Source organism: Salmo salar, chromosome 12, assembly GCF_965601325.2.
Source record: "Salmo salar chromosome 12, fSalSal1, whole genome shotgun sequence".
Lineage (NCBI taxonomy): Eukaryota > Metazoa > Chordata > Actinopteri > Salmoniformes > Salmonidae > Salmo > Salmo salar.
The window spans coordinates 27,115,543-27,180,000 of record NC_138302.1 but is presented as its reverse complement, the minus strand read 5'-3'; the positions used below and the strand labels follow the sequence as shown (position 1 = coordinate 27,180,000).

At 44.1% G+C, this 64,458-nt stretch overlaps 1 protein-coding gene across 1 annotated transcript; it reads right to left on the bottom strand.

Annotated features, from left to right (window-relative positions):
• Positions 1–33,515: 33,515 nt before the first annotated feature.
• LOC106564616 (solute carrier family 2, facilitated glucose transporter member 9) lies at positions 33,516–55,137 on the bottom strand. Its single transcript, XM_014130781.3, has 12 exons — positions 54,987–55,137; positions 51,137–51,235; positions 46,052–46,212; positions 43,540–43,664; positions 42,571–42,716; positions 41,440–41,572; positions 40,972–41,159; positions 39,548–39,658; positions 38,816–38,917; positions 38,463–38,523; positions 36,664–36,791; positions 33,516–36,203 (listed from the first exon to the last, which is right to left on the bottom strand). The coding sequence occupies exons 1-12, from the start codon at positions 55,029–55,031 to the stop codon at positions 35,952–35,954; spliced, it is 1,551 nt and encodes a 516-aa protein (XP_013986256.2). The 5' UTR covers positions 55,032–55,137; the 3' UTR covers positions 33,516–35,951.
• Positions 55,138–64,458: the final 9,321 nt, after the last annotated feature.

Below are 64,458 nucleotides of genomic sequence, written 5' to 3'. Positions count from 1 at the left end.
ACAGGTGTGAAAATAAATCTATTTTTCATTTCGCCTTTGAATCATATAGGAATATTGAATTACCCCCTTCGCTCTACAGACGTAGAGGTATTGTGGATTACTTTGACTGATAAACTGTCGTCGCCAGTCCAAGTTAGAGACATTCAAACAGTAATACACAAGTGGAAGATAAACTAGCCGGCTTCCTATAGACTATATCTGTACCGCCACCATGAAAAATATGATGTGGGCATTTCTATATAATATATAATACCCAGGCAGCTTCTGAACTGAGAACACAACCATGCTGCTGAGAAATTGTTGGTCAGGTTTTACGAGCGTTCTTATCGCTTATGACAGTTTTACCCTTGAACACTGGGGAATACTCGGACAGAATGGTGAGGGAAACTAAACATGTAAACATGTTGTGGTCTTTAAATCTAGTGAAACTGCATTGGTATAGTAGATATGTCCACTCTTACTATAAGTAAACATGACAAGGCCTAAAGCAGGGAGTTTTTCCTGAACATGTGACCGGACTAGGAAAAACTCTGAGCCTTAGTTATATGGCCCAACAGGCCCAGAGGGTTTGCTGGTATGCACTATAGATGAGGTCAGAACCATTAAAAAAAATATATTATTATATACAGTATATATTCTTAATATATGACTCTAGTGTGGATGAGGTATGTGATACCACATACCATCACATGCCCTTGCATACAATACATACTAAACATCCCTATACATTACAGAGCACATGGAAAATAATGCCCCCTACTTGGATAATTAGGGTAATATAATCAAAATAACACGTTAGTAGGAAGACTTTACATGTCGAAGAACATTACTCGAGAAAAGTCCCTCTGCATGTTATTGTGGTGAAGAATGACGTCAATGCATGTTGCCAGGCTAATGTACTACTGTTCAACATGCATTGTACTCACACACACACACATACACACACACACACATGCAGCGACACGCACACCCACAGACACACATGCAGCAGATGCAGAACACACACACACACACACACACACACACACACACACACACACACACACACACACACACACACACACACACACACCACACACACACACACACACACACACAAACACACTAGCTAATATTTCTAACCTCATGATTGATAAAGCTTATTTCATCTCTTTACCATATTTATGAGAGCAGCTAAAGGGGATTTTCATGCCACAGTCTGGGAACCCCCATTAACACCTTGGTCTGGAACCTCTCTCTCGCTCTCTGTCTCTCTCCATCTCTCTCTCTCTCTCCTTGTGGTTGGCATGGACGTCAACCATTCATCATGGCAAATTTAGCGGCAGGCTGTCAGAGAGAGAGAGAGCGAGATGGGGAGGAGAAAGAGAGGCTCAAGGCTCCAGGGTAGGCTTGTTTTACTGAACATCTATATCAGTAATGCCAAAATGGAAGACATTTACATGGAAGACATATCCACCAGTGGAGGCTGGTGGAAGGAGCTATAGGAGGACGGGCTCATTGTAATGGCTGGAATGTAATAAATGGAACGGTATCAAACGGTGTCAAACCACGTTTGACTCGGTTACATACATTCCATTCCAGCCATTACAATGAGCCTGTCCTCCTATAGCTCTTCCCACCAGCCTCCACTGATCTCCATTCCCCATGCCTGTGTGCCACCATGGTGCCACAAAACCTGGAGTCATTACTGTCTCTCTCTGTCTCTGTCTTTCTGTTTCTCTCTCTTTTAGCTAGCTTGACTAGAAGAGCTGTGGAGGAGAACAATGCCAGCGTTAAATTATTCAGACATTGTTAAGGGTTAGATCATTCGTCAGGCACTGAGGAAGTGTGTGCGTGTTTGCGTGAGTGTGTGTGTGCATGAGAGGGTGAGAGAGAGAGAGAGAGAGAGAGAGAGAGAGAGAGAGAGAGAGAGAGAGAGAGAGAGAGAAAAGCAAAGGGCACAAATAGGAAAAGAAAGAGAGAGAGAGAGAGAGAATGAGAGAGAAAGAGGAAAGAGCAAAATGAGAAATGTATTTTTTTCAGCCTCTTCTAATCCAAGGTGTCTAAAATCAATAGCAACACAAGCTCAAACCTTACTCCTTGTCAGGGTGCAGGACGGGTGTGAACGGGTTTCAAGGTTTATACCTGCAGTATAAATGAATGTGCACATACCTCCTAGTGACAGGTGTTAACATTCCACATGGAAATAATAGGCCTCCTCCACTAGGCCCTGAAGTGTGTGTGTGTGTGTGTGTGTGTAGAGTTTTTGCATATCTCCACAAAAAAATGATTCATTTCATATCTTTAAAACCAAGGCTAGCTTTGATAAATAGCAGCTTAAAGGCAAAGGCCATAAAAATGTGATATAGCAAAGGACTGCCACTGAGTAAGAGGAGGCATAAACAAGATGGATACTCATCCCCTTTAATATAACATAAAGAGTGAGCTGGAGTAAAAAAAAACGAAAATAAATAAATAGTTCCATGGTAGGCCTATAATGAAATGAAATGGTCGAATTTATCTGCAGTCCAAGTTTGTAAAAAGGCGGGAACAAAAAAAAAAAGAACAAAAACGTCAAAGGAGAGCTCTCCCAGTGAGCAAAACGATGGAATTAGCTGCTGGAGCCCACTGATATTTAATCTATTTCCAGTGTAGCCTCGACAGTTGGAGACATCAAAGTGGAGTTAGAGGGGGGTTTTCTGTTCTGGTAAAACTGAGCGGAGCAGCTCTGTTTGAAATATGGTGTTCTCTCTCGGCTCCCGGCTCTGGGCCTCGTTCGAATAATTTGAGTCTAATTCAGTCTAATTAACAGACTCAATTACTCCTGAAGAAAGCTCATCAAAAAAAGATGGCGGGATGAATAGCAGAGAGGAGACAATAGTAGCACCGTTTTTTCTTTAATTAATGAACTGAGTGGAATAACGGCCATGGAATTAAACATTTCCCCCGATGTGTATGAATTGCAAATTGGAGGGATTTTTTTAAGTGGGTGCCCAAGGGCTAGCCCTGTCAAGCAGCTCTCTGAAAAGTCAGACCGCTGATGCGGCACTAACAAATGACTTAATATTAGCATCTTTATCACATACAGAGGGAAGACCTATAGAAGAGCTATATGAATGAATTAATATGTCCTCTGTGTTCTCACATCTCATTGGCTACAAGTTGCCTTGTCTTACAAAAGCATAATAAGTACAGTGTCTAATGTAAACTTAATTGAAAAATGGGTTGAAAATGTAGCTTTGAAGACAGGGTTATTCTTTCAACACTCGAACGTTGATTTAACACTGGATTAGTGAGACTCCTATGGACACCAACATGTTTTATTGAACATTCTCAGAGTTAAATGTAGACTAGTTCATTTCCTATAAAATTGACAAAGAACTGCATGGTCAAATACATCAATACATCCCAATGTCAGTTTATGAATGTGTTAAAATGAGTCTCAACAGACTCTAGTTAAACTACTCATCTGAGATAGTGCTGTGTGTATATGTACGTCTTCAAGGGAAATGAATGCTTTTTATGTGCTACCTACCGGGGCCACGGAGTGGCTGGGTGCTGTGCTCAGCAGCTTTGTCTCCTTCAGGGCCTGAGGCCATGCTAACTCTCTGCCTCAGCACTCCTCACCTTATCTTCTTCTTCTCAACACTTTCACAACATTGACTGATGTAATGTTCTGACACAGACTGAGACTAGCCCTAACGTACCAGGCCTTCTGTTGTCCTGTAACTGCCAGGACATTAAAATCTCTAAAAGTCGATGCTGTTTGGGGGGGGGGGGGGGGGGGGGGTGTTATACAAAGATGGTCATACCATGGATTATGTAGCTATTTGATTTAGAATTTTAGGACACCTTTAGGTATAAGAAAAACTACCTCCATATTTTGATTCATTTGTACGGGTGACCTTCATATGAGTCCCGTGACATTAGTGTTCATGAGAGTCTCGCCTTTCCACAGTGGGGTCATGTTTCGTTTGTTGCCCAAACGTTTTGGACGCTACAGACGTTTTTGCGAGAAGACAGATTTTCGGGATGTCTCATGGTCTGACAAATACCGCTGTAGCTCAGCCACCTTCCACGGCAGACGCAGTAGGCCGACATCGGCGGATGCGGTGGATTGAGACGCAGCCCATGCAACATAAAAAAAACCCATTAAACTGATGTATTTTTGAAGGGTGCGTCAATAGACTCTTAAGGAATAATTATTAACAGTCATCTAACTATACATCCAACACTGTGATGTCTACGACCGATTATGAGCGCACAGTCCTGTCTCAAGAAAGCTACCTGTCGGTAATAACACTCCTTCAATGTCATCTACAACCAACATCACGATACTGAACCTTCTGAATATCGTTTCTAGATATCAACCTGCTTTGCTGCCCTACAACAAAGACACACTTCTCCAAGACCCACGCACACATTGTGTTTTTTAATGATGATGCTGCTGTTCATTTGTCGTTTGATGTGCCATGACACATTTTGTTTACTTTTGGAATTGGTAAAAGAGGTTCTCGGATCATCCAATTATAGCTGTGCCCCTCCAGAGACCGTGGGCCTATGCCTCTCTCCCCCTATCTAAGCTTATTCGGCAGCTCCCACTGTGAAAAAGGCATTTGACTAGCATTAATGTAAAATAGGCCTAACTTCCCTTTAGTTCATTAAAGTGTCATTTCAAGATGATACAATCAAAATCAAACCAGGCATTGTATAGCAGTATTATTTCCACTTTCACATTGTTAATTTAACATGTTTGGCTGCTTATGAATATTAATTAGGTCTAATTTAATATTTATAAAAGGCATAGATGGTTTAGTGATTTGTATATGAAGATGAAAAAGTGTCATGGGTAATTCTGCATCCGCAACTCAGACAATCATTATCGTTTAAGAACACCTACTGTGAGTTTAATCTCCTCTTAAACTAATTAAGAAACGATAGTGGGGTTTTGTGGTTTAGGAAGGATACGTCATTTACACAACACAGTTCCGAAGTATGAGCTGAAGTGGAAATTGAAACAAAAACCACATCTAAACTTAGTACTCCTGTAACAGGATTGGTTATGTTTCCACTTGACATTGCGGAAATATGTATTTGATATGTATGTATTCTAATTGGTTGATTCAAGTCAGATGTCAATAAGGTGTTATGCCGTTGGTCATGCTTGCAGACAGAGGGAGACCGTGAAAGTAAATTCTTCCTAGTCTGATATTGACACGCAAGCGGTAGGTCACGTTCCGAAATACTGGACTCAATTTTCATATTTACAATGTGTACGAGTTCACTATGTCCATGTCCTGATAAGTATATATATGTGTGTACGGTACCTGTTAGATATTGGGGGCATCCTGGGTTGTTCTTTTGTATGTTATGGCTGTAAGAGCGAGTTAGCTAGCCTGCTCTAATTGTAAGCTTCCTGATAATTCACGGTTATTTCCATGCTAACAGATAAATCCCAAACCTACAGTCATCAGCATACTGTTTTCTTGGGTATCTAATGTGCTTCCTTGTGTCTATCATCATAATACACATGCTGGCTGGGCAGTCCTTTCTTGGAAAACACATCGTAAGAGAGGTAGAAGTATGGTCACATCTGTTAAAGTGGTGCAGAGATCAGTTTTCTTGTCTTCGCTGGACAGTTGCTACACTCCATAGGCCCTCCTAGACTATAGAGTGTTTACCATTCTACATTCAGTTATCACTTTGTGTAATGTGAGGGTGGTGCTAAATTACATTTGTTATTCTGGACTTGTCCAGTCAGATATGGTATTTTGGGGCGCAATATATGAAGGTTGTGGTTTTCCGGGAGGTCTACCCCAGGGGTTGGTGAAAGAGGGGAGGTACGTGCCGCAACGTTGTGTACTCTGCTGGGTGTACACAGGCTGGGCACCCCAACGCTGATGGCCCCAACTAGAGGTAATTAGGGGAGAGTGCCAACCAGCCCTGCAGGCCACATAAAGGGAGCACCGTGGCACACCGCGAGGAAGACAAAGAGAGAGGCAAGGAGTGAGCCTACAGAAGGGAACAAAGCTTCCAGAGGCACGAAGCCAAATATAAGAAGAAGGACCGAGTCAACCCTAAGTTATTTTGTTGTTTTGTTTATTTTGTTGCCTAGAAAAGTGACTAGAACCTAAACCCACAGTTTACTTCTTATGGTGGAGAATGTGGGCATCTCAGTAGCTTTGGGTCGAGCGTATGGAGATGACCATGGAGGAACTGGTCGCTTAGTTTTTCCTCAGCCAGCAGAAGCAATAGGCTCTCCAGGAGCAAGCACTGGTGGAGCAGCGCCAACAAAACCTCAGACTGATAGCGGAGGTAGCCCAGTTGAAGGCTGGTATAGCTCAGGAGTCTGGCCCGAATCAGTTCCAGGTCAAGCTAATGGAGGAAGATGACATGGAGACATATTTGTGCACCTTCGAGAGGATGGCACAGAGGGGAGGATGGCCCAAGCTGAAGTGGGACAGCCTTTTGGCACCCTAACTCTCCGGGAAGGCCGAGAAGGCCTACTACCAGGCAGCGAATTATGAGGGACTCAAATGTGAGATCCTGAGCCGGTATGGATTCAGCCTCACACGCAGTGTACTATTGGTCCATAACTGGGCCTGTGACTCCACCATCTCCTCCTGCACTCATATGAGCGACCTGGTGCGCCTTACCAAGGGCTGGCTACTGACCGATGTACCGTCCCTCCCGATAATCGATAAGGTCATCCTGGATCGGTACCTTCGGACCCTCTCTTACGAGATGAAGAAGGCGGCAGGCATGCAGAACCCCCAGAGCCTAAAGGAATTGTTGACCATGGTGGAAACCCATCAGAACACCCAGGACCTGCTGAACGGGGCCCGGGCTGAGAGAGCGGACGCGGGGAGGGGGAAGAAACACACAGAGAGGCGAGGGGCTGAAGGATCCAGCTGAGGTTGTGAAGCGGGAGGGGGCGACGTAAACTGATGATGACGTCTGCTGCTAGACCAAGATCAGAGGCGCTGCTATGAGTGCGGCGAGCCGGGAAACCTCACGTGGAGCTGCCCCAGACGGGAGGAGTCCATGCCCTCCGCATCCCCTAGCTCTGGGGTAACCCGGATGGCGAGTTATGTCACCTCCTGTTGGGCACATACCAAGATGGCCCCTCTGATGGTTCCAGTACGAATTGATTGCATCGACACCAGCGCTCTGCTGGCCTCCAGCAGCATGGTGACCCTGGCCCAACCGCAGTGGCTCACACGAGAGGGGAAAGACGAACCAGGGGACAAGGAGATGACAGTGTGCTGGGATAACCACCACAAGGGGGGAGTGGCAGATGTGCATGGGGGCTACACCTAACCTGCCTGTGCCCATTCTCCTCGGTAGAGATTGCCCTCTCTTCCAGGCACTGTGGAGTAGGGACCTGGGGAGGTGTGAGGTAGGACAGAAGGAAAGGAAAAAGGACGGTCGCCTGCACAACCCACGCCCCGCCGTGAGAGCTGTCCACTGGGCCTGAGTCAGACCAGGAGGAGGGAGATGACTCCACGCCGGGAAGCGAGCCATCGTCCAAGGAGGACCTCAGGCTCCCCTTTATGGAGGTGGAGGCACCAGACGGGCCCCCTGACATGGGAATCCTCATGGGCCAGTTTGGAACGGCCCAATTAGAGGATCCCAACCTCGAGGGGCCAGGTGATCACGGTGGACGGCGCACTGTTACCCGGGGTAAGAGAGTGGCGCTACCCACACTTTGTCATCAAGCATATTTTATCGTATCAGGAAGTAAAGGACAATGGGGAGACAAAAGACTTGTTACTCCTACCCACCCAGTATGTTAGTACTGTCTTGCTGGGGATGGAGAAAACCAGGGAGCGGGTCAGGAATCGGTTCCACTGGCCCAGAGTTAAGCGCCCTGTGAAGGACTACTGTCATACCTGCCCAGAGTGCCATATCACAGCCCAGAGGGCACATTATCTAAACCCTTTGGTTCCCCTGCCCATTATAGGCGTGCCATTTGAGCGGGTGGCGATGGATCTGGTGGATCTGTTGGTGAAGACATTGAGGGGACACCAATACATCCTGGTAATCATGGATTACACCACCCGGTATCCGGAGGCATTCCCGTTATGCACGGAGGCAGCAAAAGGTATTGCATGGGAGCTTTTCCAATTATTCAGTCGGGTGGGTATTTTGCGGGAAATCCTGCGGACCAGGGCACTGCATTCATGTCTCGTGTAATGAAAGATGTCTGCAATCTTTTACGAATCAAACAGGTGAGAACCAGTGTGTACCATCCACAAGTGGATGGGGAAGTCGAATGCTTCAATTAGATCCTAAAGCAGATGTTGAAGAAGGTCATCGAGAGAGACGGGAGGAACTGGGACCAGTTGCTGCCCCACCTGATGTTCTCGGTACGCGTGGTACCCCAAGTGCCCACTGGGTTCTCCCCCATTGAGCTCCTGTATGGTCATCGGCCCCACGGACTGCTGGACCTAGCCAAGGAGGTCTGGGAGGACCAACCGACCCCCCTTCGCAGCGTGGTGGAACACGTGGAGAAGATGAGGGATAGGATGAAGGCGATTTGGTCAGTGGTGAGGGAGCACATGGCCCATGCGTAACGGGCCCAGGAGCGCGTATACAACCGGGGACCGAACCATGAGAGTTCCACCCAGGTGAGAAGTTCTTGGTGCTGATCCCCACAACGGAGAGAAAATTCCTGGCAATGTGGCATGGGCCCTACGACATCGTCAAGCTTTACTATGTGAACCTACTGAAGAAGTGGCACACGCGAGAGGCGACATGCGCAACGTGGACCCGGCCACAGCAGGACCCGCCCTCTGTCAAAGTTTCCATGGGGGAAGACCTCAGCCCGACTCAACGATAAGCACTCAGAGAGTTGGTCCATTGGAATACGGCCGTGTTCTCTGAGGTCCTGGGGCGTTCGGATCTCATGGAACATCATATCCACACAAGTCCAGGAGAAAAAGTCCGCAAACGGCCATACTGGAGACCAGAAGCCCGGAGGGCGGCGGTCCAGCTGGAAGTCATGACAATGCTAGAGATGGGGGTAATGGAGGAGTACCACAGTGAGTGGTCTAGCCCTATAGTGCTTGTACCGAAACCGGACGCTTCTGTAACGACTTCCGGGGCCTGAACGAGGTCAGTAAATTTGATGCCTATCCCATACCTGAGGTGGACCAACTGATTGACCACTTGGGGAAGGCAAGATACATCAGCCCCCTGGACCTGACAAAGGGGTACTGTCAGGTGCTGCTGGCAGCGGCCTCCCAGGTGAAGACGGCCTTCTCCACCCTGGGGGGGCTATACTACCACTACCAGGTTCTTCCTTTCAGGCTCCACGGGGGCCCCAGGGACCTTCCAGAGACTCATGGACCACATCTTGCGCCCGCACCAGCCCACAAGTGCAAGCTGGGCTACGCCGAGGTGGAGTACCTGGGCTATCGAGTCGGGTGGGAAATGTGATGCCCCAAGAAAAAAAATCGCTACCATTAGGGAATGCCCGGTCCCCCAAACCAAGAGGCAGGTGATCCCGGGAGGGCTGCCCCGGGGGTTGGTGAAAGAGGGGAAGTACGTGCCACGACGTTGGCTCCCTCTGCTGGGAGTACACGGTCTGGGCACCCCTGACGCTGATGGCCCCATGTAGAGGTGTAATTAGGGGAGAGTGCCAACCAGCCGTGCTGGACACATAAAGGGAGCACCCACCGTGTCACACCGTAAGGAAGAGAAAGAGAGAGACAAGGAGTGAGCCTACAGAGGGGAACGAAGTTCCTGGAGGTACGGAGCTGAATATAAGAAGGCCAGAGCCAACCCAACGTTATTTATGTTGCTATGTTTGTTTTCTGACTAGAACCTCCCTGTCTCTGTGCCCATCTCTGCACGCTCCACCCAACACCCCACGGTTTACCACAAGATAAAGAGAACGTTATAGCACTGTCTATATCCCTATATTCTAACTTAAACCCCTTCAAAAGCACCAAGTCAATGCGGATGTGCTTCTATCGCATCTGTTAGTGAAATGGGGCCGGTGGCGGTGTAATCTCACTGTTTATAGGGTTGTTTCATTCTAGTGTTCTACCCATCACCATGTGGCAGGGCATTAAGACTAATAAAAGGCTACGCTGGTTTTATCATTAGTAATTAACAGGAAATAGACACCCGTAATACAGCGTCTTGTTATATTGCCGTCCGAGTCGTTAGTTAGTAATGTTCAAGGATAATTCTGGACAACCCATAGAAGACCATATATGGTACTGGCCAATATATGTGGACCACCAGTCTATTGTCAAACCCAGTATCATAGGAATTAGAGTGAATGATGATTGCATTGTTGTTATTGTTTCATGGCCAAACATCTTATTCAGTCTAACAATTCAATAAGGTGATTTAGATCACTGTCACTAGTTTGTCTTGGTGATTTCAGAGCTCTGTTCTTCACTATACTACTGTAGTCAAAGACCACACACACACACGCACACATGCGTTAGAGCACACGCGCGCACACACGCACACGCGCACACACACACACACACACACACACACACACACACACACACACACACACACACACACACACACACACACACACAGCATCTTTAGATAACATCCAATTTGTCATTAACTGTGAAATATACTGGTTTTGTGTGCTGCTGCCCATTTCTCCCCTATATTTATCAAGCTAACATTAGGGGCGTATCACCATCAATTTACAATGGTGAAGCACTGAGCTGCATTCCACTCATGTGTGACCATTATCCTAATGAGGTTAATGGTTCAGCTGTGCTTACCATAAGATGGATGCCCCCCAGTGAAACCAACCTGTGAGTGTGAGTGTGATTGTGAGTGTGAGTGTGAGTGAGTGTGAGTGCGTGTGCGAGTGCAAGTTTGTGTGTGTGTGTGTGTGTGTGTGTGTGTGTGTGTGTGTGTGTGTGTGTGTGTGTGTGTGTGTGTGTGTGTGTGTGTGTGTGTGTGTGTGTGTGTGTGTGTGTGTGTGTGTGTGTGTGTGTGTGTGTACGGTGCAATGAGAAAGACAACAAACCATGATTTTGAGCAACGGAGAGCAATCGATGTATCAAAGACATTCACTCTGTTTGACTCAGTGTATTACACATTGTATCCCCTCTAGCTCCAGTAACACACAGTGTTTGACTCAGTGTATTACACATTGTATCCCCTCTAGCTCCAGTAACACACAGTGTTTGACTCAGTGTATAACACATTGTATCCCCTCTAGCTCCAGTAACACACAGTGTTTGACTCAGTGTATTACACATTGTATCCCCTCTAGCTCCTGTAACACACACTTGTCTTTGATATAACTTCACATTTTAACATGTCGAGATTCACAGACATATAGAGATTTACAGACATATAGAGATTCACAGATATATATAGATTCACAGTCATGTAGAGATTCACAGATATATAGAGATTCACAGACATAGATATTCACATTCATATAGAGATTCACAGTGGTGTAGAGATTCACAGTCATATAGAGATTCACAGTCATATTGAGATTCACAGTTATATGGACATTCACAGTCATAGAGATTCACAGTCATATAGAGATTCATAGTGGTATAGTGGTATAGAGCATCACTACTATGGACGGCTCTGACTTAGAATACGTGGATAACTACAAATACCTGGGTGTCTGGCTAGACTGTAAACTCTCCTTCCAGACTCATATTAAGCATCTCCAATCCAAAATTAAATCTAGAATCGGCTTCCTATTTCGCAACAAAGCATCCTTCACTCATGCTGCCAAACATACCCTCGTAAAACTGACCATCCTACCGATCCTCGACTTTGGCAATGTCATCTATAAAATAGCCTCCAACACTCTACTCAACAAACTGGATACAGTCTATCACAGTGCCATCCGTTTTGTCACCAAAGCCCCATACACTACCCACCATTGCAACCTATACGCTCTCGTTGGCTGGCCCTCACTTCATACTCGTTGCCAAACCCACTGGCTACAGGTTATCTACAAGTCTCTGCTAGGTAAAGCCCGCCTTATCTCAGCTCGGTGGTCACCATAGCAGCACCCACTCGTAGCACGCGCTCCAACAGGTATATCTCACTGGTCACCCCCAAAGCCAATTCCTCCTTTGGTCGCCTTTCTTTCCAGTTCTCTGCTGCCAATGACTGGAACAAACTGCAAAAATCTCTGAAGCTGGAGAATCCCATCTCCCTCACTAGCTTTAAGCACCAGCTCTCAGAGCAGCTCACAGATCACTGCACCTGTTCATAGCCCATCTGTATACAGCTCATCTATCTACCTCATCCCCATACTGTATTTATTTATTTATTCTGCTCCTTTTGCACCCCAGTATCTCTACTTGCACATCCATCTTTTGCACATCTACCATTCCAGTGTTTAATTACCATATTGTAATTACTTTGCCACCATGGCCTATTTATTGCCTTAATTCCCTTATTTTACCTAATTTGCACTCACTGTATATAGACTTTTTGTTTTATTTTTTCTACTGTATTATTGACTGTATGTTTTGTTCATTCAGGGTGTGTTCTATGCTTTTCTAATCCAACCCTGGTCCTGCATATTGAGCCAGACTAAAAAATATGAGACAGTTAGCTAGTCTGTCCATTGTACAGTGCTCAGTCCATCTGCCATGACGGGTCCACATGGCTCAAACAGAGTTCTAGTGGCCTGCAGACGGCCTGTTAAAAATGTCACAGCGGGACACGAAATGGCCGCCCTGGGGCATCATGGCCCCCTTTCCACGGAGATGGGAACACAAATTGCCATCCTGGGCCGCTTGGCCAAACGTTACGTTATCATTTTGAATGATATTCAGCGCAGTGGCCTTAGAGAAAATAAATAAATATGTTTTTAAATATAAATACATTCAGGGAAGGAAGAGGCGGAGGAAGGCGACGTGTCCGATAGGGCAGTAAATGATAACGCTGAGGGGAACTGCAGGGAATGTGTGTTTTATCCCTTAAGAAGGCAATGACCTCTGTCGCTTATGACATTTTCCCTCTGCGCCATCTCAGTGTGTGTGTGTGTGTGTGTGTGTGTGAGTGTGTGTGTGTGTGTGTGTGTGGCTGCTTACAAGAGCTAACAACACAACACGCCCTGAAGAGGTATACCTTTTTCAGTCACCAGCAGCCTTCCGAATCATTCAAGATGAAACATCACTGGAGTATTAAGTGTTTTTGATAAATCACTTTTATGCGAGACGCTTTAAAACAAAACTGAGAATAAACTGCGGCAACGGAGAACATGAATTGAAGAAGAAAAATGTATCCTGTGTGTTCGTAGAGACACGTCCATTAGTCTTTCTCACTAACATATGGCATGAGTAAAAAAAAAGAAATTCTCTTGGCAGAGGCTTAGTGTAAAGATGCTATATGCGGTACATGCTGTATTACCTCATCTTATCATCAGTATGGAGAGAAGAGAGGAGGAGAGATGAGAGGATGAGGAAACATAACAAGAGAAAGAGAGGAGAAGACATAATAAGAGAGAGGGAGAGTGAGCGAGAGAGAGAGAGCGAGGGAGAGAAGGAGAAAGAGAGAGAAAGAGTGGGGAGAAGTTGTTTTAGCACTCCTAAAGATGTAAGATGGCACCTCGCCAGCGCTGTAGTTTGGGTTGGAACCCTGAAGCATTAGCACCACACCATCAAGCTGTTCCAACAGCCTGAGCGCTAACGGGCTAATGTTGCTAATGGCTAATGGAGCTACCGCGTTAAAGACTGTGTCTAAAAAAAAAAGCTGGTCTACAACACAACACTAGACGCTACAGTCCATGTAAAGTATATCAACACTTATTTCACTGCTGCTTTTTATTGGTCACTGTCCATACAAAACACCTTTAAAAACAGGTGTTTCCCCCCCAGCAACGAGTTAATGAGCTAATGGCTAATGGAGCTAACGTGTTAAAGACTGTGATCTAAGAAAACCTGCTTTACAACACTTGACGGTACAGTCCATGTAAAGTACAGTCGTGGCCAAAAGTTTTGAGAATGACACAAATATTCATTTCCACAAAGTTTGCTGCTTCAGTGTCTTTAGATATTTTTGTTAGATGTTGCTATGGAATACTGAAGTATAATTGCAAGCATTTCATAAGTGTCAAAGGCTTTTATTGACAATTACATGAAGTTGATGCAAGAGTCAATATTTGCAGTGTTGACCCTTCTTTTTCAAGATTTCTGCAATCCGCCCTGGCATGCTGTCAATTAACTTCTGGGCCACATCCTGACTGATGGCAGCCCATTCTTGCATAATCAATGCTTGGAGTTTGTCAGAATTTGTGGGTTTTTGTTTGTCCACCCGCCTCTTGAGGATTGACCACAAGTTCTCAATGGGATTAAGGTCGGGGGAGTTTCCTGGCCATGGACCCAAAATATCGATGTTTTGTTCCCCGAGCCACTTAGTTATCACTTTTGCCTTTTGACAAGGTGCTCCATCATGCTGGAAAAGGCATCGTTCGTCACCAAACTGTTCCTGGATGGTTGGGAGAAGTTACTCTCGGAGGATGTGTTGGTACCATTCTTTACTCATGGGTGTGTTCTTAGGCAAAATTGTGAGTGAGCCCACTCCCTTGGCTGAGAAGCAACCCCACACATGAATGGTCTCAGCATGCTTTACTGTTGGCATGACACAGGACTGATGGTAGCGCTCACCTTGTCTTCTCCGGACAAGTTTTTTTCTGGATGCCCCAAACAATTGGAAAGGGGATTCATCAGAGAAAATGACTTTACCCCAGTCCTCAGCAGTCCAATCCCTGTACCTTTTGCAGAATATCAGTCTGTCCCTGATGGTTTTCCTGGAGAGAAGTGGCTTCTTTGCTGCCCTTCTTGACACCAGGCCATCCTCCAAAAGTCTTCGCCTCACTGTGTGTGCAGATGCACTCACACCTGCCTGCTGCCATTCCTGAGCAAGCACTGTACTGGTGGTGCCCCGATCCCGCAGCTGAATCAACTTTAGGAGATGGTCCTGGCGCTTGCTGGACTTTCTTGGGCGCTCTGAAGCCTTCTTCACAACAATCGAACTGCTCTCCTTGAAGTTCTTGATGATCCGATAAATGGTTGATTTTGGTGCAATCTTACTGGCAGCAATATCCTTGCCTATGAAGCCCTTTTTGTGCAAAGCAATGATGATGGCATGTGTTTCCTTGCAGGTAACCATGGTTGACAGAGGAAGAACAATGATTCCAAGCACCACCCTCCTTTTGAAGCTTCCAGTCTGTTATTCGACCTCAATCAGCATGACAGAGTGATATTCAGCCTTGTCCTCGTCAACACTCACACCTGTGTTAATGAGAGAATCACTGACATGATGTCAGCTGGTCCTTTTGTGGCAGGGCTGAAATGCAGGGAAATGTTTTTTGGAATTCAGTTCATTTGCATGACAAAGAGGGACTTTGCAATTAATTGCAATTCATCTGATCACTCTTCATAACATTCTGGAGTATATGCAAATTGCCATCATACAAATGGAGGCAGTAGACTTTATGAAAATTAATATTTGTGTCATTCTCAAAACCTTTGGCCACAACTGTAGAAAGAGAGAGTGAGAGAGTGAGAGTGCGAGAGAGAAAGAAAGAAAGAAAGATAGATAGATAGATAGATAGATAGATAGATAGATAGATAGATAGATAGATAGATAGATAGATAGATAGATAGATAGATAGATAGATAGATAGATAGATAGATAGATAGATAGATAGATAGATAGATAGATAGATAGATAGATAGATAGATAGATAGATAGATAGATAGATAGATAGATAGATAGATAGATAGATAGATAGAGTTAAGTTAAGGTCGGAAGTTTACATACACCTTAGCCAAATACATTTAAACGCAGTTTTTCACAATTGCTGACATTTAATCCTAGTAAAAATTCCCTGTCTTAGGTCAATTAGGATCACCACTTTATTTTAAAAATGTGAAATGTCAGAATAATAGCAGAGAGAATGATTTATTTCAGCTTTATTTCATCACATTCTCAGTGGGTCAGAAGTTTACAAACACTCAATTAGAATTTGACAGCATTGCCTTTAAATTGTTTAACTTGGGTCACATTTTATTTATGTATTTTACCAGGTAAGTTGACTGAGAACACATTCGCATTTACAGCAATGACCTGGGGAATAGTTTCAGGGGAGAGGAGGGGGATGAATGAGCCAATTGTAAGCTGGGGATGATTAGGTGGCCATGATGGTATGAGGGCCAGATTGGGAATTTAGCCAGGACACCGGGGTTAACACCCCTACTCTTACGATAAGCGCAATGGGATCTTTAATGACCTCAGAGAGTCAGGACACCTGTTTAACATCCCATCCGAAAGACAGCACCCTACACGGGGCATTGGGATATTTTTTAGACCAGAGGAAAGAGTGCCTCCTATTGGCCCTCCAACACCACTTCCAGCAGCATCTGATCTCCCATCTAGGGACTGACCAGAACCAACCCTGCTTAGTTTCAGAAGCAAGCCAGCAGTGGGATGCAGGGTGGTATGCTGCTGGGTAGCCTTCCACAAGCTTCCCACAATAAGTTGGGTGAATTTTGGCCCATTCTTCCTGACAGAGCTGGTGTAACTGAGTCAGGTTTGTAGACCTCCTTGCTCACACACACGTTTTCAGTTCTGCCCACAAATTTTCTATAGGATTAAGGTCAGGGCTTTGTGATGGCCATCCAATACCTTGACTTTGTTGTCCTTAAGCCATTTTGCCACAACTTTGGAAGTATGCTTGGTGTCATTGTCCATTTGGAAGACCCATTTGCAACCAAGCTTTAACTTCCTGACTGATGTCTTGAGATGTTGCTTCAATATATCCACATCATTTTCCATCCACATAATGCCATCTATTTTGTGAAGTGCATCAGTCCCTCCTGCAGCAAAGCACCCCCACAACATGATGCTGCCACCCCCGTGCTTCACGGTTGGGATGGTGTTTTTCGGCTTGCAAGCCTCCCCTTTTTTCCTCCAAACATAATGAAGGTCATTATGGCGAAGCAGTTCTATTTTTGTTTCATCAGACCAGAGGACATTTCTCCAGAAAGTACGATCTTTGTCCCCATGTACAGTTGCAAACCGTAGTCTCGGTTTTTTTATGGCGGCCTTTCAGGTTATGTCGATATAGGACTCGTTTTACTGTGGATATAGATACTTTTGTACCTGTTTCCTCCAGCATCTTCAAAAGTTCCTTTGCTGTTGTTCTGGGATTGATTTGCACTTTTCACACCAAAGTACATTTATCTCTAGAAGACAGAACGCGTCTCCTTCCTGAGCGGTATGACGGCTGCGTGGTCCCAGGGTGTTTATACTTGCATGCTATTGTTTGTACAGATGAACGTGGTACCTTCAGGCGTTTGGAAATTGCTCCCAAGGATGAACCAGACTTGTGGAGGTCAACAATTGTTTTCTGAGGTCTTGGCTGATTTCTTTTGATTTTCCCATGATGTCAAGCAAAGAGGCACTGAGTTTGAAGGTAGGCCTTCAAATACATCCACAGGTACACCTTCAATTGACTCAAATTATGTCAGTTAGCCTATCAGAAGCTTCTAAAGCCATGACATAATTTTCTGGAATTTTCCAAGCTGTTTAAAGGCACAGTCAACTTAGTGTATGTACATTTCTGACCCACTGGAATTGTGATACAGCAAATTATAAGTGAAATAATCTGTCTGTAAATATTTGTTGGAACAATTACTTTTGTCATGCACAAAGTAGATGTCCGAACTGACTTGCCAAAACTATAGTTTGTTAACAAGAAATTTGTGGAGTGGTTGAAAAAACGAGTTTTAATTACTCCAACCTAAGTGTATGTAAACTTCCGACTTCAATTGTAGATAGATAGTTAGCAGTTTAGATAATTGGCTAATAGATAATGGAGTTTGTATGTGTTTGTATGAGAACCTGCTCCAACACAGTTACGACCATACACAACTACCAAACACAAGAATCGCCATTTTGGGTAGTTATTTTAGAACATGTTTCCGCTGTAATGTGGAGATTCACTCATTAGGCTAATCACTAACGGCTAATTGTAGTGCATCAGTGAACACCTGTTGTACAACACAGACACAACAAGCCAAGTACAGCAACATTTTACAGAACACACTGATGTTCTGTTTGTCCCTAATCCCCATCCATACAAAACACCTCTAAAAACAGGTCGTTCCCCCTAGCATCTTCTGTTTTTGAACATTTCCGTTAAAATGCAGAGGTGAGTAAGACTTCCAATGTGTTCATTACACATGGGAAATAAACTTCAATGTTGGTAAAGTATTTATAAAAAAAAAAAAAGTATTTCACATAATGATGCCTTTAGAAGTTCGGTTCAATTACAAAACGTGTTCAGACTAGTCTACCTTCTCATCAGTCAGTTGACTGTCCTCATTGTATTGCAGACACTGTAGAAAACAGAGCAGGTTGACTGGACTCTGGGGCTTCTATTGTGTGCAGGCTACTGCTATCTAGTGGTGTGAGGCTCCATTGCACAACCAGGGTATCTATTTCTCCCAGGCCAGAGATTGACCCCCATTACAAAGCCTATAACCAGTTACATTTCTCAATAGTACACACTTGGCATAAATAGTGAGAGAAGAGCCAACAATGTTCCATTAGTTTACAATAGAGTTTCATTAGAATGCTCATCATTTACTGCTACAATTCGCCTTAAGAACTGATACTGAAAAACCTGCTCTCTCTCTTCCTCTCTCCAACTCTCTCTCTCTCTCTCTCTCTCCTGCTCTCCCTCTCTTGTTCTCTCTTTCTGTCTCTCTGTCGCTCTCTCCCCCATTTTCTCTTTCTCTCTTTCGCCAGCTACCCAGCTGAAGTGTGACTGTGACAGCAGCAGTTCAGTGCAGCAGTGGTGGAGGGAGGGATGGCGGGATGGAGGCACGGAGGGATGAGATAGATGAGGGATGAGGCAGTGTTTGGGTTAATGACAGGACGGGGTGTTAAACCTGAAGTGTTTAATTAACGCTACAATGGGCCTGCCTGTAACCCTGCCGCCCATTCTGCTTTGATTGAGACCTCAGTCCTCACACGCACATGCACACGAATGCACATGCACGCACACACACACCTCCTGCTGTACGATCTGCAAAAGAATGAGGGAGGAGAGAGAAGGGAGGAGTGAGGGGTGGAAGGGAGGTAAAGTGATAATGCTCCGCCACAAACACAAGATTGCTTTTTTTTCTTCCTCTAAACTCCATTTTCCGGGTCACTGCTATTGAATTCATTACTGTCTATGAAGAAGACATTGGGGTGGAGGAAGGAATAATGCTCTCTCTCTCTCTCTCTCTCTCTCTCTCTCTTTCTCTCTCTTCCCCTCACTGAGGAGTTGTGTGACTAGAGAGAGCTAGGGGCCAGGGCCCTAGGAGGAGGGGATGGAAGAAGGAGGAGGAGAGGGGAGAGTAGTTTAATATGTGACATCTTTATCTAGTTTTAATTTCGGTCATAAATATTGAATGGTTTATTTGCTCATCTGCAGCTGTCTGCTCTGCTCTCCACCTCTCTCTCTCTCTCTCTCTCTCTCTCTCTCTCTCTCTCTCTCTCTCTCTCTCTCACACACACACACTCTCTCTTTCCCTCTCTCACTCTCTCTCTCACTCTCTCATTCCCTCTCTCTCTCACACACTCTCTTTCCCTCTCTCCCTCTCTCTCTCTCTCTCTCTCTCTCTCTCTCTCTCACTCTCTCATTCCCTCTCTCTCTCTCTCACACACACTCTCTCTTTCCCTCTCTCACTCTCTCTCTCTCTCTTTCCCTCTCTCTCTCTCTCTCTCGCTTTCCCTCTCTCTCTCTTTCCCTCTCTCTCTCTTTCCCTCTCTCTCTCTTTCCCTCTCTCTCTCAATCTGTCACTCATTCCCTCTCTCTCTCTCTCTCTCTCTCTCACTCTTTCTCTCTCTTTCCCCCTCTCTCTCTCTTTCTCTCTCTTTCCCCCTCTCTCTCTATCTCTTGCTCTCTCTCTCACTCTCTCTCTCTCTGACTCCGCCTCTCTCTTTCTCGCTCTCTCCGTTATTTAATTTGTTCTATCCTAGCAGCATCTCTCCAGTCTGTTTTATTCTCTTTCTCTTCCTCCAGGCCAAGCCGAGGCAATAGCATTAGATAACGATTTTTCTACTTTCAAATGAACTCAAAATGGACTTAGCAGATAGAAACAGGAAAACGCCAGCCTCTGGTACAACTCTATAGATTAATATGAATAAACAACTGTTTGAAAATTGCTACATGACCAAATAGTGAATCCAATAAGCCGCCCATCTTGTAAGAGAATAAAGGGAGGGATGGAGTAGTAGTAGTAGTAGTTCCTTGTTCTTGGGAGGATGGAGTCTGCTCTTTTCTATCCGAAGCGAGCCAGCGCTTTCCACCACTAGCGCTTCCTCCTGTGAGGGGTGACAGTGTGCATTCTGGGAGATCATCTGCTTCCTCCCCTCAGTCCCCCAGTGAGTCAATAGGCACCATATGACAGCAGCTCACCCATCACCCGGCACCCAGCGCGGCGACTGGGGCTGCTGCTAGAAATTTGCTTAAAGCCCATACCAATTAACTTCAGCCTGTCACGACGGATACGAGCCGGATACGGGCAGCCAATGGGTGAGGGCCCTGTGTGCCTATTTGGCTGGCTGTCAGTCTGCCTCGGTGCGGACACAGAAGAGAAGAAGGGAAAGCTCAGCTGTTCTATGGATGGAAGAGAGAGGGAGAGAAAGAGCAGGAGAGAGAGGGAGAGGGTGAGAGAGAGAGAGAGACACACACAGAGACAAAGAGGGAGAGTAAGAGATATATATAGAGAGAGAGCAAACGACAGAGACAACGAGATCGAAAGAGAGAGTCAAAGAGAGAGATCAGTGGAGGGGAGGAGTGAAAAGGAGGCGTTTCTTCTCTTTTAAAGGGTATAAATCTGCAGCGATTCAGGCCTCTCTCTCTCTCTCTCTCTCTCTCTCTCTCTCTCTCTCTCTCTCTCTCTCTCTCTCTCTCTTGGTCGGTCTCGGTCTCCCTCCTTAATGATGATGTCAATCTGTGAAAAGGCTTGGCACACATTGGAGCTGTCAGGGGCCCATCCATCAGACAGGGGTTTGTCAAAGGAGCCGGGCCGCACAGCTCAGAGTAACGAGGCGCGCACAATGACGGCAAGCCCCCATTTGCATAGAAAATGACCCTCTTCTCTTTGGGAAAGTGATAGCGAGGATGAAGGGGATGGAGGGTGTGTGGGAAAGGGGGGAAGGGGGGGAGATAAAGAGAGTGTTTTTGGCGATTGTGGGTGTTTGTTGTTGAAGTGCCTTGTTGTGAGTCAATGTGAATGGTTTCTGAAGTGCCTTGTTGTGAGTCAGTGTGAATGGTTGTTAAAGTGCCTTGTTGTGAGTCAATGTGAATGGTTGTTGAAGTGCCTTGTTGTGAGTCAGTGTGAATGGTTGTTGAAGTGCCTTGTTGTGAGTCAGTGTGAATGGTTGTTGAAGTGCCTTGTTGTGAGTCAGTGGGAATGGTTGTTGAAGTGCCTTGTTGTGAGTCAGTGTGAATGGCGTGAGTGTTGATTGGGATAGAAAAGGACAGGTCTTTGATGATTTCTCGCTTTCATTTCAAAGTGGAGATTGAGAACGATAATAGTTTGGATGTTTGTTGCTGTTTCAAAATGTTTATTTGTTTCATCCTCAGCTAATGTGTGGCTACAGCTATCTCTATATATTTAAATTCTACTCAATGAAATCATATAACTTGATTAGGTTGATTAATTATGTGATAAACCCAAGCCCAGTAGTTTGTGTTCAGAGTGGTTGCCTCACCTCCACGTCCCCAAAACACAGAGGTACCACGAACCATTGGGGCCCAAGCCCCTCACGTGCGCTTTGTCCGCTTTCTTTTCTCGCCCAAATGAGACATTGATGAATCCAGTGGGTTTTTCAACTTGGTTTTATGAACTACTCGAAGTCTACACACTGACTTCATCTGCTAAACAAACACACCCACACACACACTGCTACCTCTACAGCTACCGTCCCTCCCACTGTGTGCTGGGAAGACAATGGTTAAAGCTACACATTAACCCAGCCTGTTGTAGTGGCTATTCAGACACTAGAGCCATCTGGTCTGACTGGATTGTCCTTCTCCCTTCAGAGAGGGGACAGTGAGGGGCAGATCACCTGCAGGGAGAGGGCAGAGTACATTACAAAGAGCTGGTCTATAATGAAAGTGTGTGTGGGTTTGGGGGAGGGGGGGTGGTTGTTGAGGTGGGGTGTGTGTGTGTGTGTGTGAGAGAGAGAGACAAAAAGAGCGAAAAAGGGGGAAAAAGAGGGAGCGGATGTGAATGGGCGCACGTGCACCAACCCTAACTCTGTTTGCCCCTGTGTGGATAGTGGTGGGGGTCCTCCTGTTCCTCCTCCTGAACAGAGCCAGGGGACAGTAAAGGTGTCAGCACCATGATGGAAAGAGTGCTCCACCACGGGACATCAGCAGCTGCCAGCCAGCTTTCCAGCAGCTTGGCCCTGCATGGTCCCCCTGGTCACTCCACACTAGCCAGTGGTCTGGCCAGAGGTAGGACTGGTTAAGATAAAGGACCGTAAGGGGTGGACCCTCTATTGGTCTAGAGGAGTCAAGAGGTTGGAGGTCAATGTGAGGAAGGTCAGATTATAGGTGCTTGAGTGCACGCGCAAAAGCATAGACACACACACACTTCTGAAATACAAGTGCTGCATACAGCTGTGATGCAGCTGCTCAGATTAGCTGAAGTCAGGCCACCAGGACAATTATCATGGAGTGAAATTAAAAGCCAACTGTAAATTAAAAGCCATACCATGGATACTATTAACACAGACTAAAACATGAACTCTCCAAATCTTGTGACATGCAATACCCTGAACTATGTCTCGTTATACAGTTTTAACCAAGTTGAGGGCTCCAGCACATAGTTTTATCTACCCCAAACAATGTATTTTGGACTAGAACGTTCACCATCGTCAGCAGTACCTCCTTTACAATAGTCAAATCTAAACAAATGCTAAGTGTGGCTACCTAAACTAAGACTCCAACACTACCTCTGCACCAGCAACAATGGCTGGTTCGTAAATACCCTTTAAATCAAGCTTTATTAGCACAAACCTCTGTCCAAATCTCTCTTCAGTTGGATAGTTCAGCTTCCACGAGTCCAGTGGATGAATTGTGTGTGTGTGTGTGTGTGTGTGTGTGTGTGTGTGTGTGTGTGTGTGTGTGTGTGTGTGTGTGTGTGTGTGTGTGTGTGTGTGTGTGTGTGTGTGTGTGTGTGTGTGTGTGTGTGCGTGTGTGTGCGTGTGCATGTTTGAATAGGTAGCATCATTAATCACATGCATACCAGAAAAGACAGTTAAAAGCCTACTAGACAGTACACTTGGCAGACTTCCTTATTACATTGTCATGGACCAATAAGCATCAAGCCCCAATCCCGCTTTCATCCAATCAAACAGCTGGCTTCCCCGGGTCGTTAGGGAGGCGACGAATCAAAACGCTCCATACTCGGCCCGTTGCCCGGCGCCGCCTAATCTCACCAATGGGAGCACTGCGCTCTTGTAATCCAATTATATAGCAGATAAGCGATATGTTAGACACTGTGTGTTGGTCTGGCTGCTGGCCAATATGGTGGGTCTGTCTGGTTGGTAATAGCGTGGCTGGGGATAGGAGCAGATAACGAGCACAGGAATAGAGAATGAAAACACACACAGAAGAACAGGATGACACAACAGGAGGGCGTATTGTACTAGCAGCAATAGCAGGATCAGTACATTTTCATGCAGGGTTTTTCCATTGGTCTTTTGGAGAATGAGTCTCATTGATGCCATGCTGCATGATGACTATAGCACAGGGACTAATAGGCTGATTATTGGGTTGTAACAGCAGGTTGACCAGCTCATCGTGGGAACACCCCCTGTGTTAATTATGAGAACAGTTGTAGAAGCAAAATGCATGATTTCTGCAAGTTAATTCCACCATTGGCCTGCTGTGAAAATTGGTGGATATATGCATAATATGTGGGTAATTAAATCAAACCAATGTTTATTTGTTGCGTTCACAGATTTGCCGATGTCATCGCAGGTGAAGCGAAAGGCTTGTGTTTCTCGCTCCAACAGTTCAGTAATACCTAGCAATAATAAACAAAATACACACATAATCCAGAAAAATTAAGAAATTAAGAAATATCAGAATGAGCAATATCAGAGAATATAAATATATAACTTGGAAGTCAAAACATCAGATTCCTCCCTTAGTTATTTCGCCTCTGTCTTTTGACCTTGTATGTTTGTGTTGTCTAATGTGACTTGACACGAAAATGCAATTCATTTGGATGAAAGTGTGTTTTGGAGATTTTAAGTGTTTGTGTGTGCATGCGCTGATAAGGGATACTGTGTAACCCCATAATGTGTACAATGGTGTGTATAGACTGAATGGACAGTGTATGATCAGAAAAGGTGGCTACGTCAGTAGTTATATAGGATAGAGCCATGACTAGAATACAGTATATACATATAAAGTGAGTAAAACATTATGTAAACATTATTCAAGTGACCAGTGTTCAATTACTCTATGTACCATGCCTTCGGAAAGTATTCAGACCCCTTGACTTTTCCACATTTTGTTAGGTTACAGATATATTCTAAAATTGATTACATCTTTTTTTCCCTCATCAATCTGCACCCAATACCCTATAATGACAAAGCAAAAACAGGACTTTATAAATTTTTGCTCATTTATAAAAAATAAAAACTGAAATATCAAGTATTCAGACCCTTTACTCAGTACTTTGTTGAAGCACCTTTGGCAGCGATTACGGTCTCGAGTCTTCTTGGGTATGACGCTACAAGCTTGGCACACCTGAATTTGGGGAGTTTCTCCCATTCTTCTCTGCAGATCCTCTCAAGCTCTGTCAGGTTGGATGGGGAGCGTTGCTACACAGATATTTTCAGGTCTCTCCAGGGATGTTAGATCGGGTTCAAGTCCGGGCTCTGTCTGGGCCACTCAAGGACATTCAGAGACTTGTCCTCTGTTGCCTTGGCTGTGTGCTTAGGATTGTTGTCCTGTTGGAAGGTGAACCTTTGCCCCAGTCTGAAGTCCTGAGAGCTCTGGAGCAGGTTTTCATCAAGGATCTCTCCGTACTTTGCTCTGTTCATCTTTCCCTCAATCCTGACTAGTCTCTCAGTCCCTGCCGCTGAAAAGCATCCTCACAGCATGATGCTGCCACCATCATGCTTCACTGTAGGAATGGTGCCAGGTTTCCTCCAGACTTGACGCTTGGCATTCAGGCCAAAGAGCTCAATCTTGGGTTCATCAGACCAGATAATATTGTTTCTCATGGTCTGAGTCTTTAGGTGCCTTTTGGCAAACTCCAAGCAGGCTGTCATGTGCCTTTTACTGAGGAGTGGCTTCCGTCTGGCCACTCTACCATAAAGGCGTGATTGGTGGAGTGCTGCAGAGATGGTTGTCCTTCTGGAAGGTTCTCCCATCTCCACAGAGGAACTCTAGAGCTCTGTCGGAGTGACCATCGAGTTCTTGGTCACCTCCCTGACCAAGGCCCTTGTCCCCCAATTGCTCAGTTTGGCCAGGCGGCCAGCTCTAGGAAGAGTCTTGGTGGTTCCAAACTTCTTCCATTTAAGATTGATGGAGGTCACTGTGTTCTTGGGAACCTTCATTGCTGCAGACATGTTTTGGTAATTTACATTTTTATACATTTGCAAAAAAACTAAAAACCTGTTTTCTCTTTTTCATTATGGGGTATTGTGTGTAGATTGCGGAGGATTTTTGTTTATTTAATATATTTTAGAATAAGGCTGTAATGTAACAAAATGTGGAAAAGGTCAAGGGGTCTGAATACTTTCCTAAGGCACTGTACATAGGGCAGCAGTCTCTAAGATGCAGGGTAGAGTGCCAGGTGGTGCCGGGTAGAACAGTGACTAAAGCTAGTGGTGACGTTAACAGTCTAATGGCCTGTTTTTCAGTGTGTCGGTCCCAGCTTTAATGCACCTGTACTGTCTTCACCTTCTAGATGGTAGCGGGGTGAACTGTCCGTGGCTCGGGGTCCTAGATGATCTTCTTGGCCTTCTTGTGACACTGAGGGCTGTAGATGTCCTGGAGGGCAGGCATTGTGCCCCCGGTGATGCGTTGGGCTGACCGCACCACTCTCTGGGGAGCCCTGCCGTTTCGGACGGTGCATTTTCCTTACCAGGCGGTGATACAGCCCGAAGGGATACCCTCAGTGGTGCATCTGTAGAAGTGCGTGAGGGTCTAATATGTCATAGACAACTAGCTACATGCCTACTGTACATTGCAAGGTTTGATAGGAAGCAAAGTGACCAAATGTCCAATCAACTGGTCAGAATGGTGTGAGCAGGAGGGGTAGATAGGATAATGATGTGTTAGCTCTGTAGCTACATCACTCTGTCCTGTTGGGATGAAGGACAGTCTGTTTAGAGACAGACAACATATCCCACTTGTAAACGTAATGAGACATACTGTAGGCTGCTATTTACCTAAGTGCAAGCGTACAGACATGCAAACTGATTCTGCATTCGGAGACTAGGCCACTTCCCATTTCCCTCAGATGTGGCAGTGTGTGAACACCTTGTTCTTGACATGATAGGACTTAATCATATCCTCTTCTCTCTTCGGAGAAGCACTGAACTGAACATAATTAGATGCTACATCACCTCTGAAAGGGGTGTGTGTGTGTTCGCATACTAGTGCATGTCTGCATGAGTGCTTGCCTGTGTGTCTGTTCTCCTGTGTGTGTGTGTGTGTGTGTGTGTGTGTGTGTGTGTGTGTGTGTGTGTGTGTGTGTGTGTGTGTGTGTGTGTGTGTGTGTGTGTGTGTGAGTGTGTGTGTGTGTGTGTGTGCACTTGCATAGCAAATCTTATTAAGAACACTTTCCTTCAAATCCACCCTGTTTCCCTCCACTCACTCTCCACCACCGCTCTCTGAAAAAAGCCCCTCCGAGACGCCTTCCCAGCAGCCTCTGTAACTAATGACAGCCCTGGACAGATCTGACAGTGAGCTGTGTCTGTATATTGTGCTTAATATCATCATAATAATGAGAGCAAATTAGAACAATCAATTTCCACGGGCTGGTGCTTGATTGGACGAGAAGTGGGAAGTGACAAGGGGTGATCCATCATTCCACGGACCAGTCACATTAAGGGGAGCGCCGGGGAGTGTGGTGGGGGCAGGTAGGCTGGGCTGGTGGCCAGTAACAGCCAATAGGGACGAGGCTGAGGAGAGCGAGGAGAGCAGGGCTAGGAATTAGACGCAGTGTTCTAGAAGCAAGCGTTAATTCAGCTGTGGTACGGACTGGACAGTGGGTGTGTGTGTGCGTGTGCATAATTTTTTACAGCATATACTTTGCTCTCCATGACAAAAGTCCTTTTAAATGACAATAACGTTGTTTAAACACAATCAATTACTTTACCTCCAGCCAGCAACAAAACTACCATCACTCTATATTTTAACACACATCACCAATGACCTTGCTCTCACCTCTGACCTTAGGACCACCTCAAATTCAAAACAACACATTCTGAAAACCATGACATTGAGTTGAACTTTCAAATCCCAAACAAAGCGGATGTGGCATTTCATCAAATACTTCTCTATTTTTCTCTGTTGAGAGACTCAGTCAGTCGCTTGACAGCACGTCTCTATTGCGGCCCCAGTCGGTGGTTCCCCGGCCCGTCTGCAGGGGCTGTGTGTGCAGATGGAAGCAGCAGCCTAGGGGTTAGAGAGACAGGGAGCAGCACCATTTCATTTCCCATCATCTGATCTACCATAATGCTCCATTACACCAGGCTGTGTGACAATACCTCACGATGAACTGTCACCAGACCTTTGCTTGAAAATGGTTGTAGAAAACAGGCCTGTGCGTGGCTGAATATAACGTTTGAGGTAGTTCTCTGAAGATATTTACCGGATGGAGAAGTTCACCTTACCGAAAAATATGCTTTAAAGGGGCAATCTGGGACTTAAACAACAACAAAGCATTCTCCCAACACTTTTTGGGGGTAACAGCTAAGAATTTGTGCACACAACACCTCAAATGGTTGTAGCCTACCAGATTAGAAGTGCAGTTGATGGAAGTTTAACAGAGAAACCACTATTGAATATGTAGTCTAGAGCAGTGGAGTGGGCCCTGTTCAAAAGTAGTGCATTACATAGGGAATAGGGTGGCGTTTGGGACACTGCCCTAGTCATGATGAAGGTTGTGTCTGATCTTGCCTGTTTGACTACCCAAATGTAAAATATGATGTATATTGTGACTTGTCAGGGCTGAAAAATATGATAACACCATGATGCACCATAACCAAAGACAGGAAACATGTTCAAGCATATTTATTCATATAATTTACATACATTTGAATACAAAACGACAAAGGACTTTTTACTCAACCCTCTACAATATACAATAGATGTTGCAGAAATAGTTAAAGACACATTAAAATATTCCAAATGTGAATACAATGATTCTAAACAAATCCATACAGTTACTTTGATACTCGGAGCGTATGTACAGTGGCTTGCGAAAGTATTCACCCCTCTTGGCATTTTTCCTATTTTGTTGCCTTACAACTTGGAATTAAAATTGATTTTGTGGGGGGGTTGTATGATTTGATTTACACAAATGCCTACCACTTTGAAGATGCAAAATATTTTTTAAACTGCTCCAGCTCTTTCAAGTTGGATGGGTTCCGCTGGTGTACAGTAATCTTTAAGTCATACCACGGATTCTCAATTGGATTGAGGTCTGGGCTTTTACTAAGCCATTCCAAGACATGTAAATGTTTCCCCTTAAATCACTAGAGTGTTGCTTTAGCAGTATGCTTAGGGTCATTGTTCTGCTGGAAGAAGAACCTCCGTCCCACTCTCAAATCTCTGGAAGACTGAAACAGGTTTCACTCAAAAAGTTCCCTGTATTTAGCACCATCCATCATTCCTTCAATTCTGACCAGTTTCCCAGTCCCTGCTGATGAAAAACTTCCCCACAGCATGATGCTGTCACCACCATGCTTCACTGTAGGAATGGTGTTCTCGGGGTGGTGAGAGATGTGGGGTTTGCACCAGACAAAGCATTTTCCTAGACAGCCAAAAAGCTCAATTTTAGTCTCATCTGACCAGAGTACCTTCTTCCATATGTTTAGGGAGTCTCCCACATGCCTTTCGGCGAACACCAAACGTGTTTGCTTATTTTTTTCTTTAAGCAATGGCCTTTTTCTGGTCATTCTTCCTTAAAGCCCAGCTCTGTGGAGTGTACGGCTTAAAGTGGTCCTATGAACAGATACTCCAATCTCCGCTGTGGAGCTTTGCAGCTCCTTCAGGGTTATCTTTTGTCACTTTGTTGCCTCTGATTAATGCCCTCTTTGCCTGGTCTGTGAGTTTTTGTGGGTGGCCCTCTCTTGGCAGGTTTGTTGTGGTGCCATATTCTTTCAACTTTTTAATAATGGATTTAATGGTGCTCTGTGGGATGTTCAAAGTTTCAGATATTTTTTCATAACCCAACCCTGATCTGTACTTCTCCACAACGTTGTCCCTGGCCTGTTTGGAGAGCTTCTTTGTCTACATAGTGCTGTTTGCTTGGTGGTGCCCCTTGCTTAGTGGTGTTGCAGGCTCTGGGGCCTTTCAGAACAGGTGTATATATACACTGAGATCATGTGACAGATCATGTGACACTTAAATAAAGTTCACCTGTGTGCAATCTAAGTAATTATGTGACTTCTGAAGGTCATTGGTTGCACCAGATCTTATTTAGGGGACTCATAGCAAAGAGGGTGAAGACATATGCTGTAATGGGTGCGTGCTGGTGGCAGGGAAGTCAGAAGCAGGAGAACGAACTTGGTATAAACGGAGTCGTTTAATAAGTGCTCACAAACCTTCGGAAACCAAAATATACAAAATAATAAGTGGGTAAAAAACCCGTCGCGCACCAGAACATAACTTGAACAACACATAAAAACAAACAATCACCGACAAGGACATGAGGGGAAACAGAGGGTTAAATACACAACATGTAATTGATGAGATTGGAACCAGGTGGGATGTAAGACAAGACAAAACCAATGGAAAATGAAAAATGGATTAGCGATGGCTAGAAGGTCGGTGACGTCGACCGCCGCACGACACGCTGAAGATGGACATGGGCGGTGTCCCATGTTTCTTCCGCGCGCCGGAACCAGTCGTCCATTGCAGGAGCCTCGGTCTGACTCTGATGCCAAGGAGCCAGAACCGGCTGATACCCCAATACACACTGGAAGGGAGAGAGGTTAGTGGAGGAGTGGCGGAGCGAGTTCTGGGCCATCTCTGCCCAGGGCACAAACACTGCCCACTCCCCCGGCCGGTCCTGGCAATAAGACCTCAGAAACCTATCCACATCCTGGTTAACTCTCTCCACCTGCCCATTACTCTCGAGGTGAAAACCTAAGGTAAGGCTGACCGAGACCCCCAGACGTTCCATGAACGCCCTCCAGACCCTCAACGTGAACTGGGGAGCCCGATCAGACACTATATCCTTAGACACCCCGTAGTGCCGGAAGACGTGTGTAAACAGGGCCTCCGCAGTCTGTAGGGCCGTAGGGAGACTGGGCAAAGGGAGGAGACGACAGGACTTAGAAAAACAATCCACAACGACCAGGATCGTGTTGTTACCCTGTGAAGGAGGAAGATTGGTCAGGAAATCTACCGACAGGTGCGACCACGGCCGTTGTGGAACGGGTAAGGGTTGTAACTTACCTCTGGGCAGGTGCCTAGGAGCCTTACACTGGGCGCATACCGAGCAGGAGGAAACATAAAACCTCACATCCTTGGCCAAAGTGGGCCACCAGTACTTCCCACTAAGACAGCGCACCGTCCGACCGATCCCAGGATGACCAGAGGAGGGTGACGTGTGGGCCCAATAGATCAGCCGGTCGCGGACAGCAGACGGAACGTACAGACGCCCGGCTGGACACTGGAGGGGAGCGGGCTCTGCACGTAACGCCTGCTCAATGTCCGCGTCCAGCTCCCACACTACCGGCGCCACCAGGCAAGAGGCCGGGAGTATGGGAGTGGGATCCATGGGCCGCTCCTCTGTGTCATACAGCCGGGACAATGTGTCTGCCTTAACGTTCTGGGAGCCTGGTCTGTAGGAAAGGGTAAACACAAAACAGGTGAAAAGAATGGCCCACCTTGCCTGGCGAGGGTTCAGTCTCCTCGCTGCCCGGATGTACTCCAGATTGCGGTGGTCAGTCCAGATGAGAAAAGGGTGTCTAGCCCCCTCAAGCCAATGTCTCCACGCCTTCAAGGCCAATACGACAGCCAAAAACTCCCGGTCTCCCACATCATAGTTTCGCTCTGCCGGGCTGAGCTTCTTCGAGAAGAAGGCACAGGGGCGGAGCTTCGGTGGCGTATCCGAGCGCTGAGAGAGCACAGCTCCTATCCCAGCCTCGGACGCATCCCCCTCCACTATGAACGCCAAAGAGGGATCCGGATGGGCCAACACGGGAGCCGAGGTAAACAGAGCCCTCAGGTGACTAAAAGCCCTGTCCGCCTCAGCTGACCACTGCAAGCGCACTGGGCCCCCCTTCAGCAGTGAGGTAATGGGAGCCGCTACCTGACCAAAACTCAGGATAAACCTCCGGTAGTAGTTGGCAAACCCTAAGAACCGCTACACCTCCTTTACCGTGGTGGGAGTCGACCAATTACGCATGGCTGCAATGCGGTCACTCTCCATCTCCACCCCTGAAGTGGAAATGCGATACCCTAGGAAGGAGACGGACTGTTGGAAGAACAGGCATTTCTCAGCCTTGACGTACAGGTCATGCTCCAACAGTCGACCAAGCACCCTGCGCACCAGGGACACATGCTCAGCGTGTGTAGCGGAGTATATCAAAATGTCATCAATATACACCACTACAACCTGCCCATCCAGGTCCCTGAAAATCTAATCTACAAAGGCTTGGAAGACTGATGGCGCATTCATCAACCCGTACGGCATGACGAGGTACTCATAGTGCCCAGAGGTGGTACTAAAAGCCGTCTTCCACTCGTCTCCCTCTCGGATACGCACCAGGTTGTGAGCGCTCCTGAGATCTAGTTTGGTGAAGAAGTGCGCCCAGTGCATTGACTCCATCGCTGTGCCTATGAGCGGTAGCGGGTAACTATACCTCACAGTGATCTGATTCAGACCCCAATAGTCAATACGCGGGCGCAGACCTCCCTCCTTCTTCACAAAAAAGAAACTCGAGGAGGCGGGTGAAGTGGAGGATCGAATGTACCCCTGACGCAGGGATTCGGAGACATATGTTTCCATAGCCTCAGTCTCAGGGATACACGTGACTCCTGGGAAGTGCAGCGTCTACCAGGAGATCTATCGCACAATTGCCCCGTCAATGAGGTGGAAATTGAGTCACCCTCTTTTTGGAGAAGGCGAGAGCCAAATCGGCATATTCAGGGGGAATGCGCACGGTGGAGACCTGGTCTGGACTCTCCACCGTAGTAGCACCAACAGAAACCCCTAAACAACTACCTGAGCACTCTCGCGACCACCCCGTGAGAGCCCTCTGTGGCCAAGAAACAGTGGGGTTATGACAAACTAACCAGGGTAGGCCCAGCACCACGGGAAACGCAGGAGAGTCTATAAGGAAGAGACTAATTCTCTCCGTATGACCCCCCTGCGTCACCATGCCCAAAGGCGCGGTGACCTCCCTAATTAAAACTGACCCTAATGGTCAACTATCTAAGGCGTGAACGGGGAAGGGCACATCCACGGGAACGATGGGGATCCCTAAACTATGGGCTAAAGCACTCAATAAAATTCCCAGCCGCACCTGAATCGACTAGCGCCTTATGCTGGGAATGCGGGGAAAACTCAGGGAATGTGACAAACACAAACATGGTGCCGGCTCACCTGGGGTGACGCCAGTCCACCCTGCCTGCTACCTCGACTCCCAGAGGAACCAACCCGGCACCGACCGGCAGTGTGACCTCTGCGGCCACAGATGGTGCACGAGCGGGAACCCTCTCCGGTCTCCATGCGCACTGCCCCTCCCAGCTCCATGGGTATCGGAGAGGGGGTGCGGGAGGATGGAACTACCAGACCCCAATCTGAATGTCCGCGAGTAGCCAGCAGGTTGTCCAGCCGGATGGACAGGTCCACCAGCTGGTCCAACATGAGGGTGGTGTCTCTGCAGGCCAGCTCCCGATGGAGGTCCTCGCGCAGACTGCAGCATTAATGGTCGATCAGGGCCCTGTTGTTCCATCCCGCGCCGGCAGCCAGGGTCCTAAACCCCAGGGCGAACTCCTGGGCGCTCCTCGTCTCCTGACTCAGATGGTAGAGGCTCTCACCCGCCGCTCTACCCTCGGGCGGGTGGTCGAAGACTGCCCGGAAACGGCAGGTGAACTCCTCAAAATGGTCCAACGCCGCATCTACCTCTCATGGCGGTACCAAGATGGCGAAGTAGTACTGCATGCTCCTGGACGCGCTCCTCCACCTCAATGGCCGGGGTACCTTCCCCTGCTGACTCCATAGTTCGGGTCAGTGATTCTGTAATGGGTGCGTGCTGGTGGCAGGGAAGTCAGACGCAGGAGAACGAACTTGGTATAAACGGAGTCGTTTAATAAGTGCTCACAAAACTCAGAAAACCAAAATACACAAAATAATAAAAGTGGGTACAAAACCTGTCGCACACCAGAAAATAACTTGCACATCGCATACAAACAAACAATCACCGACAAGGACATGAGGGGAAACAGAGGGTTAAATACACAACATGTAATTGATGAGATTGGAACCAGGTGATATGTAAGACAAGACAAAACCAATGGATAATGAAAAATGGATCAGCGATGGCTAGAAGGTCGGTGACGTCGACCGCCGAACTCCGCCCAAACAAGTAGAGGGACCGACTTCGGCAGAAGTCGTGACATATGCACACATCCCTTTTCCGTTTTTTTATTGATTTTTGATAAGTTCTTTTTTTAATTGTGTATGTCCATTCCATGAAATCCAAATAAAAATCTATTTAAATTACAGGTTGTAATGCAACAAAATAGGAAAAATGCCAAGGGGGTTGAATACTTTTGCAAGGCACTGTATAAATATATACAGTATCAGTCAAAAGTTTGGACACACCTATATTCCACAAATTAAAAAGGCACACCTGTTAAATTGAATGCGTTCCAGTTGAATTCCTCATGAAGCTGGTTGAGAGAATGTCAAGAGTGTGCAAAGCTGTTATCAAGGCAAAGGGTGTTTAACACTTGTTTGGTTACTACATGATTCCACATGTGTTATTTCACAGTTTTGATGTCTTCACTATTATTCTAGGTACAATATAAAGTACGATATACACCGAGTGTTCAAAACATTAAGAACACCTGCTCTTTCCATGACATAGACTAACCTGGTGAATAGTAGTAGGTGGTAGTAGGTGCCAGGCGTACCGGTTTGAGTGTGTCAAGAACTGCAACGCTGCTGGGGTTTTTAACACTCAACAGTTTCCTGTGTGTATCAACAATGGTCCACCACCCAAAGGACATCCAGACAACTTGACACAACTGTGGGAAGCATTAGCTCAACATGGGCCAGCATCCATGTGGAACGCTTTCGACACCTTTTAGAATCCATGCCCCGACGAATTGAGGCTGTTCTGGGGGCAAAAAGGTTTTGCAACTCAATATTAGGAAGGTGTTCCTAATGTTTTGTACACTCAGTGTATACTGTATATATGCTCCTACACACTTTCTTGTGCATGTCTGTTTAACTGTACGATATAACGTACGATATATAACTTATCCTGCCTTGGAATATGGAATGACTACTACAGTAGCCACATTTACAAACTCTCTTACGCAAAAGAGAGAAGAAAAAAACATAAACAAGCAAACTCAAGTTATTGGTTTTTTCTTCAGCTAAGCAAGGTAAACATGATCAAAGACACTGTAACACTTGGAGCACCTTCTTATGAAGCCTTATAAAGGATCATAGCACCTTATAATGTGCTATGAATATGTTGTTAAGGCATAACACCTGATAGTGTTTCTAAACTATACCATTCACATGATGTGGACTGACCTCATTTTCTGTCAAAATCAGTGACCAGGAAAATGGTAAAGTCAGATACTGCACTCATATCATGATACTGTTGCTGTGTCAATAAATAAATACATTCGCTCTATACTGTACATCGTAGGAAAGGTTTTCAGCCAGATTGAGAAAAGAAGACTTTCAGCGTGATTCACGGAAAGAGAGGCACATATAACTGAGAGGAGAGTGAAACGTAATGGTTGTAGATGTGCTGACTTCCAAACAGTACATAGAGTCAATGTAGATTAGTGTACAACTGGTAACATTAAATGTTACATTTTGGAACGGTATGGAGATAGATTTCTGTCAAAAATGTTTTTCATTTACTTAGATATGGACATAATTAAACTTAGACACCATTGAGAAAACATTAAAACACCACCACACATCTCACACACTATCCTAGAGCTCTTACATAAGGGGTTTTGTAGTGGTAGACGGACACAGGTGTCTGTAAACCATGAACACAGATTCAGAAGAAGAACGAAATGAAATACTGAACAATGAATTGAAATAGATGATTTTTCCGTTGTCTGCACTAACTGGGCAGGGAAAAGCAAAGTCCACCAATTCCACCACATTGCTTTCACCAATTCTGTCCCACTGGGCAAAAACGGGTTGAATCAACATTGGTTCCACATCATTTCAACAAATACATTCAGTGTGATGACGTTGAATCAGTGTGGGAAACGAATTGGATTTGCAAAAAGGGAATTTGGGGTTTTTCAACTAACTTTTAACCTAAAGCCAATTTCATGGTGACATTTTATGTTGATTTCACATTGACTTCACGTTAGTTGACAACTTAACCAAATGGAAATCAAAAATAGATGTTTAACTGACGTCTGTGCCCAGTGGGGTGTTTTCATATCAGTACAGATGAAGAGAGGAGTCACCTTTAGACTACTGACGTCTCTATCGCTCTCTCTCTCCCTTTCCCCTTCTCTACTTCTTCTTCTCTATCGCTTCGTACTCCAGGTCGACGGTGCCATAGCCGTTCATCTTGGCTAGTTTGAGGTTGTTAACGACGCTCAGTTCGCTGCTCTCCTCCTCCAGCATGCCGTTCCTGGCCGCGAACATCTGGCTGATCTCCACAAATGTCTTGTTCTTGGTCTCGGGGACGATGAAGAAGACGTAGGCCGCCACTGCCATGCACACGCCAAAGAACACCAGATAGCAGTAGGCCCCTGCCGACATCTGGGGCGTGGAGAAAGAGTTGTTTGTTGAATGAATTGAATTGAATTGATTATTAGAGGGAACAGTAATAGAACACGATGCGAATTGGATCTTCATACGATGACACTTATTTAATTAAAACATTTGCTACTATTTGCTAATATACTACTGCTATACTACTAGTATACTACTAGTACTACTGATATACTACTGCTAGACTACTACTATACTAATGATATACTGCTACTATCCTACTACTATCCTACTACTATACTACTACTACTACACTACTACTATACTACTTGTATATTACTACTATACTGCAACTATACTACTGCTTTACTACTACAGATGAGTTCGAGTGGAGTTTGAGGGAATAGGGAGCTGGATCGAGAGCTGTCGCAAAAAAGGCACGACTAAAATGCCAACATACAGCGGTAAAACGTGTGTACAGGTGTAATTATAGGCCAGTAGTTCTGACCTGTAGGAAGGGGAAGACAAAGCCGATGGTGAAGTTGGACAGCCAGTTGAGGCATCCAGCCACGGTGTAGGCAGCCGGACGATGGGACTGTTTAAACAGCTCTGCTGTAATCAGGAAGGGTACTCCAGCTACACAGGGACAGAGACACACACAGAATGAGACACATTGGCTGCATTTAGACAGGCAACCCAACTCTGATAATTTTTCCACTAATAGGTCTTTTGACCAATCAGATCAACTCTGAAAAAGATCTGATGTGAAAAGATCTGATGTGATTGGTCAAAAGAATAATTAGTGGAACAAATATCAGAATGTGTGAGTCTACAAAATGTGTGAGTCTACAAAAATATACTTTTCAAGCCATGATAGAATCACATCATTGGCTACTAGTTATAGTCACATGTGAAGTTGGGCAAACTACCAAACCACTGATATTGATAACAGCAAGACTTTAGAGCAAGGATAGTACATTGAGGATTGAAACCACCATTATATTCCATCGGTGTATGATCTTAATTTGATCCGTATTGTCACAGCCAAATAATCCTGCAGCAACAGGATTTTAACATTTAGTCCATTATATTGCCTGATTGGTGGTTAGGCTATTAGCTGGCCAAAAGTAGGCTACATGAAAAGTAAAATATTGTTCATATAACCATGAGTTAGTGTGGGTTTTCAGTTAACTTATGTAGATCACGAAGCTCATCTGAAAATTCTCAGCAACAAAAGAGGGATCAAATTAAGGTCCTACATCTGTATCTCAATATGTTAACTCTATAATATGTAGAATCTATAGACAGTTTCATTGCTCCAAATATCTAATTCATAATGGTTAGAAATGAGAAATATTATGAATGAGGAATAATACATTAGTAAAAGCCTAATGATGAACGTGTCAAGTTAAGTCCTCATTATTTGAGCATGATAATGACATGGGGAGAAGGCTTGCTAATATAGTCAATATGTAGGGCTCTGCAATTTGTCTACATCTGCAGTACTATGAGCTCTTTCACATTGTTTATGCAAGTTTTTGTCTCAAGGAGGCATATTCATCACACACACACCAAAATATTCATTATGAACAATGAGCCATTGAAAATCTAATTGTGGTAAACAGAAAATCCTCATCTGAGCTTGATGTATGGATTTTGCCTGCTTGACGGATTACATTATGTAAACCAGTGTTGGTCTAATTCATCATGCTTATAGCCACCATCAACATTCTAATAAACTGTTGCGTTCAGCCGACGAGCCCCAAACAAATGGGTGTAAGAATGGATGTTCCTGTTACCGTGGCAATTATGATCTCCTCATTTAGTGGATTAATGAAATACAATAGAGTAGATATTTATGTTGGGTAAACAGTGAGGCTGCCTTTCCTAGAGCACTTCTATATTCCACCACCAGAGAGCAGTGTTTCCTAGTTAGAAAATAACAGGATGTGTCTATTGGACAAAGTGGAATGTTCAAAGTGCTGTAGGTATCCTAAAGTTTAAGAGTATTGGGTCAGTAACTGAAATGCTGCTGGTTCGAATCCCTGAGCCAACTTGGTGAAAAATCTGTTGATGTGCCCTTGAGCAAGACTCTTAACCATAGTCTCTCTGGATAACAGCATCTGCTAAATAACTTAAATGTACTTCTTAGAGTAGCATTATAGCCCCTTGTGCTAAAAGAGGAAGTACCCACTCTTCTATTGAGAGAGATCTACATCCTGAGTATAGAACCTTGTTTTGAAGGAGAGAAACAGAAACAGAGACAGAGATAAACAAACAAGCAGACCACCAGGGTAGATGTCTTACCTGGTCCTATACAGAAGCCAGCGATGATCCCCACCACACAGGCAACACTGATGTAGTGGGACTTAATGGGCAGCGAATGGAAGCATAGGACAGTCGTCACATTACAAATAATAATAGACTGACTGGCTACTGATTATACTCATTAAAGAGACAGTCAAAGACACGGAGACAGTAACTATCAACAAAGAGACTCTGCACGATTCAGACTAATAGTAATGAAGATTGCATTGTTCTTCTATAAACTGACCTGAAATCAGATTTTCACTTTTCACAGAAAATGCAGAATTCCAGGTCTGGTGAACTGATCCTAGACCTGTGTCTATAGGGGAAGATTCATGGGTAGATGAACGTACCTGGAACATGAGGGAGAGTGTGATCCCTGCACAGCAAATTCCCATGAAGGTGAATCCACCAATCATCAGAGGTCTTCTGCCCAGCCGTTCAATGGTGAAGCACTGAAGGCGGGACAAAGGAGAACAAGTTATTTCTATTGGCTGACGACTTAACATGTCAATGTTATGCTTCTGCATGGGAAAAATGGCAAACTGCTACCCAGAGACTGTGTTTCTTGGAATAGCTCAGCACCCAGTAGTATGTCCACTGACCTATATGTCTCTTTAGAAACTGTAGTCATGGGATGCATCCCAAATGACACCATATTTCCTTTGTAGTGCACTACTTTTGACCAGGACCCAAAGGGGGATATATAGGGAATAGTGTGCCATTTGGGACAGACATGGTCTGACCCAGAGCCGTGCTGTATAGAATGTATACATAATTTACTGCATATAATATAGCTGTGGTTTGACGATAGTATCTCAGTGGATATATGCTTAACCGTTCCTGAGGGCCTTATAGCTAAAGTACAGGCTTGTCCAAAAGGAGTGTTGAAGTGAGTATTACCACCAGCTACCAGACAATAATAATAACACCTCAGACTAGAGTAGGCTAGCTAATGTTAGCCTGGTTAAACCAGACTGAATGCTTCACTCACCTATGAGAGCAGTTTTCAGTCTGGTGAACCAGGCTAAGCTAGCATGCTCAGCTGTTGTGCTCACACAGTAATCCAGTGACAGCTTGCTTACCCCTACGCATCCAGCGATAACCTCAATGGCTCCGGTTCCAACCGTGGTGTACTGGATCTGAGGGACTGGGATTCCTGCGTTCTCAAAGATGGCGTTGGTATAGAACCAGATCTGAAGAGAGAGTTGTAGATCAGTAGCTGAACTGTGAGTAGTGAACATGTACATTGTTGAATAGACATACTGTAGGGCTACATCTTTGTTGCATTGTTCTTTGAATACTCAGTTTTTCAGTGTTCTGGGATGTACAGCGCTTACCTCATCATCATCATCAACACCAACATTAGTAACAGAGTGTACATATTAAACATGGCCGTCTGTTTTAACCTGGCTAAACAAATATGCAACGTTCAGCTAATGGACATTCTTAAAGCTCTTATTACTCATGGCTGATTCATCATAATTGCTGTCATGACCATCCTAAATCCCATCTGTCAAATCAGATATATTTAATCAATGCTGTGGTCCAGCATGTCAACGTTGGCTTATAGTATTCCCAGTGAAATGAATGAATGTCATTATCTCATTCGTCATACTTCACTACAACAACACACATCCTCCAATACGGACAAAATCAGGAAAAGTAGATAAAATGCACACATATAGTAGGTTTCAGTAACCATCCATACACATACATGGATTTTTCCACCCACTCATGGAAAGATGTCACATCCACACACTGGTATTTGCCCGTCCCTGTGTAGAATTCTGATTGGACTTCTAGAATCTAGTATTACCAAGCAGGAAATTGGTTGCAAAGACCTCCTCGGAATGCTAAAAGGTGGACATTGGGGTTCTTTGATATCCCATTAGAGCTGTTGTGCTCCGTGTCTGGAACAGCCGGGACAGTAGAAAGCAGCATAGCGTGGCCGTGCTGTGAAATGGGGAACAGCATGAGACCATGTACACGAGTGCTTATCCACATGGTGCTAAAGGGCCAAGGGCTCATGTCACTAGGACCAGTGTGTGTGTGGGAATCCATTTGGACTATGAAATGAGGATGTGTGTGTGTGTGTATGTTTCTAGGGTGTATTGTATTGTACAGTAATGAGGACCAGTGTGTGTTTGTCTAGGGTGTATTGTACAGTAATGAGGACCAGTGTGTGTGTGTCGAGGGTGTATTGTACAGTAATGAGGACCAGTGTGTGTGTGTCTAGGGTGTATTGTACAGTAATGAGGACCAGTGTGTGTGGGTCGAGGGTGTATTGTACAGTAATGAGGACCAGTGTGTGTGTGTCTAGGGTGTATTGTACAGTAATTAGGCGTGCCCCTGCTTTGTCACTCAGCACCAGTGGTTCTAAGTGAGGCTGTAATATATAGTGGTGGTGGTGATAGGGGCATATGGTGGGACACAGGGACACACACTCTCCTGCATGTATGCATGAAAGTATGGACAAACACACACAATCACACACACACTGACCCACCGCGTCGATACCGGACAGCTGCATGCCGATATTGACCACTACTATAGTGATGACCTGCCATCGGACGCTCCGGTCCTTCAGCAGACCGATGACCGACACGGTCTGGACCGAGGACATGGACCGCTGCTCCTCCTGCATCTCCTCGATCTCTGCCTGGATGTTCACTTTGGACCGGTACCACTTCAGAGCTGGGGAGAGAATTTCACGTTACTAGACTGGTGAGTACAGCACAGCTAGGGTTGTATACAGTATGGACAGTATTGAAATTCAAGTCTTTGTTGTATTGGTCTGTGGTTACAGCTTTCCCCCAATAAACGAACAAACAGAAAATCTGCATCTCTCCATATAATACTCCTTACAATAGCAATTCAGGTCTTTTAGGTCTTTTACAGTCAACTCTATATGCCAAGAAAAGAAATAAATAAACAACTATCAACTATATCCTCCTAATGGACGAAGCCTCCTCACCTGTGATGGTGGCGTGGACATTCCTCTTCTCTATAAGCAGGTACCGTGGGCTCTCTGGGAACCATGGCAACAGCATCAGCTGGAACATGGTGGGGATCACCACCAGAGACAGGAAGAGGGGCCAGTGCTCTTCCTGTTGAGGGGTTAGAGGCCAAAGGATATAGGGTCAGCAAGAGGTCAATATGAGTTTCTTAAAAAAATATATGATATAGCAAAGTTTGAAGGAAGGTAGGAACTCTCTGGAATAAAAAGCAGCCAAATAGTCTGCTGAATGGAGATCGTAAAAGATGAGTCTACCACGTGGGTCGATACTATTGACTGATCTGATTACTGTAGAACTGGGACACACTACAAATGTATTCAGATCACATTCCTTGATAGTTCCGCCTTGAGAGGAGGTTGTAATTTCTCCAAAGAAAAGTCTGGAATAAAATGAATGTCACGTACTCTTCACTCATGGCAGAGTACTTTAAATGTACTTCCAATGTTTAGGCCTCACCAGCACGTCACAGGGTACAGGGCCCGGAAAGTTTGGGGGGCTACTCCCCCCACATTCTTTTTATAAATAAATAGGTCAGAAAATAGAGTGACATATCATTTGAAAGACATAGCCATTGCCTTTTTGGAAATTGAGTGCCACCATTATAGAGTGCATTATAGAGTGCCACCATTATTTAAAATATATACATATTTTCTGAGAACAGTAATTGGTGACATATTTTATTTCAAACCTAGACTTAAAAAATGTCTTATTCCCCATCCCCTCTCCGTGAAGAAAAAAACAACATAAAAAAACGGTACATTTCAAGGGGTTTAGGCCTGCTGCATTTCGGGCTCTGTTTTAGTCACGTTTTTTCTACTTAATCAGAATCCCACAGTTCTTACCTTTGTAACAGTACTAAGCATGTGTTTGTAGGACTTACAGTTTGGAAACCGAAATGCACTTTATGAGGGTAGCATACAATATTATGCGGGGTTTAGAAAATGCCACCAGAGGGCGTCAGAGTTTAAGAGGTTACGTTTCATTTGTCTCTACCTCACCAAAAGTTCTTTATCTATTTACGCCAAAGAAAATACCAACAAAGAAGATTAACTATGAACTAAGATAGTAAGGATAAGATTTTACTGCACCTTTCCCAGTAGCTCATGTAGCCCCAGGATCTGAGCGATGAAGACTCCTAGACAGATGAAGATGCTAGGCACGAGGCCCAGGAAGCCTCGCAGGTTCTTAGGTGCTATCTCCCCAAGATACATTGGCACCACACTCAGAGAGATACCTGGTGGGAGGGGAACAGAGGTGAGAGGTCATAGAGATTCTTAGGTGCTCTCTCCCCCAGGTACATAGGTACCACACTCAGAGAGATACCTGGAGGGAGGGGGATATGGACATTACACAGATCAGATTCAGCATTAGCAGTTAACCTTACAGCTAGCATTGTTGCTGATAAGAGCTGATCATGTGTTGTAGAGCAACAGAAAGAAGACCTGATTCATTCAGATAAGTAAAACACGACACACAGAAATGCATATATCAAATGTATTTATTTAAAGCCCTTTACATCAGCAGAAACCGAACCTAAAACTCCAAACAGCAAGCAATACTGATGTAGAAGCACGGTGGCTAGGAAAAACTCCCTAGAAAGGCAGGAACCTAGGTAGAAACCTAGAGAGGAATCAGGCTCTGAGGGGTGGCCAGTCCTCTTCTGGCTGTGCCAGATGGAGATTATAAGAATACATGGTCATTAAGGCTAGATCGTTCTTCAAGATGTTCAAACGTTCATAGATGACCACCGCGGTCAAAAAAAGAATCCCAGTGGTTATAGAGTGTGCAACAGGTCAGCACCTCAGGAGTAAATGTCAGTTGGCTTTTCATAGTCGAGCGTTCAGAGGTCGAGACAGCAGGTGCGGTAGAGAGAGAGAGACAGAGAGAGAGAGAGAGAGAGGGGAGATGCCTATCCGTACTTGCGTCAGGTGTCAAGTTACGTACAGTATGTGTTATGAATGCCTTATAATTACCCCCTCAAATAGTGTTTCCTAATCCTTACTCAACATGTTAAGGACGGTCGGACATAATGGTATTATTCTCTGTTACTGCATTACCTGAGTGTACCCCTGTGATGAAGCGTCCAACAATGATCATCTCTGGAGAGCCGAAGGTCCTGCTGAAGCCCATGAAGGCTCCAGCTATGAACACCAGACATGTGATTCTCACCAGGGTCCCTTTCCTGTAGACAGCAGAACAATCAGCCTGAGAAACCTTCAACAAACCATTGGCTTCAACATACTGGAAGTCCAATATCCTCAAACACCGAATTTAAATGTAAGTCTTTCGTAACGCAAAGAGATGTAGTATGAATAAATGTCCGAACGATTTCCAACATATATCCTTTTCTACAGAGTAAATCAATAGTTTTAGATGTTTGACCAGTTTTCCATTGACTTCTCTTTTCCTTTCCCCATTTTCGTAAAAATCTTAATCAAAATCCAGTTCTCAGTCGAGGATCTCTCAAATACCTTGGCATTTTTTTGGATGCAGCAAAAATGCACACCTTGAACTTTTTTCACATTTTGCTGCCTTAAAATGAAATTTAAAAAGGGATTAAATGCATTTTTTTTCATACACATCTAAACAACTTACTCCACATATTAAAAGTCAAAGAAAGTTATAGAACATTTTCCAAATTAGGAAAATATTAAATATCATAAATGGATAGGTCACCACCCCCCTGAGTTAATACTTGGTGGAAGGACCTTTGGCAGCCATTACAGCTGTGAATCATTTTCATTAAGATTCTACCAACTTTTAACAACTCTTAGGACAACTTGAAAATCAGAAACAAGGTTTGAATATTGCTGCCCATCAATGATTCCCAACCAAATTTAATGAGCTTGAGCAATTTTGACCAAAAACAATGAATATACAGTATGTTCTCCTAAGTCTCCTAAGAGTTGGTGCTTCCACCAAGTATTAACTCAGGGGGTTGGAAACTTATCCATTTATGAATGCTCTATAACTTTCTTCCACTTTGAAAAGGTGGAGTAGGTTGTGCAGATCTGTAGGAAAAATATAATATATTTTAATCCCTTTTTTAGATTGAATTTTAAGGCAGCAAAATGTGAAAAAAGTTCAAGGAGGTGTAGACATTGATAGGCACTTGCACCAACAAGAGTGGTCACAGACAAATGTGACTGTTATTTAGTTGTTTACTGATTAGTCAATGACATTATGTCAATGATGTTATGTCAATGACGTTATAAAAATGAAGAGAGTCGCACACTCCATATGTATAACCTCCCAGTAATTGATTGTGTAAAAACCCACCGAAGTTTTGGGCATCACTGTGCCTTCTTCATGGTAATGTCATGAATGCTTGAGCCAGGTTATGTAGACAAACAGTGCAATTAGTGCAACCAATGACAATGGTGAGGGGTGTGTCGTAATTTCTAGGTTGATCAGAATGAATTGAGCGAAAGTGTTAAAAGACAATAGCCCACAGCATACTGAATATATTATTTAATTGTTATCATTAGCATAACATTAGCATCAACATACATTGTTTCATTTAATGTCACCCATATATTTAAATGTTTCCAATTTCACTCAATGTTTTTGTGACATGTAATCTTTTGGTTCAACCATAATGCATAATAAGCACCATCAACAGGGGGAACAATATAGGGTGTACTCTGATAAGCTGTAGAAAGAATACATTCATTTACTAGACCTGTTCACAGAAAATAGAATTGGTCACAAGAAGGGCCTGAGATCAAAGTCAATATTCAGACCACTAGGGGTCAATGTTTTTAGACAGGATATCCAGTAAGCCTCCCTCTGTAGTAGTAGGATCTCCATGTTACCTCCTCTCCTTGGTAGTGCAACATGCTCAATACCTGTGTATTTGATGGAGGAGATTGGTTGGTTAGCTTCAACAAAGTGAGCTGCTATTGGATAGTTAGTGTTCTTACACCTGACTGAGCTGCGGTGTTCAGCTACGCGTGGTTTTAATTGTCTTTCCGTTTGTCCTACGTAGGCTTTCCCACATGTACAGGTGATGAGATGGATTACTGCCTTGGTCTTGCATGAGATGATACCTCTAACAGGGATTTGTTTGACATATGTGGGTGTCTGAAGAAGGATGTTTTTGTAGTGCTATTCCACTGTGCACATGTGCGAACTACATTTGTAGTTCCCATTTGGAATGGGTGTGAAGAGTGTCTGAGTGGGCTCAGGGGGCAAGTCAGATCTCATTAAGCTATCCTCAATATTGTGACCACGCAATTGCACTGTTTGTCTACATAACCTGGTTCAAGCATTCGTGACATTACCCTGAAGAAGGCAAAGGGATGCTGCAATGTTGGTGTTTTTCTTAACCAAATAAATGACTGGGAGGTTATACATATGGACTGTTGAACTCTATTTTCATAGCTTACAGTTTATTTTCTGTTGGTCAGCACCTCTACACTAAATCATTTTCTCTGGGTGTGCGCCAGCTCATGCTTTTTATTATGTCAATGACGTTATGTCAGTGGCGTATGTCAATGGCGTTATGTCAATGGCGTTATGTCAATTATGGTTGGAGGTGCAAGTCTAAGACTCGGGGCTAAGTCTTACCTTCCAAATCTGGTGACTAGTATGCCCACCAGGAGGCTGCCCACCATGCCCCCGATGGCAAACACAGACACGGTGACGGAGTAGAACAACGTAAGCTTCTTGTCGTCCAGACCCGTCCCGTTCCTTGCTACCATCGTCTGGTTATAGAATGCCTTGATGTACTGGGAGAGGAGGAAGAGAGGGGGGAAGAGTCAAACATACCGTAGATACCATGTCAAGTCAGAGGAAATTTCTAGAAGCAGACACCATTGTCTGGTTGTAAAGCTGCTTTATCAAATCAAATCAAATTTGATTGGTCACGTACACATGGTTAGCAGATGGTAATGCGAGTGTAGCGAGATGCTTGTGCTTCTAGTTCCGACAGTGCAGTAATATCTAACAAGTAATCTAACAATTCCCCAACAACTACCTAATACACACAAATCTAAAGGGGTGAATGAGAATATGTACATATAAGTATATGGATGAGCGATGGCCGAGCGACATAGGCAAGGTGCAATAGATTATCAAATACAGTATATACATGTGATATAAGTAATGTAAGATATGTAGACATTATTAAAGTGGCATTATTTAGAGTGACATTGTATAAAGTGACTAGTGATCCATTTATTACAGTGGCCAGTGATTGGGTCTCCATGTAGGCAGCAGCCTCTCTGAGTTAGTGATTGCTGTTTAGCAGTCTGATGGCCTTGAGATAGACTGAAAAACAGCTTCTATGTACTGAGGAAGGCGAGGAGAAGGAGAAAGGGTAGAATGTAGATAAGGAAGTCATATCAAGACAATAGAGTCTAGAAGTGATGGGATCAACAGACAATACCCAGGCTTTTATTTTCTAACTATGTACATGTGTCTTTTGGCATCATTACATTTGTCTGTAGCGTTTTTGTTCCCTTTTAAGGAAAATCTATTTTCACTCAATTTCAGTGCAGACACATACAGTGCATTCGGAAAGTATTCAGACCCCTTCACTTTTTCCACATTTTGCTATGATACAGCACCCCAAAAGACTCGAGGGTGTAATCGCTGCCAAAGGTGCTTCAACAACATACTTGAGTAAAGTGTCTGAATACTTATGTTAATAAGGTATTTCTGTTTTTTATTTTTAATACATTTCTAAAAAACAGTTTTTGCTTTGTCATGATGGGGTATTGTGTGTAGATTGTTGAGAATTTGTATTTATTTAATCCATTTTAGAATAAGGCTGTAACGTAACAAAATGTGGATAAAGCCAAGGGGTCTGAATACTTTCTGAATGCACTGTATGCCTGGCTATGCACCTCCTTTCCTGTCCTCTTTTTCTAATACTGGCCTCTCTCCTTCTCTAATGACGTTATTGTCTCTGAATCAGCGTGGTGTTACTATTATGTAATTCATTCATCTTCTCTCTGCCTCTCTCTAGCCTTAGCTGAAACAGAGCAGCAGAATACAACTCTCTCGGTGGAAGAGACAGACCTGGGTTCAAATACTATTGGAAATCATTTCAAACACGTAAGCTGGGCTTGATTGAGCTTGCCTGGCACAATGGAACCAATAGGATAGTTACAAAAGTGCTAAACTCACTCATCCGACAATCCGTGTAGACTAAAACAAGCGGGCAAAGTATTTGAAAGATTTCAAATCGGATTTGAACCCAGGTCTGTGAATAGACACTACAGTCTCGTGACAACCCATTTGGCAGGAAGGAGGGTCATTGATGGTCCTGATTCCCCACGTGACTTCCACATTAGTGCCAAAAGATTGCCCCCGATTTGTTGGTGAAGTGTCGGCCAGTTTTTCCTGCTTGTTTTCCAGATGTGAAAGACTAGGCTGTGTTTTGGAGCCGTGCAAATGTCTAATTATACTGTATGTCCACTGGGGAATTTGAAGCAAAGACAATAAAAGGAGGGAACCAACAATTGGAGCAAGGGATTGTGTGACAGGGATGTAATCGATAAACATTCCTAAAATGGTTGTAAGACGAGGGCGTGGACAGATTTTACAACGGGATTGAAATGAAAAACATTGCAATATCCATCACTAAAGAAAACAACCCTGTCATCATCATCACCCCCATCATCTTCATCATCAACCACAAGTACAGAAACATCAGGTATCCATGAGACAAGGAGGCAGTAGCATTTTCACTAATTTTACCATGCAACAATGCGTCATGTGTGCAATCTGGTTTCAGAGCTGGTCATGGGTGCACCTCAGCCACGCTCAAGGTCCTAAACGACATCATAACCACCATTGATAAGAGACATTACTGTGCAGCCGTATTCATCGACCTGGCCAAGGCTTTCGACTCTGTCAATCACCACATTCTTATTGGCAGACTCGACAGCCTTGGTTTCTCAAATGATTGCCTCGCCTGGTTTACCAACTACTTCTCTGATAGAGTTCAGTGTGTCAAATCGGAGGCCTGTTGTCCGGACCTCTCGCAGTCTCTATGGGTGTGCCACAGGGTTCAATTCTCGGGCCGACTCTCTTCTCTGCATACATCAATGATGTCGTTCTTGCTGCTGGTGATTCTCTGATCCACCTCTACGCAGACGACATCATTCTGTATACTTCTGGCCCCTCTTTGGACACTGTTAACTAACCTCCAGATGAGCTTCAATGCCATACAACTCTCCTTCCGTGGCCTCCAACTGCTCTTAAACGCAAGTAAAACTAAATGCATGCTATTCAATTGATCACTGCCCGCACCTGCTCGCCCGTCCAGCATCACTACTCTGGACGGCTCTGACTTAGAATACGTGGACAACTACAAACACCTAGGTTTCTGGTTAGACTGTAAACTCTCCTTCCAGACTCACATTAAGCATCTCCAATCCAAAATTAAATCTAGAATCAGCTTCCTATATCACAACAAAGCATCCTTCCTCTCATGCTGCCAAACATACCCTCGTAAAACTGACCATCCTACCGATCCTCGACTTCGGTGATGTCATCTATAAAATAGCCTCCAACACTCTACTCAACAAATTGGATGCAGTCTATCACAGTGCCATCCGTTTTGTAACCAAAGCCCCATACACTACCCACCACTGCGACCTGTACACTCTCGTTGGTTGGCCCTCGCTTCATACTCGTCGCCAAACCCACTGGCAACAGGTTATCTACAAGTCTCTGCTAGGTAAAGCCCCACCTTATCTCAGCTCACTGGTCGTAGCACGCGCTACAGAAGGTATATCTCACTGGTCACCCCCAAAGCCAATTCCTCCTTCGGTCGTCTTTCCTTCCAGTTCTCTGCTGCCAATGACTCCCTCACAAGCTTTAAGCACCAGCTGTCAGAGCAGCTCACAGATCACTGCACCTGTACATAGCCCATCTGTGAACAGCCCATCTATCTACCTACCTCATCCCCATACTGTATTTATTTATTTATTTATTTATTTATTTATTTATTTATCTTGCTCCTTTGCACCCCAGTATCTCTACTTGCACATTCATCTTCTGCACATCTACCAGTCCAGTGTTTAATTGCTATATTGTAATTACTTCGCCACCATGGCCTATTTATTGCCTTAACTCCCTCTTACCTCATTTGCACTCACTGTATATAGACTTTTTGTTTTCTTTTGTACTACTGTATTATTGACTGTATGTTTTGTTTATTCCATGTGTAACTCTGTGTTGTTTTATGTGTCGAATTGCTATGCTTTATCTTGGCCAGGTCGCAGTAGCAAATGAGAACTTGTTCTCAACTAGCCTACCTGGTTAAATAAATGTGAAAAAGAAAAACAATTAAAAAAAAATGTATGGCCTGATTTGCCCCAGTGTCTGTGGGTTAGAGATGAGTATGATGCTTCTCTTCTTTAACACCCAGGAAGCTCCGATTCAAACTCCCATTAGACAGCTCTGCAAGCAGCCAGCGGTGGGTAGCCTAGCGGTTTGAGTGTTGAGCCAGTAACCAAAAGGTCGCTGGTTCTAATATCTGAGCGAAAAGGTGAAAATCTACTATGGCTGACCCGGTAATTTTTTTTAAAATTCACTGCACCTATCCGGTGTGTAACAATAAAACAGATGTATTTTTTTCATGTACAAGCAACCGAAAAAAATGTCTATTCGGCACCTCCAATGTAAATCACTCATTAATGCGATGCAGAAATCAGAAGTCAGCTGAATACATTAGAGGTGCCGAAAATGTTGCTTGTACCTTTTTACTTAGACCTTCTTTTTTTTCTAACATACTGGCCGTAACGGGAGTACATTCAAATATTTGCTCAGCGAAACACACTATTTGGTAACAAACGTATTTGTAGCGCTTGCAGAGCTGTCTAATGGGAATTAGACAAGAGACACGGCATCCTCATCATCTCCAACCCAGAGACACTGGGCTGATTCAACTTCAGATACCAATAATTGCTGTAGAAATGTGCGATTATATTGTCTATGGAAGTATACGTCAAGGACCATTGTGTGTTGTTTTTGTGATACCATTTTGTCTACGTAGACAAATCAATTTAGCTTATAAGATCCTTATCCAAGTCTAATATGGAAATGCTCAGCAGTAGCAGGCCTTACAACGTCAATTGTTCCCATTGTGGAAATAACACGGTCTAATGTGAGGCTGACTGAGTTGACACAGTTCACACTGAACCGGTTCAACCATCCAGGTCAAAACAAATCAACCACAACCAGGAAATCAGGCAACAAGACTCATGGCTCGGCTCACGGGTGAAGTTTCCCCTGGGTACAGATGTAGGATCAGCTTCCCCTCCCCTAATGTAAACGTTAACCAGTAGTGGGGGAAATACATAAATGACCCCAGATCAGCAATTTCACACTACTCCCATGACTCTAGATGCGAGGAGAGTAGTAACACGGCGTGAACAGAATACTCATGGTTGTAAACCTATACAATACATATGGTGTCTTAGTTTGTGTAGCTCCTATGTTATATTCCACTAACTACAGTACATAGGTACTTATAAAAAGGATAGGTCCGGTCATGGAGTCTGTATATTCACAATAGGCCTATTCCTGTTGACTGTATGTACCTCACTGAAATTGTATATTTCCCTGTTCACAACCATTTCAGTACATGTAGGCCTGCAATGTCTTATTGTATAGAGATGTTACTGTGGTGCCTCCTACCTCTGCAGGAGAGTTGACGACGGCCAGGTTGTAGCCATAGAGCATGGAGCTACCGAACGAGGCCAGGAAAGCCACGGCCAGCAGCGACTTGGTGAGAGACTAGAGGAAGGAAAAGATGACACAACATTAGGAGATGCTGTACAGGTGTAGGGTCTTCATTTGATCATCCTGTTGCTCCAGGATTATTTTCCTGCTGTGAGAAACTGGTCAAATTAAGATCCTACACCCGTAGGAAGTAGGAACACTGCAAAACCTGATGAGAAACATTCAAGACATCTGATAACATTTGTATAATTTTATCATACAATATGACCAGGGCCCAGGGTTTTTTCTGAGCACATATACTGACCAGGAAAACCCCTAGGCCCTGGTTATAGGTTATCAGGTAAAACTGATCCCTAGTTTCAGGTTATCAGGTAAAACTGGCCTTAGTTACAGGTTACTAGGTAAAATTGGACCCTAGTTACAGGTTATCAGGTAAAACCTAGCCCTTGTTACAGGTTATTAGGTAAAACCTAGCCCTTGTTACAGGTTATCAGGTAAAACTGGGCAAGTTATCAGGTAAAACTCAGGGTCCTAAATAATACACTCTTAGAAAAAAGGGATCCAAAAGGATTATTTGGCTGTCCCAATAGGATAACCCTTTTTGGTTCCAGGTAGAACCCTTTTGGGTTCCATGTAGACCCCTCTGTGGAAAAGGTCCTACATGGAGCCCAAAAGGGTTCTACCTGGAACCAAAAGGGGTTATTCAAAGGGTTCTCCAATGGGGACAGCATAATAAGCATTTTAAGTTCTAGATAGCACAATTTCTGACCAATATATCTATGATCGTTTCATTAATGGAGTCATGAGGTGTAGGCCTATGTGTTGGAGAGAACAGTACAAACTGACTGTAAATACTACGAAAACAGGTCATTGGGCATTTCAATAGAAAATATACATAACCATAGTTCATTATGCTTAATGATGATTTAAAATCAACCTGTCAACATAACAGCTTTCTGTGATGTACTGTACAGAACCAGTTTTCATAGGGAAGCTGACCTGAATGTAGCTACACTTCAACACTTACAGTATAGTCTTATTGATATTATAATAATTAAATTGTAGGTTACACATCATAGATCAGTTCTGGATAAACATATCTGCAATGCAAGCAATTATTAAGTGAAGTATACAACTTTTACTGTTACTAGGCTACTTTGACAACCACAACCGCTGCCACAAAATGTGTTGCTATAGCCTTGTGACAGACTTGTGACAAATCAAGTAGCTGGCTGGCTTGTAAGAGTTGGGTGCCGAGATTAGTGCCACTATACAATGACAGCATAGTGTATAAGGGTATCAGAGTCTGAAATGGTTCATTTCAGTTCTTCTATCTGTGGCCGGATTAGTATGGAATTATGAGATTAGTAAATTATAAGATTAGTAAATGATTTCGCATGTACAAGCGTTTAATACATCATAAATAGGGTATGGGTTGGATACTGTCTGGGACAAGGAGAGCTGTACTGTACTGGACCTTGGCCCGACCGGGGTCATGTTCATTGGGCACAAAACAGAAGATAATCGATTGAAAAAGGGAGGGACAACCTGGACTTGTCCAATAAGAATACATGTTTTCTTTTTTGGTTGCAAAACCTTTTTATTATTAATCTGTTGCGTGCCTGAATGAATACAGCCCTGGTTAGTCAGCCTGCTGGAATTGGTCCAACCCTCCAATCAGTTGGAAGCTACTCAGCTACCACCTGCCAAATACAGAATTACTGTACACATTTTCATGTGTTAGTTTTTTCCCCAACCTGGTGTAGCAAGAAAAGGCTTGAAGAATTTTGTAAAAAAAATTTAAACCGCACTACACACAGTTGTAAAAACTATAAACATTTAGAATTGGTTATGGACAAACTTGACAGTTCAATTAAAACATGTAATCTAAATGTAAAGTTGACAGAAAATCCCTTTACAAGGCCAAACTATTCTATTATTCAGAGTGGGACAGAATCAGAGTAGGCTACTACGACCAATAACTACCAGAATCTTTGTGTCAGCATACAAGATAACTACACTAACTTGATTGATGGCCTGCAATGGCTTCTTGATAGCTAGCTATAAGGTTGGGAGATTGGGAACCTACTGTAGCTGGGCTAGCTAAAGCCAACTTCATAACATATCTAGGTGGCTCGTAGTATTACAGATAAACAACACAAAAAAAAAAAAAAAAAATACAACAAATATTTTGTCATTTTAAAACAGGAAAAATCTGAGGGGGCACGTGTCCCTGTGCCCCTATGGGCATGGCGGCTCTGCATAAACAGAGACATACTAGGTTAAGTAGAAGTACTGTGTTATTGTATTCCTAGGGGTGGTGTAGTAGTCAGGAGCCCTGCCTGAACTTAGCCCCCTGTCCAGATGCTGAATTCCAGCACAGCCAGCTTAACTGACACCCCCAGTACACAGGGTCAGTAGCTGAGAGAGGATTTAACTACACCCTACTAACCAAACTTAACCAAACCTCATCAGGAGTACAGCAGAAAGCAACAGAAGCTGCCATTTTGCTTTTGGGAAAGTCAGCTGTGGACTGTAGGTATGGGGGGTGAATGGTGGGGGCATAGTACAACAAGAACACATAAGGACAAGAGCTAAAGTAATGATCTGGATATGATAGGCTACAGCTCCACAGCAGGTGTACAGTAGTAGCCTATAGCATGATTACAAATGCTCAAGATATACTAATATTTATATTGAGTGAATGAATGAATAGACGAGTGTAAACAAAGTACCCAGGGCCATTTTATAGTTCCATATAGAGTTCATAGACTCAAAACATCCTGATGTAGATGTATTAATATAGATCAGATATGGAGCTCAATCCAGAACAAAAGCTGTCCTTGTCTAAACTGCCTATAAAGATTACTCAAACACTTTGGGGCCTACCACTCACGTAGATTTGAGGCTTCCTCTATCTAGCGATCATCGTAAAACAAACAGGCAGACAAGGCCCTGATTTCAGACAAGTTAGGGTGAACAATAAAAAGCATAGTGGAGCCTGGCTAGCCTAGGAACCTAATTCAATCATCTTAAAGGGCCAGTGGGAGAGACTAACAGACAACCACACATGAAAATGGCCGAAAAGAGACAATGCAGCATTGTAACATCCAATAGGTCGCTCTAGTCTTCTGACAAGCCTGGATTCAGTGGCTTGTATTGAAGTTCATAAGAGGCATTAACTATCTTAAAAACACATATTTGTTTCCATTAAAAGTCCCAGTTACAAGGTATCCTTTTCTGAGTAAAACGTTGAAAAGGTTGCCACTTATAAGCTCAAGCTGCAGCAGCAGTTTAGATGTTCTGATGCTTTAGCTGGTCTAGACGAGCTGCATTCCTTAGTGAATTGAAGGCACTGGCTGAGAGATGAATGCAGAGAGGTTTAAACCACGCAGCAGAATGCACTGTAGGCTACAACAACACATGCACAGTAATGTGTATTGGGCTAGGGTTTGAAGTCCACTACAATAGGCCAACAACGTTGCCATGCCATAATATACATGAAAAAAAATCTGAAAGTAAGCCATACTGTATATAAGCCATATTTGTAGCCTACCATATATTTCCATAAAGGGGAAATGGCCAGCATGCTTTTAAGGATCAAAAATATATTGAAAGCCAGTTAGATCTCCAACATGTAGTGTATCTCATATCCCTATAAAAATGGAAAAAGTGATATACTTGTAGAGAAGGCACAACTGTTAGAAAAGTGATGAAAGAAAATCTAGTCAGTCTTTGTATGAAATAGACAAAAATCTAGAGGAATCATCAATAAGGCAATTATTAAACCAGAATCAACACTTACCCCCACACATTTCCCATCTTCTGCTAATAACATTTCCTCTGCCATCTATGAACTCATCAATAAATGCTCCCCCGGGTTTGCGGTGCAGTTTTAAGAGAAAGGAATGTTTATCCTACAATACTTTTTATACCACAGGCATCTCCATCCATGTTATTCTGGGTGGGAAGAAGCGGGTTTTGATGACTGACATAATTGAGAAGTTGTGAAAGCTTCTGCCTACCAATCCGCGGAGCACAAAGCCTACAGGTCCCTCCCAGTAGCTAACCAACCTCCTTGGTTCTGCTTGACGGACTACAGGCCATCACATGATGGTTGTCAGCGTGACTCTCCGAGGCGAGTGCGACTACCATAGTGAATTCAATCAGCTTTGCCACCTTTGCCTCTGTTAATGTGTTAAGAGCCTTCTGAGAAAAACCCGACTGGAGGTAAGACTCATAAGTGCATTGAAAAAAGACCTAAAAGGACAAAAATGCTTTGTGCTAGTTTAAAGTGTATTATTGTAAAAATTTAATAATAATTGTCATCATTAAAGGCCTACAACCTACAATGTCCTTCATACATTTAGGCTATACATCCTTCTCAAATTGTCATTCAGTAGACACTGTGTAACAAGTGCGCTGAGAGTCAGGATGCAAGTTCAGGGAGTGAGTGTTTTAATAAATAAAAGAACCAATGAACACAAACAATGCACCGACATGAAAACAGAGTCAATAACACCTGAGGAAAGAACCAAGGGGAGTGACAGATATAGGGAAGATAATCAAGGAGGTGATGGAGTCCAGGTGAGTGTCATGAGGCACAGGTGTGTGAGACGATGGTGACAGGTGTGTGGGATAATCAGCAGCCTGATGACCTAGAGGCCGGAGAGGGAGTGTACGTGACACACTGATTCATAAACATTGTAGATAGGCTAGCCTACTATACATATCATTTAATGTATCAAATTAAATCAAATGTTATTGGTCACATACACATATTTAGCAGATGTTACTGCGGGCATAGCGAAATGCTTGTGTTCCTAACAGTGTAGCCATATATCACAGTTCATGTACAGTACCAGTCAAAAGTTTGGACACACCTACTCATTGCAGGGTTTTTGTTTATTTTACTATTGTCTACATTGTAGAATAGTAGTGAAGACATCCAAACTTTGAAAAAACACATATGGAATCATGTAGTAACCAAAAAAGTGTTAAATAAATCAAAATATGTTTTATATTTGAGATTCTTCAAAGTAGACACACTTTGCCTTGATGACAGCTTTGCACACTCTTAAGATTCTAAAATCAGCTTCATGAGGTAGTCTTTTCAATCAACAGGTGTGCCTTGTTAAAAGTAAATTTGTGGAATTTTTTTCCTTAATGCGTTTGAGCCAATCAGTTGTGTTGTGACAAGGTAGGGTTGGTATAGCCCTATTTGCTAAATGACCAAGTCCATATTATGGCAAGAACAGCTCAAATAAGCAAAGAGAAACGACAGTCCATCATTACTTTAAGACATGAAGGTCAGTCAATCTGGAACATTTCAAGAACTTTGAAAGTTTCTTCAAGTGCAGTCGCAAAAACCATCAAGCGCTATGATGAAACTAGCTCTCATGAGGACCACCACAGGAAAGGAAGACCCAGAGTTACCTCTGCTGCAGAGGATAAGTTCATTAGAGTTACCAGCCTCAAAAATTGGCAATAAACTGCACCTCAGATTGCAGCACAAATAAATGCTTCACAGAGTTCAAGTAACAGACACATCTCAACATCAACTGTTCAGAGGAGACAGTGTGAATCAGGCCTTCATGGTCGAATTGCTGCAAAGAAACCACTACTAAAGGACCCCAATAATAGTAAGAGACTTGCTTGGGCCAAGAAACCCGAGTAATGGACATTAGACCCGTGGAAATCTGTCCTTTGGTCTGCAGTCCAAATGTAAGATTTTTGGTTCCAACAGCCGTGTCTTTGTGAGATGCAGAGTAGGTGAACAGATGATCTCCGCATGTGTGGTTCCCACCGTGAAGCATGGAGGAGGAGGAGTGATGGTGTGGGGGTGCTTTGCTCGTGACACTGTCAGTGATTTATTTAGAATTCAAGGCACACTTAACCAGCATGGCTACCACAGCATTCTGCAGCGATACGCCATCCCAGCTGGTTTGCGCTTAGTGGGACTATCATTTGTTTTCCCTCAGGACAATGACCCAAAACACACCGCCAGGCTGTGTAAGGGCTATTTGACCAAGACGGAGAGTGATCGAGTGCTGCATCAGATGACCTGGCCTCCACAATCACCCAACCTCAACCCAATTGAGATGGTTTGGGATAAGTTGGACCACAGAGTGAAGGAAAAGTAGTCAACAAGTGCTCAGCATATGTGGGAACTCCTTCAAGACGGTTGGAAAAGCATTCCAGGTGACTACCTCAAGAAGCTGGTTGAGAAAATGCTAAGAGTGTGCAAAGCTGTCATCAAGGCAAAGGGTGGCTACTTTGAAGAATTTAAAATCTAAAATATATATTTGTTTAACACTTTTTTATTTCATAGTTGTGATGTTTTCACTATTATTCTACAATGTAGGACATTTTTTTAAACAGTAGGCCTGAACACAGTAAGCACCCTCTTCAGTTATTCATAATAGATATAAGGCCAGATCAAATGTAATATTTGTGACTGTCTTGTAACGGCCATCGGGAGAGAGAGTAGACCAAGGCGCAGCGGAGTTAGTGTTCATCATTGAATTTAATAATAGAAAGAACACTATACAAAACAAGAAAACCGACAGCCAAACAGTCCTGTCAGCTGCAAAACACTAACAGAAACAATTACCCACAAAACCCAAAGGAAAAACATGCTCCTTATGTGTGACTCCCAATCAGCAACAACACTCTACAGCTGTGCCTGATTGGAAGCCACACGGCCAAAATCAATGAAACAAACCGACATAGAAAAATGCACATAGAACGCCCACCCAATGTAACACCCTGGCCTAACCAAAATAAAGAACAAAAACCCCTCTCTATGGCCAGGGCGTTACATGTCTTTAGCTATGTGTCATTCAAAATATACAGTCTTAAGACAGTGACCAGTCCACCACCATGAGATCTTCACACTAGGTCATTAGGGTCTGCTGTCAGACCAAGTGTCACATTAACAGGCTATAGCGAAACCCACTGAGACGGCCTGCTCTACTGTCTACATAACCTCTACCTTGTTATGCTGTGATGTTAGTCCCTCAAGCCAACAGCAATAGCACCTGTGAAGTTTTCACTTACGGATTGTTTTGTTGGAGTAATTCATTTGTTTGTTTGTTCGTTCATTCATTTATAAATTCTTATTTAATCTAGTGTCTAATAGCAATGGCTGATTTCCAACACCTATCTTGCACAGTCACTCAATAAAAAACATATTGTTACCCAACGACGTTACTGACGTTATCCACCTAACCAGCCGTCTCAGGTCTGCTCATGAGGGCAGTCTGTTGTTGACAGTTTGACAGTCAACCAATCAGATCCTCACTCACGATTCTCGCAGGCTGCCTCCGTTGAATGTCCACTGGACAGAGTAACCTCACTGGGATGAGTCGCACATGACTCAGCTCTACTATTTCATGTTCGACAGTTCTCAGAGAGGCATCCGGTCAGGTCAACCTCATGTGAGGTTGTTGAGGGAGCAGAGCTAATATTTGCACTAATTGGAGCAATTTGACATGGAAATGGATGTTAGCATAGCTATGAATTGAGCAGGCGCTTTATCCAGGATATGTAAAGAGATGTAAGGAGGGTTATTTGTCTTTTTTAAGAAGCCTTTCTCATAGGCCTGCAATTTCAGAGTTTTCATCCTAAAAGCTTTGTTGTTCCAATATACTTGTACATACATTATGTTGTTGATCCATTATCCTAAAAATGCTAACCTAATGTAAATAATGTTTGTTTATCATAACTGGGTTTAGTTACTCACACACTCGCGTTCGCAAACACACACATGTGAACACAATTACACCATAGACCACCAGGCACCAACGCCTACCCTTTCCAAAAGGTCCTTTTTGGATTCTGGGCATATTCTGCAGTCCTGTGACTAACTATTTACTATGTAAAAAGTTTTACTGTATGCAGGAGGCATAGATAGAGCTCTCATTTAGGACAAACAGGGCCTGGTCATGTGGATACCATGATACTAGCCAAGTACAGTTCAGATGGTTTTGAAGAAGCAATAATGATAACACACACACACACGGATACTGTATCACAGCTGTCTCAAAGACAGCCACCTAAATAGTCTCCATCATCCTTCCATTGCCCTCGCTCTCTCTCTCTCTCTCGCGCTCTGCTGTCCCTACTGTAACCCAACAGTACAGAATCTTCACAGTGGGAAGGATGGAATGAGCCTTGGCAGCCCTCCAGGCACGTGCTTCATCCCGCCAAGCTCTTGCTCTCTCTCTCTCTCTCTCTCTCTCTCTCTCTCTCTCTCTCTCTCTCTCTGTGTGTCTCTGTCTCAGGTCAAATGGTTTGTGTCATATGACTCCCATCACCGTACACTGTCTGTGGCATCATGCTGCTTTTTGGGGAAAAATCAATTACACTTTTCAACATAGGGGGACTGTTCATGGTGCAGGCGGGGGGTGGAGTGGAACGGGGGTGTGTGTGTGTGTGTGTGTGTGTGTGTGTGTGTGTGTGTGTGTGTGTGTGTGTGTGTGTGTGTGTGTGTGTGTGTGTGTGTGTGTGTGTGTGTGTGTGTGTGTGTGTGTGTGTGTGTGTGTGTGTGTGTGTGTGTGTTTGTGTGTGTGTGTGTTAGTAGGGGTGTTTCTCCCCTGCTGGGGCATGACACATGAAACAAATGTGCCAAGGCTGACTGATAGCCATACTGTAGTGATGTGTCGCAGGGATGGGGATGAGTATTGGGGGACGGGAAACTGATCCTAGATCTGTACCTAGAGGAAACTTCACCCTGGAGCGCTATATTGAGGATGCAGGAAGAAAAGGAAGCACAATGTTTACAACTGTCAGAAAACAAATCAAAGGCTTTTTACTTCCTCCTCATTTCAGCAGTCTTTCTGTATGCCCCTGTGGGCTGTATTGATAAAGTGTCTCAGAGTAGGAGCGCTGATCTAGGATCAGGTCCCCCTCTTTCATCTTATTTATTTTGATCTAAAAGGCCAAACTGATCCTAGATAAGCCCTCTTAGTCTTTATGAATACTGATCCACTTCCCCAGAGCATTGTTCTCCCAGTCCCAGTCCTTCATGGTAGAACAACAATACAGATCACATGCATCAGGAACCACTGGATGAAGAAGGAAAATACACCATGAGAAAAGTATCAACTACCACCACAGATTACCTGTCCACTCAGACTTTCTGAGAAAGCATCCAAATGAATCAAATCAAATCAAATGTATTGGTCACATACACATATGTAGCATATGTTATTGTGGGTGTAGCGAAATGCTAGAGGCGCAGTTTATCACAGAAAAAGATTTATGAAGTCAAAGGTACTTCTTCCCCAATCAACATAACTAAGATGCCATCAGACAGGAGCTAGGGTCTGTCATGGGATAAGCAGTATATCACCATTATAACTACATTGGATTACTGGGTGAGTGAGTATTTTCATGCTTGTCAGAAGTGTTCTTTTTGTCGTTCCCCAGTTCCCTACTGTCTCCTCTAGATTGTCTGTATTGGTGAGGACTGGCAATGAGTTACACATGCTGCCTATGACTTTAGTCAATCCTGTTTGTTTTGAGAAGGAGAGAACACACAGGAAACGAGGTACAAGTCACAATCACACTTAAAACATTGAACATTTTGACAATGCAGTGTTTGTCAAGAGAGTGCTACTTTTTGCTGCAATCTTTGGATTTGGTCAATCTTGGATACATAATTGTCAGTTGGTTAAGGGCATTATTATGTTGCTTGGAGCCTCCCACCACACCACAGCTCCACAGTATACAGTGCATTCGGAATGCATTCAAACCCCTTCACTTTTTCCACATTTTATTATACAATTGATTAAATTATTTTTCCCCCTCATCAATCTACACACAATACCTCATAATGACAAAGGATGGGGAGCGTCGCTGCACAGCTATTTTCAGGTCTCTCCAGACATGTTCGATCGGATTCGGCTGGGCCACTCAAGGACATTCAGAGACTTGTCCCAAAGCCACTTCTGCGTTGTCTTGGCTGTGTGTTTAGGGTTGTTGTCCTGTTGGAAGGTGAAGCTTCACCCCAGTCTGAGGTCCTGAGCACTCTGGAGCAGGTTTTAATCAAGGATCTCTCTGTACTTTGCTCCGTTCATCTTTCCCTCGATCCTGACTACTCTGCCAGGCCCTGCAGTTGAAAAACATCCCCACAGCATGATGCTGCCACCTCCGTGCTTCATCATAGGGATGGTATTGGCCAGGTGATGAGCGGTGCCTGGTTTCCTCCAGACGTGACAGTTGGCACTCTTGGTTTCATCAGACCAGAGAATCTTGTTCCTCATGGTCTGAGAGTCCTTTAGGTGCCTTTTGGCAAACTCCAAGCGGGCTATCATGTGCCTTTCACTGAGGAGTGGCTTCCGTCTGGCCACTCTACCATAAAGGCCTGATTGGTGCTACCATAAAGGCCTTTCCAAATCATGTCCAAACAATTGAATTGACAACAGGTGGACTCCAATCAAGTTGTAGAAATATCTCAAGAATGATAAATGGAAGCTCAATTTTGAGTCTCATAGCAAAGAGTCTGAATACTTACGTAAATAAGGTATTTCTGTTTTTTATATTTTATAAATGTGCAAACATTTCACCCTGTCTCCCTCCTTCACCCTGTCTCCCTCCTTCACGCTGTCTCCCTCCTTTACCCTGTCTCCTTTCTTTACCCTGTCTCCTTTCTTTACCCTGTCTCCTTCCTTTACCCTGTCTCCTTCCTTTACCCTGTCTCCCTCCTTCACCCTGTCTCCCTCCTTCACCCTGTCTCTTTCCTTCACCCTGTCTCCCTCCTTTACCCTGTCTCCCTCCTTTACTCTGTCTCCCTCCTTTACCCTGTCTCTTTCCTTCACCCTGTCTCCCTCCTTTACCCTGTCTCCCTCCTTTACTCTGTCTCCCTCCTTTACCCTGTCTCCCTCCTTCACCCTGTCTCCCTCCTTTCACCCTGTCTCTTTCCTTCACCCTGTCTCCCTCCTTTACCCTGTCTCCCTCCTTTACTCTGTCTCCCTCCTTCCCTCTGTCTCCTTTCTTTACCCTGTCTCCTTCTTTTACCTCATCTTCATTTTCTCTTCTTTTCCCTCCATAACAACATTCTGTGACTCCACTTAAGAGCATGACTGAAAAAAGGGAAGTATTCCTACTCTGGGTTTGTCACATGGGAATGACTCTGCAAATGTTACCACTATCAATACATGCAATTATTTGAATTTGTATATATCATGGTCCAGCAAAATTAAGGCAATTATACTTTATTTTTTTCATGACAAGATTTAGTTGAGGTTTTGTCACATCTACTCCTGCCACACCCCCTAGTGGACATCTGGTGTCTCCTTGCCCTGCAGCCACTCCTCCAGTACACACTCTCTCTCTCTCTCCCTCCCTTTCTGTTTGTTTGTGATTGTGTGGTTGGAGATAGGTGTGCTGGAGCCAGAGCGGATCCTCATCAGCTGCAACTCGTTCCATAATCAAGACCTCTACAAATACTCAGTCCTGCCACGTTCACTCTGCCAGATTGTAATCTCTGCTCAGTCAGTTTATGATTCTAGATATTTATGATTATTCAAGATGATGTTACCCTGCTGTGTCTGTTTCCCTGCCTGATGCTGTTTCTCCTCTCACTGTAGTTTTGCAGCTCTGACTCTGGCTCCTGTCTCCTGTCTCCTGTTCCACATCTCACCACCCTGCTACCCTGTTCTGGATTCACCACACCACCACTCCCTTGGATTCCTCTCCGGACCGGTTCACACTGTTCCAACCCAGCTCTCTCCAACCTCAGCCTCCACATCTAGTTTCCTACCACTCATCCGAGCTTCCCCAGCTCTGTACTCCATATCTCCCTGTGTTACAATAAATACCTTGGTTCATTCATCCCTGTTTCTTGGTCTGAGTCTGCTCTTGGGTTCCCCTGTGCTGCTCTGCCTGACAGGTTTAGGGTTTAGTGAATGATTTGTCCCAAATACAATGCTTTTAGTTTTGAAATATTTAGGAATAACTTATTCCATGCCACCCATTCTGAAACTAACTGCAGCACTTTTATGTGTTGCTGTCATTTCAGTCGCTGTGGTAGCTGACGTGTATAGTGTTAAGTCATCCACATACATAGACACACAAGACAGTGGCATGTCATTAGTAAAGATTGAAAATTGTAAGAGCCCTAGACAGCTGCCCTGGGGAATTCCTGATTCTACCTGGATTTTATTGGAGAGGCTTCCATTAAAGAACACCCTCTGGTAGCTCTATATCCACAATATAGCAGGGGGCGTAAAGCCATAACACATACGTTTTTCCAGCAACAGACTATGATCAATAATGTCAAAGGAAGCACTGAAGTCTAACAAAACAGCCCCCACAAACGTATCAATCTCTCTCAGCCAATCATCAGTCATTTGTGTAAGTGCTGTGCTTGTTGAAGATCCTTCGCTATAAGCGTGCTGAACGTCTGTTGTCATTTTGTTTACTGTAAAATAGCATTGCATCTGGTCAAACACTATTTTTTTCAAAAGTTTACTAAGGATTGGTAGCAGGCTGATTGGTCGGCTATTTGAGCCAGTTAAGGGGGCTTTACTGTTCTTAGGTAGCATTTCTCTACACCTGCAATAACATCTGCTAAATATGTGTATGTGACCAATAAAATGTGATTTGATTTTTGAATAACTTTTGCTTCCCTCCATGCCTGAGGGCACACACTTTCTAGTAGGCTTAAATTTAAGATATGACAAATAGAGTGGCAATATGGTCTGCTATTATCCTCAGTAATTTCACATCCACGTTGTCTGATCCCGGTGGCTTGTCATTGTTCATAGACAACAATCATTTTTTCACCTCTTCCACACTTACTTTATGGAATTCAAAATTACAATACTTTTCTTTCATAATTTGGTCAGATATACTTGGATGTGTAGTGTCAGCATTTGTTGCTGGCATGTCATGCCTAAGTTTGCTAATCTTGCCAATGAAAAAAATCATTAAAGTAGTTGGCAATATCAGTGGGTTTTGTGATGAATGATCTGATTAATCTGATTCAATGAATGATAGAGAGAGTTTGCCTTTTAGCCCAAAATATCATTTAAGGTGCTCCAAAGCTTTTTACTATCATTCTTTATGTCCTTTATCTTTGTTTCATAGTGTAGTTTTCTTCTTTTTATTCAGTTTAGTCACATGATTTTCTCAATTTGAAATACGGTTGTACAGCCAGAACTATATGCCATCTCTTTTGCCTCATCCCTCTCAACCATACCATTTTTTAATTCCTCATCAATCCACAGGGATTTAACCGTTTTTACAGTCATTTTCTTAATAGGTGCATC

Bases quoted from the DNA above. Each gene is read 5' to 3' on its own strand.
- LOC106564616 (XM_014130781.3), bottom strand. From the start codon at position 55,031: ATGGCAGAGGAAATGTTATTAGCAGAAGATGGGAAATGTGTGGGG. The intron at 38,918-39,547 runs GTAAGCAAGCTG...TCCCGCCTTCAG, and splicing joins TTATCGCTGGATGCGTAGGG to TGCTTCACCATTGAACGGCT. The intron at 38,524-38,815 runs GTACGTTCATCT...CTGCCCATTAAG, and splicing joins CACTCTCCCTCATGTTCCAG to TCCCACTACATCAGTGTTGC.